The sequence below is a fragment of the Anguilla rostrata genome, chromosome 13 (genome assembly GCF_018555375.3).
Source record: "Anguilla rostrata isolate EN2019 chromosome 13, ASM1855537v3, whole genome shotgun sequence".
Lineage (NCBI taxonomy): Eukaryota > Metazoa > Chordata > Actinopteri > Anguilliformes > Anguillidae > Anguilla > Anguilla rostrata.
In genome coordinates, this window is record NC_057945.1 from 29,590,611 (window position 1) to 29,662,699 (window position 72,089).

The following is a 72,089-nucleotide window of genomic DNA, read 5'->3' on the forward strand; positions in this document are numbered from 1 at the left end:
ACTTTTTTGGTCCATATTTACAATTTAAAGAAGAATCTAACCCCGGGGAAGAAGTAGCCGAAGAACCCTGGTCAGTATAATGACAATAATGGCCCTCTTAAACCAGGGACAGCTAAAGTGCCCACACCACCTGTTGCTTTGACCGGTTGAAATTAAATTCAGAAACATTGCCTTGTTTCTGTTCACACTGTAACTGTGCTATTGCTTTTAAAAGATTTAGGAAAATAAATACATTATTAGAAATTCAACTGAATGCAGATGTAAAAAAATAAAAAATACACTGTGCATTTTATTATATTGTTGGATAAAAATTGTTTTGTTTCACAAGACACAAAGGCCCCCACAAGTTCAAACCGTTTTTGTAGCTCTGTTTTGGTAACTCTTTACCATCACAGCGTGTTCAACAGCCATATTGTACAAATAGCATGTAACAGCACCACCCTCCTTAATGTTGTCATATGGTGGCTAGGAATCAATCAACATTTGTCCTTAACTCTGACCAACAATTATAAGCATGATTCATAAAGAATGTGGGTCATTCGTTTTGCATTTCAGTAAAATCCAGATGAAATTAAGCACTCTGTGTTTGGGCCCACACAAACAGTGAGGTCTTTTGCCTTTTTATTGGTGAAATGAAAAAGGAATTAATTCAGAATGAAAGTTTGGAAAAAAAATAGAAAAGCAACTGTGAGAAATGAGGGATTGCAGCTTGTTTCACGATTGTCCAGGTAAAACTAATTTCGAACCATTGTGTTTAAAAAAAAAAATCAGTCTTTCTTGGTTGTCTAAAATACAAAAGAGAACAAACTGAAGCTGATACCCCCATCTGACATGCAATATGTAATATCTTTTTTGTCATCTGTGTTAGCCAAGGGGGCAGGCCAAAGACTTAAAGAGAATACTTTTTCATTTTAAACATTATCTCAGTCTTGCCACAGTAACTACAGGTCTTATTACTAATTTTGTCAGCACAAAATAAATATGCACTGAAAGTGTGTTCAGAAGGACCATTTTGAATTATATTTCTAAAGTTTATTTTATATTCTTCCGGTTAGCTAAACATTAAAAATACATTACAACAGAGTTCACAGCTCTTTTCCAGATCATTACAAACTAAGCATTCATTGGAGAAAAATGGGCGGAAGTAAAAAAAGTAATTCTAGGATGTGAGATAACATCTAAATAAATAAAGTGCAGAGGAAGAAAACAATAAAGCATTATTTCATTGCTGAGCCACTAATGACTGCAATTCTTTAAACCAGAACCACCAGGTTATGTGTTGAACCACAGCATGTACTTATAAACAATATAAAGCATGGGTAGTCTGAACAGAAAACCACTACTGCTGTGTATTCATCACATTGACTTTGAAAGACCAGTCCAGTTTTTCTTTTCTGGTTTTCTTTCCGTGATGTGTTTCTATTTTGTGAGCCTCCAACAAATCAAAGCAACATGTGATACAAAGACACATGAATGAAGTAGCAAAAAAAACAAAAACAAATGTAATTTAAAAAACTTTACATTTTCCAAATTAATATGTAAGCATTTTGAGTTATTGTAAGTCCAAAAACCAGTGAACCTGTGACTTTTGAGCGGATATTATCCTATTCTACACAAAGCACAGCAGCAAAAATGCTTCTAAGCATGTGTGATGCAGAAAAAATCATAAAAACATTTTGACAGAAGATGTATTAAACATCTACAAAGGCCTCATATGGTCATTAAATAAATTCAATTTTGTGATTTCTGATTCGCAAATGGCTAGCAGACAGTGAGCAATGTTGTGCAAGCCACTTGCCATTGAAAACAACTCATGATTGATTCAGAACCTCACAAAAAATACATTCACAATGAGTAAGGACATTTATGTGTTCTGCATTGGCATCATCCATCAAATCATGTGATGTGGTGAGACGTGTGGTACAATAGGGCCGCCAACTCTCAAGCCGAATACAAGTCTTCCCACACGGCTGGAGCTTTAGTCCCCTACCATAGCACCTCCTGAGTCCTGATCCCATCTCTGTATCGCCCTCTCTACTTTCTCCTCCTACTGTATGGACTCTTCTACTGTATGAATAAATAAATAAATGCAAAAGGAAGGTAGACTGCCTGCTCTCGTTTAATGGTTTTATTTTTTAAATCATGTGACTCCTGTGTTTACACTTGAGCACAAATTATTTCTGACTGCCTGTAACCAATCTGGGTTTCTTACAGAATAATGATGTGAGCCTTTTCAATGTCAAAAATGACAATTTGAACTCCTGAACATAGAAAAAGCCAACTGTCATGTACCTAAATAAAGTATTTTCTAAAACGCTGTGGTGTGCAAAGAGAAACTGAACTGTGTAAAAAAGAAAGAATGCCATGGCTTTGGGCCCACAATGAACTCGTACACATGGGTGTGGTTCGTGATTTTTACTGTGCTGTACTCGGAAGTCAAGATTTAAAGTGAACTCCACAATGTTTGGGACAGAGACACTATACTTTTTTCTTGATTTGACTCTGTACTCCACAATCTCACTTGTGTAAGCAAATAATTCACATGGGGATAAAGTGCAGGCTCAGTTTTAATATGTATATTAATATATTAAAGAGTATTTATTTTTATACATTTTGATTTCAGCAGAAGTGAAACACTAGAGGTCCCCCCCCCATCCCCACAACTGTCCTTGGCTTTGGATGTGTGACTTCACAAGCAGAACTACTGAGGCTACACTGCAAGATGCAAACCACTAGTACGCTGCAAAACAGGATGACTAGGCTACGTAAAAGCCTACAAAGTTCTGTAAAATAGTCCCATGGACAGATGAGACCAAGATTCACTTGTATCAAAATGCTGGCAAGAGCAAAGAGTGGAGGCCAAAAGGAACTGCCCAAGATCCAAAGTACACACCCCCTCATCTGTGAGACATGGTGGTGCTCGTGTTATGGTTTGGGCATGTATGGCTGCCACAGGTACTGGCTCACTTGTCTTCATTAATAATGTAACTGCTGAACTGCTCAAATCCAAGCAAATGCCTCCAAACTCATTGGATGACACTGCATCCTATGGCAAGACAGTGATCCCAAACATACTGCTGAAGAAAACAAAAAAGAGTTTTTCAAAGACAAAACGGGAAAATTCTTAATTGGTCAAGTCATTTACCTGATCAGAATACAAATGAACATGCCATCATATGCTGGAGAGAAAATTTAAGGCAACAAGCCCCCAAAACAAGCTGAAGCTGAAGATGGCTGCAGTACAGGCCTGGCAGAGCATCGCCAGAGCAAATACTCAGCACCTGGTGAGGTCTATGGGTCACAGACTTCAAGCAGTCATTGTGTGCAAAAGATAGGTGACAAAGTAATAAACACTACTTATAAAGACTACTTTCATTTACTTAACATTAACAACGTAAGTCCCAAAGTTAAGGTAAATTAAGTCCCAAACATTATGGTGGCCTGAAATGGGGGCTATGGGTAAAAAGTCCTGACATTTCTACATGGTGAAACCAAAATGTGAATGTGAATTCACTTTGTTTGATTGCAAATCTATAATTGTGGAGTACAGAGCTAAATGAAGAAAAAAATGTCCCAAACATTATGGAGCACACTGTATATGAGTATTTAAGGGAGTATTAAACCACTTCACATTAAATATTCTATGGTATCATTTGCACAGGTGAAAAACAGTCCATTCGCTACCTTTGTAATTACCCTGCAAATGAATAAAAGGGGATAAAGGTCAATTTTTGTAAAGCATAACAGTCAGGCTATATATTCTGGCAAGACTGATAACGCTAATAAGCAGCCGGTTAAAACAGTTCTAACACCACAGTAACCAGTTTACCGCTCTTTTCTTTAAAGACCTGCGAGAGGGGAAATACATTTCCCAGTTTAAATAGCTGCCATTATTATTTTCACATGTTTATTATAAATATTGTGGTAGGTTTTTGGTGAACTGTAAGTGAAACTAAATGGAGTTACAGAATTCTTGCAGGGTCAGATTTTGTCTTTTGTCACTGATACAACTAACAATCTATTCAATCATAGCCTAGAAATCGCTCCCTTTTTGAGAGATTTGTTATATGCTTTTTGTTATATGATCTACTGACAAATGTACAAACCTGAAATAGCCATTTAAACATAATACACACTTTCTCTTTCATTTTCCACACCTAATACGATTAATAAAACTGTAGCTAGCTAGTTCAGATATTTAGTATGCTAACTATCAAACTAGACCTTGACCAAAATTCAATCAAACTGCTAAAACCCATAGCAAATATAAACAGACATTGCTTTTTATCTGCGTCCCTTTTTCTAATATTGTGAAACAACACACTGATGTGCAAAAAGATGCTTTGAAACAGTATTTACAGGAATGTACAAACAAAGTATTTTTTCTACTAGCTGTTTTTTTCTACTAGCTGTTTTTTTGACATGATTCTTTTCAAATCACTGCCAATTATGGGCTATTGTCCTCATGTTTTAAAAAGAATGAGACACCAATTAGCAATTTAATGAAATGATCATACACAATACTGTACTCATTTGAATGGACTTAAGATTTTGGCCAATGAAAAAGGAACTCAGGGATGAATCAAATTTAATATAAAGCTTTAATATGAAACATAACAATAATTCTACTTCAAAGGAAATCATGAGGAAAACATTTAAGGAAACATGCATGAAAGGCCTAAAGAATTTTAGTCTTTATTGCAAAACAAATGCTAAGAAAATCCATGTACAACAAGCAATTAAATGATTAGGAAAATCCTTTTGGCATGCACCAGAGGTGCGTCTTGAATTTATTATCACAGATATTGAGGTACAAACACTGTGGAGGCATATCACTTATTCCCTCGTCGTGTTTTACTTCTGAAAAACCCAAAAAGGTTTGACTTTCAAGCTGGATTTCTGAAAGTAAGGAGTTTTGTTCTGTAATTGCAATATAATGAGGGTTTCAGTGACCTCCTGCTACATCTTGGCCATGTTTTTTTATTTACTCTTCTGGTAATAGGCAATGGCTCAGTCACAGAGATGGAAAAAATAAGTCTTTCCAGCTCCTACAGGAATCTGAGTTCTCCCAACAGCTGTCTTGCTTTACACAAGCATGAAGTCAGAGAATCGGCCATCTCAAATCAATCACACGGGCTGACATTTCCTGCAAACTGCACTCATAAGAAGAACATTGGCGGGTGAGATGGTGAGATGGGGGGGGGGGGGGGGGGAGGTGGGGGTTGGACAGAAATCTAAAAGAGGAACATCAGATTGCCAGAGCAGCAGATGGAATGATGTGTTCTTGTTTATGTTTTGGGCCAAGGCTTTAATGCCTTCGCCCATTAGCGTTATGACTTTGAGCAGTCATTTAGCGGGCTGCAGAAAAACACCTGACACTAACATTAGGAAATAGTGCTTTTAATTGAAGTCTATTAAAAGTGGAAATGCCTTAAATCCAGGATTAATGATTTAACTTCACTAAAAGGCTTCGTACAGACTCGTGTAGACATTGGGCAGTGAGTTAAGCCCAACAAATGTTTTCCATCTACTTCCCTTCATCAAATTGACATGTCATCTAAATACCATTTTTAAATGTCTTTTCTTTTTTCTTCAAATGGAACTTCAGTTAAGGCCCCATTCATTGCTAAAGAAAAGGTCATACCATATACAACCTTATAATAGCCCATTATATCTATTGTATTACTATTGTCAATAATAATAATAATAATAATAATAATAATAATAATAATAACAATAACAATAATAATAATAGTTCTTGGCCCAATTTGCCATTGTTGGAGAACCTTTGCTTGTGGGTATATTTTTATACAAAAAGAAAATAAGTCTGCAGTGTGGGGAAAGGTAGAATATACATTTTGGTCATCATGAATTATAAAGCATAACTCTGAGGCCTTGGGACACATAAAAAATGATGTTTATTTTACGGTGCAGCTTTGGGTGAATGCCCGCTCGCTGGCATGGGCATGTGTGAACAAGGAAGCTGAACAGTGGAGACCTTATTCCTGGTTATTCTCTCTCTCTCTCTCTCTCTTTATCTGTCTGTCTCTCTCCCTCTCCTCCCTCTCTCTCTCTCTCTCTCTTTCTCTCCTTCTCTCAGCTAATATATTGCACACTATGGAAGGCTATCCATTGTTCCAAACACCCCCCAGCCACCACCCAATAAAAAAGAAAATGGACAGGATTTGTGTCAAAAAGGCCAAAAGCCTTTAAACACGACAGCTCTCTGGGGTTACTGAAAAACCCCCACTCCCCACAAAGTCTGTGTTTTTGATGGATTTAACATGCTGTACTACTTTGCCATCCATCATTTCAGTACAACAGCAGAATTCTGTTACTGAGCGGAATACACTTGCGGTGTTTCCTGTTAGCGACCTGGAGACACTCAAGGTGCCACCTACACGTGTCCCTGTGCCTGTGTGATTAATGTGGCTCATTCCTCTCCAGCAAACTCATTAGACTACATCTTTAATCTCTGACATTTCCTCCTTCCTTCAGAAGTAATGACAGTGGTGTAATTGTACATTTTTAAACAGTCCAGTTTGAAATCTGTTTCCCTTGGCACGGGTGACTCCATCTTTCTATTACCAAATGGGGGAAAATACTTTCAAAAAATCATTTCGTGTTCTTTCAGGCCCACTCAATGTGCTCCCATTGCAGGAATAAAAAAAGAACACAGGATATCTGTGTAATGTTTATATGCATTGTTTCGTTGGCTGTACTGTTGGTCTGAATTCTCCCTTGAAAATTAAATTTATAAGCATGCAGTAGAGGGGGGGAAAAGGAAACTTCTGTCAAGGAGAGTCCAAGGCAAATAGGAGGAGGAATGGAGGAGTGAGTGTTGAGCGAAGCCTAGGCTCTGCAGCCCGGACAGGGTTGGGTTTCATTCTAATTGGGATCATACGCCGCATGTGCAGTTTTGGCACATAAGTTAGATTAATCAGAAAGGCTTTAATCGTGGATAATTTCTCCTGTGTGCACCAGGGCGGACGTTCAACCGCTGGCCCCCAAGTCGTATTCTGTTTAAATGTGCACCTTTTGACTCCACAAACACCCGCTTCAGAAATTGGGGTCAGCATCCCCCACGCACTGGCATGCTATCATGCCTCCACAAAGGGTCCTCCTAATGATTAAATTGCGCCTCGCATGGAAGTTCCAAATCACCAGATTCCTGGAGGCTGACTCTTCCTCTTGATTGTAATTTATGTCGGAAGTCGGGGCTATCCAACCCTAGCTGCATTTAAGACCCAGGGGAGAAAAATCTACATGTGGATTGTGGCTACATCAGCTGCTTGTTAGAGCTGCTGTGAAACTAACAACAGTTCAGTATAGACTGAGGAAAAAAAGACACCCACACACTTTTTTTTTTTCTTTATTTTCGCAAGCGCAGTTGAAACACGTTAATTGGTGTTACTGTGGTCACTGCGTTTCATTGCCTTGGTCGTGCTTCCTCTCCCTTTACAAGAGCCGCCCCCCCCCCCCCCCCAACCATCTCCCAGTCCAATGTTTGGGTGGACCTGTCTTTAATCTGCATATGATTACACCAAGACACGAGCTGGACATGCTAACTGAGCACTAAGGAATGATTAAACAATTTGCTTGGGAATGGGGAATGGGAGGGGGGTTGGACGGGGTCAACACAGTGAATATGTGAGGAAAGCCTTTTTCTGTGAAACTGAGAACTGAAACAAAGGACCACCAGTGCACATGCAGGTTCAGAAAAGGAACATTTGGATAAATTATCTTTTTTTTTATGATTAACAGGCATTTGAAATTGCCAAAATCCAAATAACTGAGAACTGCTTCTACTCATAGCTAAAGCTATAAAGTGAGGCTATGTTGATACAGATGCTAGCACATAGCCTCCTTATTAATAGAAAACAGACATCTGAATGCATGCAGGTTTTCAGATATCCAAATGGAATCATGTATGTGAGAGGTGCACACCACATTTTATTGGGTGTAGGGAAATGTTTTATAAATGATTTATCCTCTACCACCCAGGTTATTATATTGAGGGCAATGGGACTGTTACCTAAACATCATGGTGTTTTGAAAATATTTATCATGGCCTTTTAACCGGTTTTCACACAGTGAAGTACATACAATGCTCCAATGTACTTCAGAAAGATGCTTTCTCACCATTAGTTAGATACTTTTATTTTTAATTTTCCCAATGAATTTTGTCACTTTTTGTATCCAGGTCTCTGTATTGCCAAGCATAAACAAATCACATGGAATTACATAATCAAATAAATGATTATGATTTGTGCAATAAATGAAGATAATAGATAACTGATTATATGAAGCAGTTTTAAAAGAGCATTGGATGTGCATTCAACAAGCTCCAGAAATATTATAGCAACATGTCTTAGTCATTACTATACCATTAGATAATTAAATGTTTAATGGTCTGTCCTATAGAAGGATAATCCTCATAGTCCATCGAGATTGAATCAGACAGAGAGGGTCATACTTTAATGCTCTCAGTTATCTATAAAAACTGTTTATACAATGAAATAGCTCTTGTCAGAAGTTTATAAAAACGGAAGAAAAAGAAGATTCTCTCAGAGAATGCCTCTACATTCAGACCCATGGGCTTGGGAGGCAAAAGTTTTGTGTTCATTATTCTGAGAACCTCAAGCATCATAATGTAGTATTTCAGCTTTGTTTAAGACAACAGCGTCAAGAAGACGGAGCACCTGTCTTTTCCCAATGCTTTTTGGAGACACAGAAACATTCCACCAACAGTATGATGGTGTAACTATTTACATCCATTTTCAGCACCTGTACCAAAACCCACTTTGAAAGAGGGGTAATATTGTAAATGTTGGTTGGATTAGGACATAAAACATTTTTATCAGGAAACGCCTACTGAGAACCTGCCTGATGAAATGAATGCCTGTTTCACATCAAAGACGTCTTTTATTGTGCATCGCACTATATATAGTACTTCATGTCACGTCCATCTTAAGATGGCACTGCTATACATTTACATGCATTTGCATACATTCGGTTACTAAATACACAGAAGAACGAATACTTATGCTGAAAGTGACCCCATTTGATAATGCTGTCTTAATCTTGGCTTCGATTCAGTCAACATTCATTTTTAACTTTGACTTTCATGTAAATACACTCGCTACATGCTTTCTTCACAAACCTAGTTTGGCAGGTTAGTTTTAGTAATGGCTGAACTTGCCAAACTGTCAATGTAAAGAAATAAATATTGCTTTTAATTGTTTTAAAAAAAAGTTAATGCCAAATGTTTATTGAATCCCAGCCAAAACTTTCTGTGAACCAAAATCACATGCACTAGGGTGCTTTTATGCTTTTCACCTTATCTGGACGTATTACATTTTACTTTTCAGAACTGCTTAATTAAGCTCAATAATGTAATCTACTTTAACTTCACTTGAATTATTACTGCTACATATACATCTCACTAGTCACACTGACCTTACTACTCTCTATATTAAATAACACTGACAATACTGATGATAGTATATTCTTTTTTGTTTCAATGTACTTGTTATTCTTAGGAAATGATAATGAGAATTAAGGATTAAATGTTTCCTCTAACATGTATGTCCCATGTTTTTACAAAAGATTTTGTCCCTCCATTAATAGTCCACAGTATAAACATTTTTAGAAATGTATGTTAGATATGCATGTGCAATTCATCTCCTTTTTCCTCTGGAAAAGAGCAGTCTGATGCAATTACAGTGTCAGTACGGTAAAGGAAAAATGGTGAAAGTCACTGGTTTTAGGGGATTGGATTCCCACCAAGGTGACAATTTAGTTTTACAATAATAACTATTTTCTTGTCAATTACCATTTTCCTGTTTATACTAGAAGAATGTGTATGTTTTGCAAAGCTAAAAAATAAATAAATATTGTTTTTAACTAATTTTAAAAATCAACCAGCCCTCTGGGGAAATTTACACTTTAGATTTCTGTTTTGTTTTGTTTTGTTTTACCTCTGAGTATTGAGCCAGCCAATGAATTAACAGGAGGAAGTAATTAAACAATATTATACCTTGTTCAGCTCCAAGTCCATAAGTGAAATGTACCACATGCTGTCATGTGAATGATATAGAGAGACTTTGGCTCATGGCAACATATACTGACTATGAAAAAAAGATCATGAGAAGAGATGAAAGGTCTCAGATGAGCTTGTTAATTGTTTGATGTACTATTGTGTTAATATTATCTGGTTTGAGGCCAAATTATTTTGTGGAAGAGTCCTTCTTCGCCATGTTAGGTTTCCGATCATGGCACTGGGCATAGGATTAAAAACAAATGATCACAAAAGACTGTTCTTACTTACATTACTTACACTGTTGATTATTTTTAGCTATAATTAATCCTGATATCTGTAGTTCTCATGTCCCTGAATTTGAGCTCTGAATTTTCACCAGAAGATTAATACAAAGATGGATGTATAAAAACACTGATGGATAAATTACTTAAATAGTAGTTCATTCTGAGGAGACCATACCACAATATAGGAAAACAGAATGCTTGATAAATGCTGCAGACTAAAATACCATAAGTGTGAAGTTTCAAAGCACGCAATACAACTCTAAACAAAACTTATGCACACTAAAATACATGCACAAAAACTCTCATAATGAAATTGTTACACCAGTATAGTGTGAAATAATTGCTATGTATTTATTTCCATATGCATTGCAGTTACCCAGACTTGCACTGTTACACTAAGTTGTAATTATTCGTACTTGTTTGATTCATAGGCTACTGACATATGACGCGGCGGCTTATTCCTGTCTTTTCTCTCACATTGTAGGTTTCATGATAACAGTTTGCCGAAAACAAAATGATCTTAAGATTCTGAATGCTATTTATATCACCCTATGAGGTTTTATATACTGTTCGCATCCTAAGCCTGGCTGCAAGAACAAATAATGAACAAAAAACTTTGAGCTACATGGCCATATTATAGCTACTGCTAACGTTGTAGAGCCAGATGGTTAATAATTGTTTAATTACTTTTTGTTGTTAAACAGAAAAAAGAAGATGATTGTTAGGGCAATCAAAGTCGCACTATTTTTTTCCCCCATAGAAAAACATACTTTTCCCAAAAAGATTTTATGAAGTCAGTGTTCAAACATGAGAGCCATTTCTCTGAAATCTCATTAAAAATAATTATTCGATATTAGGCCTTGGCTCCAAGGAGCAGAAACTCTTTTGGATACATCGGTCAGATGCCAAAAGCAACACCAAATTTCAGTTTGAGTTAACCAGACATATATTCTAGAAGGGAGGTCAAAAGTAAGAAGGGATTTAGCATAAAGTGATACAAGAATATAACTCTGGGGAACGTGGATCTAACCCGAGATTGTGTTTTAATTAGAATCTTACTCTAAATCGCATTTCTGATAAAAATGGATGGATCACTGAATGGATTTCTAGAACAGAATTTTGTTTTTAAAATCAAATTATAACCTACTGCCGTTGTCTTCGGTTTTATTTGTGAAATAAACTGTCGACAGGTGGTTCAGGGAAGTAAACTAATCAAAGCGCTCTCCCTTCCAATATTATTATTATTATTATTATTATTATTATTATTATTATTATTCAAAAAGGGAGCGTTTTGACTACTCTAGTTGTTGCTCTTGTTTTTGTTTGTGGTGTAATTCAAACACATAATGACGATATTAGGAGTCATTCATATTGAAACATAAAAAATAAAAATTCACGTGGACAATGTGTGGACAATTAGGCCAAAGATAAGCTTTTGAAAATTCTACACCGCAACCGTGAAACTGAATGCAAAGTACGCTGGAATAGCAGTTAACTATACATTATAGCCAAGTATTTCTTATAGGCCAGGAAAATTAACTGACCATTTTCGGAATTTCAACCCCATTGTTGTGTGCCTCAACTCCACTGAATTATAGTAGCAAAATTCACTCAAAGCACTTTTTTTTTTTTTAACAAAATGACATATTGTAGTAGCTTAAGGTACTAGATTAAGGTACTGGATACGCATCAAATCTACACTTCTGCCAAACCAGAGTCACAGATTTTTTATTCCATAAACCACGACAAAGGACAAGGAAAAACAAATGCTATGATATGAATGAACTGGAAAAATTAGGCCTATATTCCATTCAGAAGAACACCAAATCGGTTTTCTTGACTTAAAACACGTGTAGAGAAAACCTTAGCACCAAATGTTAAATTTCTATCATCGGTTTTCTATTTAAATAGCTATTGCACATTCAACTTATTTCTGGATCAGCATATTTGTTTTAGGGTGAGGTTTCTTTTCAATAAAATTAAGCTCCAACACCGCTCCAAAACAAGTGTCCACATGCAGTTCCCTGAACTTCTGAGTTGTTTATTCTGTCTTACGCATTGACAAAAATGACAGGTAAGCAACCTCATTAACCTGGTAGCCCTTCAGCAGAGGCCTTGTAGATGGTTTAAAAATATATATATATATATAGGCTACATATACTTTTTCCTCAAAGACAGATAGGCCTTTTGATCATCAAAGCTCCCTTTTACAGCCAACAGTAATTTAATGGTCAATTTACTTGTCATCTCCATACACATACACTGACAGTAAATTCATGATATTGTTTGTATCAACCTGTTGGCTGCTTGTGAAAGGCTTGAAAAATAATAAAGGTAAATAACAAATCTTCACATTAAACCCTGACGAGAAAGGTAAAAATCATTACATTTGCATGCTTATTTGACTAAGCTTTTCATGACTTAACAAGGTTGTAACATGTTTCTGTTAAAAACAAATCGAGAAAATATGGTTACACCGAATATACCAGGCAAATATTTAACGCAAAGCCATAAGTGATACCATATTTAAAAGCCTGGTTAATGGGCCTACCATTGTAATGGGCAATAAAGGAGATACCATTAACTAGAATTTCATGATAATATTTGTATAAAAACTTAACTGCAATGGTGATTAGGTTACTATAGAAGTATTCATTATTCATCAAGCAAAATAAAAAGAAGCAAATAATAAATGAAACATTCTGAAAACGTTATACAGTCATGAGTTCACAACATGAGTTTGTTTATAGACTATTGCAATAACCGCAATAGCACTGAAGCATATGTACTGTAACTGATTTAACACTGATCATTTACTGCGCAGCCCGTAGTTGAAAGAGATGAATCTGCGGACAAGATCAATACCACGAATGGAAAATACCAAATAACATTTCATCTCAAGCAGCCTATCAGGCAACTATTCTCAACAGTGATCAAGTCCATGCACTCATTCAGAACAAAACTGAATATAGGTAAAGAATGAATAAATCCAAAGAACAAAGTCAATACGAAACAATCATTTGCTATGTGATCCGCAATGTAGTATTAATCCGCATACAGACACAGGCAGACGAAGATCAATCAATGTCTTCTTCCCTAAGACCACAATGTTCTCCTTTTCTAGACGTTTTAATATGCTATGAAAGTCCGAAAACCTTGTCATGCTGTGCTGCAACAAGGCAATAACGCGATATATATATATATATATATATATATATATATATATATATATATATATATATATATATCCAAAAAATTCTTAAATGTCCATACTAATGACACTGATACTTTGCAATGCTTTTGTTTGTATGTATGTGCGTGTGTGCGTATGTGTATGCGTGTATGTATTTATGTACGTATACATATAGTGCAATCAATATTTAATTCGTATTCAAACCGTATTAATAAAATGCTAATTTGGGGAAAGAAAACCGAGCCATTTAACCTTCTCATTCCCTCTGCATAAACGTGGGCACATGGTCTGGGACTGCTCTTACTGATTGGCAACCCATTTATTTTTTCAGTAATTTAATTAGTATTCTTAAGCAGGGAAAGCTTGATTAATATATTTTACTTCAAAATTGTACCATATAGTCGCCCACCATCGTTATGTCGCCGCCTTCCTGATTCTATGTGGATTCGGAATGCTATATTAGAATTAGGGCTGTACCCATACTCAGGCCTATACCGGCATGACCTACTGCATATACCTTCACCGTGCTCTAAAAATGTTAAAAGATCGGAGCGTAATTAAAACAAATGTGTTAATTACTTTATTCTCAGTATAATGTGTAAAACAATCCAAAAAGGCGTTTGACATTACACTTGAATAAAAAATGTAATAAAGGGCACGGAAAGATACACATGCACAGCAAAATATTAAGAGTGAAATGAACCGTGCAGAGTTTTTATTTTTATTTATTTTTAATCTTTGATAGAGTACGTCCCGTAAATTCCCTTCTGGACTCACATTAAACTCTTGTTGATTGAACGCTGAGAAGCGTGCTGCGTGGTTGGGCTATTTAGAATTATGTTTCAATTGATGCAAAATGGACATTATTGCATATCATTATTACCTGTAGTCTTAGCTGTTGTTATTGTTGTAGCATTAGTAGCTGTAATTAGTGGTAATTAGGATTGTTGGATCTTGCGATAGAATTTGCAGAGGCCTGGCATTGGTACTGTGGGCAGACTTGGAGTAACAGAAGAAGCAACTGCAGGAGTGATAGCAGAACCCTAGTGGCTGTTATTAAGACAAACTGAAAAAAGTAACGGTGGAGTTATTCCTTTGCCTTGCTCTACAATGCAAAACGTCTTCATAGAAGAAGGCAAAATTGATTATGCAAGCCTTGTGTTTGGTTAAAGTGAAACTCACCCGTTTTAAACTTTTAATAAAAGAGGACTGACTCTTTTGAGTTACTTAACCAGTGCAAATGCGGTTTTTGTTTTGTGTTGCTATTTGTTGTGCATCATCTGTATTTGTTTTGTCATATTGCCTATGGTTTCTTTGAATATAATAAGACAAAGGTGCTTTTCTACTGCGTGAAAACCCTTTCTTTTTTATTCACAGATGAAGATATCACATGCAAACGATTCATGCCTTCATTACACTAGATTTTAAAAATAAATATAAATCACTACTATCACAAATGAATTCAACGTTGATTGTTAAATATGATATAATAGAGAAACTGACAACGAATAACCATACATATTGTTGGTGTTATTTGGAATACACAATATATTTATTTTTTTGAGATGAAAAAAATACATATTGTGTATTTTTACATACATTTTTATTTATGTTTTGCTTTAAAATACCAATAATGTCCTATATTTGACCCATGTTTCACATGCGCTAATAAGGATAATAAGGATAGTGTTTTTGGACAATAAACGCCTTAATTGAAACCTGGAATGCACTTAATGAATTACTTTTTCCCACCAGGAACTGATCAATGTGCCTGATCAGCAACACGACTTGCAATTCCTTGAAAATTATGAAGGTACATACATTATAGTACAATGGTCCATTATCCACTCGGTTATATTTAAGTAGATTTCAAGACAATGAAATGAAACTGGATCGTTCGACTTAGTCATTTCTGTGTTGGAAAGCATATTTAAGCAGCTGGGTCACGTTTTCAAACTCCCAAGCAATATATAAGCCAGCGCTAATACATAATAAAACAATGTGTTTTATGGATACTATTACATAATACTATATTTCATTTTATGTGGATAGGATGGGCGCGCGAGTAATATGGGCGAATCTATCTGGTTAGCGTGCCAATTAACTCTGTTAATCAGCAGTACGAAGGAGTACCCCCATAGCACTTATGGCATATCTAGAAAGCTATTCCCAAATTAGTTTATATAAGCCTACTATTTGTATGCCTCTACCCCCGTATAACGCAGACATATTAATCGCACCGTACTTCTTAATCACAGAACACTTTGCATTGTGTGAATCGCACACATGAATCGCAGTGGTATTACTGAATTTATATATATATATATATATATATATATATATATATATATATATATATATATATATATATATATATATATTTATTTATTTATTTTAATTCAGTAATACCACTGAATACCGACGTATTCTAGAAAATGCGAACAGTTTCTTTCTTTCCAAGATTAGTTCAGACGTGTAGTGATATGTCTCAAGATTTTATTTCTAACGTTTCTATGAAGAGAATGATCGCGTGGATTCACTGCTGCGTAAATCCAGATTGTATTTGCGCTTTCAAATAAAAAGTGTAAAATTATGCCAAGCAAGGATAATAAAATAAGAACGTAAACATATAAAGCTCGTGAAAATGACAAATGGCAACTCCAGATGGCTTTAATGACTTGACAATTCGTTAAATTCATATATAGCATAAACTTAGCTCATTTGCAAACTTCTGTTTAATTGTAACTGGGAAGAATTTAAATCAGGGTACCTATTCCTCCTTCAAAACGTGAAGCAATAAAGAATTAATGGTTTAGAGTGAAATAGAAATCAGATTCAAAAGATCTAATTTTAGTCTGGAACGCCTATGATTGCGCCATTTCCAAAATGAAAACAGAAGCCAATTAGGTAATTGCAGAGCTCAAGGCATTTGATACGTGACGTTGATATTTTCTAGAACATTTAAGATGCACGCATCAAAATAATGATAATACATTGTACTGCATCAAATTAGTTGTTAAACGACTAGTTTTAGTTTTTTAAGCATTCATTCTGTTAGCCCTCACGTGATGAACAAGTGCCGAGCCCACAAAGTTAACACAGTTGACTGCGGCCTACATAAATGCCTACACCTGCCGAGTGATCCAATATCTAAAAGGAAAAATCCCTGTAAATTAACATAGATTTAATTTGTATGCTTTACTTCCACTTAACAATTACTGGATTAGAGTTGAGCCTGAGCAACAAAAAAAAAATAACTATATGCCCATTTATTTTTTTCTATTTGTAACAAGTAGAATGTATATAATTGAAAAGGTCTCTAGCAAATTTGGGATTTGATTTGGACCTGATTTGCAAACTGTAGGCCTAATTTTATAAACAATGGCCATATTCGTATCCCCTGTGCGCTGTACAAGCTGGTTACTATAATGCAAGTTTTGTACAAACGAATTAAGAAAACATATGTTCAAAAGACACTGAGTTATAGCTCGCAAAAGACTGACTATGCAATGCACTTTTCTCACCTCTTCTTGGAAGATCCAAAGGCATATTTTCTGGAACAATGTCTCCCGCTACTCCAAAATGCCTTCACAGGAAAGTGCTGTTGGGAGTCCAGTCGGTAAGCATTTGGTAAATCCCTGCATGGCCCTGGAATCTCTCATTTATGCAAATACATAAAAACCCTAGGGATGAGGCCAAGTTCTATGATTAAAAAGATTTCTGTAAATATTTCGTCTAGAATAAATAACTTTGTTCAAAGTTCTAAAAAATATTGTGTTATTCAATGGCACATGCCACATATTTACACTACAGAGTAAACATGCTCTCTCTCTGAATTCAAGATTTAATGAAAATTGGCGTAGTTGCAGGATCTCCCGTAGCCAAGTAGTTAACTCTAATTCGAAACACTTCTCCCTGAAATTAAAGATCTTAAAAAACTATTTCATCTCATGTGGCTGAAAATTATAGCTACAGCTTTGACCTATATATATTTTTAGAATCACAATAAGAACATGGCTGAGTTCTTGCTCGCACTCTGATGTCAGGCCTAGCAATGCAAATCAATGAGAAAGAATTGCAAAGTTTTGAATCAAAATATACGCGAAGAAAGTCAGTGTAGACCAAGCCAAAATCATATTTTACTAACGCTTTGTACGAATAAACAGGTAAGGATCGGAATTGGAATAGTAAGTAACAGAAAGTTGGCTATAGGCCTACCTGTAAACTAGGAATTGGGAGTACGCCTCCTAAATGTGATTGTGAAAAAAGTATTTAATTGAAAACCCATTGGGAAGCCACTTGAGAAAATCAAGAAACACTGGTACAATCGCATTTCCGTTTTTGCCGTCGCAAAAAATGATTAGATAGATTAGATGGTAAGACAAAAGGTTGCATAAATAACAACAAGAAATAAATACTTGTTCGAAAGTGTCAATAAAGTTTAGAACAGAAAAGTTTTATAATGGAATCGTCGACCAAAACTGTACGGGTTTGGCTCCAGTATTCTTCCTGTGGCACGTAGTTGCAGGTCTCACTGGTTCATCCTCAACAACGCTACCATACCGAAGCACATGCTCGATATGAATCAACTGACCTTTTCATCATTATTCTTTCTAAACGGGGCTCTTGAAAACAGATAACAGACATGCTTCAATTTATAACATGCCACAGCGTAGGCCTATTTATGAAATTATGGCGGCAGGTATCTCTTCAGGAAATAACCTATTAAATGGATAGGACGAATATAGTGAAGATATGGTGAGGTAATGATGGTAATATCGTTTAGTTCCTGCAGATATAGCCTGCAAATACTATAGTCTGTTTAAACTGTAGTTATGGGTGAACGTGTTTTGACATGAATGTGGTGGGAAAACACGATTTAAATATCTTAATTACTATTCCACAAGTAGTTGCTACTTCAAACAGCACGCAATTTTCAAAATGATCTTCCAAGAAAAAAAATATAGCCTATAACTACCGTCCACTGGACTTAATTAGTAGGCTAATGCCAGTCGGTATGTCTTCAACTTTTTGGCTGGACCGCAACATGGGGCCAGCCCTATAAACGCGAATGTCTGTGACTGACTGAGTGATGAAGTTACACCGCGCATGTCTGTGACTGAGTGATGATGTTACACCATTGGTCAGCCGGTTCGGTCCAGCCATATACTAGGTTTTGACCTGGTCTTGTTTAAATAAAACAAAATTAACTGTTTTAGTTTTTAGTTTATGGAAGTAGGCCTATATGCAATGACTTAGGAAAAAGGCACCAACTGATCTATTTTCTTCAGCCAAATGCTGAAATACTTGTGCCAGACAAGTTTACAGTGTAAAATACAATGGGCAGTCTGGTTTATCTGCTTTGTCGTTTTTATAATTCGGTGAGAAATGTGTGTTCCACGAGGTTTTCTATATATAGCTTGCAAAATCGCGTGCCCAAAAACAGCGTATAGGTATCATCATTTCAACCGTTTTGTATTTTGCATGGATTTTTAATTTGCAATGGCCAGTTCGTGGAAAATACAGGCTGGGCCTACACTTGGCACTGGCTGCATTCATTTTAATGGTATGGTCGGCCAGCTGTGCTGGTTCTGTTGTTCCTCTGTCTATATTTAGCGCATGGGGTATATTTTTGGTAGCATTTAACAAGTGCCCCGAAAAGTGATCTGACGATTTTATGTTACCAAGTAAAGGGACAGGCCTACGATCCACTAAGTTAATCGTGGACATCTACGCTTTTGACTTACATTGCAATACAGTGAAAAGTGTGACAAATTATATTCAGACAGAAGAAAGACATTGTTCTCCTGTCGACACTACATAAACCTGTTTTGTTGCTTTCGAACATTTTAAGTATATACGTACATTTTAACAGGAAAAAACGTGGTCTCTTTAATTGAATATTACTATATTTTTATTGCTGATGAAAAAGGTAAGTTCTGGCTCATCAGCTCTATCAGTTATTCTACTAATAAACGTTTTATAATTTAAGAGAGTATAAAGAGCATACAGGAAAAATAGAAAAATCGTTAAAACCCTGGTTGTGACCTCAACATATTAAAGCATAAAGGCATGACAAATTACTTAACCCTTTAAGGTGTGATATCATAAATATATGATTACAATGTTCTTAACTGAACATTCTAATGCTGATGTTACAGTCACTACTGGTAACTGTAAGCAATGAGTCTATTAGAAAACTGACTTAGAATTTTTTTTTAATTCAAAACCTACTCTTCAAAGGGTTAAATGAAAGAAGTCACCCATGCTTAATTAAATATACTGCACTATTCCTCTAAACAGTCCAGGGTGTTGTTCATTTATGGCAAATAACATTATAGAAAATAAAAGAACAAATATCTGTTAATGAAAACATATTTAATAATATTCAATCATTTCTTCAAAAAGACATAGAAAGAGACTAGGAACAAAGCGTGTTTAAATGGAAGTCAATAGCATCCTTGAATGGAAAGAAAGAGTTGACCTACTGACCAGTGTTTCTGTCCCCTCCTTTCAAAATGGTTAGGGGAAAACCAGTTCATCGCGCCAAGCTGTAGGAACCCTTGGTTGTGTGGAACTGACTTTGAAGAAAAAAAAGTGATATAATGTATAACACATTCTACCACATATGGTAGGCCTATAATAGTCTTTAGTGCCAAACTGCTGACTTTCATGGATATACCCATCCAAAAATACTTTGATACATCCTAGAGGCAATAGTCAGTTCGCATTGGGGAAAACGGATGTGCACCACATCTATTCCTCTTGATTGACATCAGAATGGGATGAGGAGGAGCCATCTGACTGACGGTCGGTGTCTCGTGACCTTTCCTGTTCTGAGAGCTGCTCGCTTGTGGGAATTGAATTTTTCTTCGGTCGCCCTTTAGGTTTTGTTGGCGACTCCAGTCCGCCACCTTGTAAGACCTGAAAATTTAAAGTGTTATACGTAGTCAGAAAACCAAAATCCCACTATTGTACCCAATATGAAATATTTGAAGTAAAACGTTCCCGAACCCCACGGCCTGTATCATATATCCACATGCATACCCCGTGATTATATGTTTATAGCTGCACCTTCTTCATCATTAACTGGGTCATTGAAGATCGCTGCATAGGTTGGGTATAATTTGTATGAACGATTATCGATACATTTAAGAATGGATGTGGAAAAATACTTACAATTTTTTTCCACTTCATTCTTCTGTTCTGATACCATGTTTTTACTTGCAGTTGACTAAGGCCCAGTGATTCTGCGAGGTCTATTCTGTAGGGAGAAAAACAAATTATTTATTTTCAATGTTACGTGCCAATGCGTAACAACGCGTCGTAAATATCTCATTAAGAGCAAATTGATTTCGTTACTAAGTTCATTACAACTAAAAGGATATGACCTAAGGTAGCCTACATTTCTTGTGTCATCAAAAAGCAAAATTGCCAGATAGAGCCTACGCAATACCTGTCAGGCGTTGACAGGTACTTTTGCTTCTCAAATCTTTTCTCCAGGCCCATGAGCTGCAATTCAGTAAAGACAGTTCGGCTTCTCCTGCCCTTCTTTGATTTGTTCCCTCCGTCTCCCCCGGGGTCCAGTTTACTGCGAAGGTGGAGGTCCAGCGGCAGGTGATGAGAAGCGGAGCCGACTTGCAGACCCGACGCCCCGGATAGGAGAGCAGAACCCAAAGGCGCGCCGAGTGAACATGACAGTGGTGACATTGGAAACTTAAGGATACTTGTCTGATCGGCCTTCAAGACTGAAAATAATGATATATAAAATTAGTTTTCAAATAATCACAATGAATGTGAAGATAATGTTTTTTTTTGTGTGTTTTTTTTTACACAATTAAGTAGCTATAGCTCATACTGGAAGTAAATAATTTACAATAAATCCAAAGTTCTTTGAAAACCGTATTGCGATTGAGTTAAAGCCCAATGTTAAAGCGTTTGTTTATAAAAGCTTAATGAACTTAATTACGATTTCATGTAGCCTATAACGTAGCCTATCAACTGCAATTTCGGAGAAACAGAAACGCAATTGAAACCCTACATGAAAACATGGAAATTCTTATCCTGTCAACTTAACCATTTATTAGATATGTCACGAAAACGCTCATATACAAAGTTCGTCTTTTACCATTAACGTTTTTCCCTCCGGAAACACTAAATTATCTGCCAGACCACAGTATTCATTAATGTGTTTTTATTAATATATAATTAATTGAGTGCTAATATTTGTGCAACAGATAACTCCAGGCATATTACCCGAAAGCAGTTTGGCAGCCAATTTCGGAGCACAAATAACGCATTTAATAACGGATTCAATTGATGAAAACTTTCTAAAAGCTGAAAACTTGAAACGGCAGAATTAAGAAGTCCTTTCATAGATCACATGCAGTATTTTTCATTTCAACACAGGCCCGAAGTTGCAACCAGCTAGCCCGCAACAGGGATAGAAGGTCCCAGTTCTTAACTTTCAGTTTATTCATCGTTAAATGAGCAGAGTACATTTCTAGAAAATAGAATTGTGATTGTTTGCATCTTACATTTAGCTGAAAATATTGATAAAATGGGAGGTAAGTGCGAGTAGGCTATGAAGTATATATTTATGCATGAAATAGCCTATGCGATATGTATTGCACCAAAATTGCCAGATATTCGTGCCTCCTTCGGCACTTAGGAACAAAGGTTGTTATTGAAAAAAATGGGTAAGGGGAAGAAAATGTTTTACATCTGTTATCGAAATAACAGTGGCCCTATTCATGCACACGAAAATGTGTTTGGTGACCTGGGTGAATTATACGCGATTACAAAACTTTTCTTCGTATAGGCTACTGCTTTTCATTATCAACACATTAATATCGCAGTAAAACGCCTATTTGCAAGCATATTAAAATCGAGGTTTATTAAAGCAAGCGTGATTTATGATAAAACTACACCACGGATCAGCGGAGCAGTTGGGTCTTTTGAGGAGCAGGGAGTTAAAATCCGCTGCCGAAGGAGTTTAATGCAACAAGAAAAAAACTATTCTAAATCTAATATTGACTTTATTTATTGTGCTAATTTTGTCAAGCTGTTTTCAAGCCACGATAAGAACGATAACACTTGAACTTTTGGCAGTATACACCGGAGTGCACAATTTCACAGCTGTTCGCTACCTGACAAATAGCCTGCCCACTGCAAATCATTTTGGGTCCATCTTACCTAAATGATTGTGGTAGGGCCGTGCCGATAAAAGAGCTTGTACTCCAAACTTGAGTAGCTCCCCTGCCGGGGTAGACACCTTGGGGTCTGGGTGGTCAGTCAGAATCTCCTCGATCATGAAACTCCTGTATCGGTGTGATCGGTTGTCCTGATGAACATCTGGCGGATAGTAATGGGCTCCAATCTCCAGTGGATGCTGCATTATTTTACCAATATGAACAACAGAATCCAAACAAGAAATGCAACGAACTCTTAGTTCTTGAGACCACTCAGCATCTGACAGTAATAACTGGACTTAAAGACGCGCTGTGCCATTCACAGTTTTCAAAACGTGCGTCTTATCCTTTTTGGGTGGCCGAAGGAAAACATCCTCAAACGGGATAAAGAAAATAGTTTCTGGAAAAGTAACTAGTAAAATCCGAGTGTTTGTATCCGATCACGAGGTCTCTTCTTATGGGTTTGCTGCCTTACAGTAGATATGTCCTTCGCTGAAGTAGTACACAGAAATATACAACTCCGTCCAAATGACTCGATGAGAAAGTCTAATCTCCGCCCAGTTGAGACTAAAACAGCCTATTACTGTTCTTAACCAATATGGCCTTACCTATGTGTTCACTATGAATGTCCTTGGTTTATACGAGGCCTCGTGCAGGATGCTCCTCCTACAATTTACGCATACGTAGTTACAGTTCACCAAGGCATTTGATTTTACGCTACAAAACAAATTCGGCAATTAATTTGTTTTATTTTTATCGCCCATTTAAAGACATATGGCGTCACTACAGTGAAATGCGTACATGTACTCTTTGGTAAAACAAAAATCAGTTTAAAATAAAAGTTTATCAGAGTATTTGGAAGTGCGCACGGCCGATGATATCCAGGCAACTTCAACGCATGATACAACACGACACGGCATGCCAGTGTGTTCGTATACGACATCTCTAAACCAAACAGCTATGCCCTTAAAACAGTCCCATACATAGAATATAAAGGTTCAATTCTTAAATTTCATGTACAATTGAATTTTATTACTTAATTGAAATGCCTATTGAATATGGCATATTATGTTAGCCACGATAACCAGCAAAGTCGATTGTTTTTTTTTAAGCGGTCAGGACAGTAGGCTAATATCAGGCATAATTATTTAGGCCTATTTAAATTTTACTTACGATAGGCCTATGATGTATCACTTTCCAACAAGTGTGCATTATTTTGTGTTGTGTAGTGTTTTTTTAATTTTATTTTTTAAATCATATATGCTTTGGAATCCCTGCGCAAAAACACGCACCACACGTCCACAAGTAGGCTATATTAGTCAATTTGAAACAGCTAGCGCCATACCTGTTTCAAAATTTTCTGCCAACTTCTGGTTTATTTAATTAGCACTAACATTAATGCAATCTGACATTTTGGCGACATTTCTTGATAAGTGCATGAATGACAGCCGAACATTGTTCTTGTGTGCCAATATGAAACACTTTACTGTGATCTAATTTACGTGTGACCAAGTTTAGGTGAGAAATAGCTCATTTAGCCAATTGGTGGAAACAAAAGCCTGCATACACACTGGCCCTCCATGATCGGAATTGCCTACCCCTGCTATGTAGTATGCTGTCTTCTACCCACAGTACTATGCTGCTGTCGAACGTTTTAATAATTCAATTAATTAGTAATGACAAGTGCGTAAAAACCTCCTGAATTGTGGGGATGGAGATATGCTATTACAATACATAGGCCTGTCCATTGTCCACGTTTTCATTCTGTTGGATACGTTTCCCGATCAAAATACGTGTTTGTGAGAAATTAATTAAAGGCCTTAAATGCACAACCCGGTGCATTTATTTTCGTGTTCCTTAGAATACGTTTTATTAAGAACCAGCAGTCGTACCTTCTGTACAGATTTAAGACCGAAATATGGCTGTGCGCGGCCGTTTGGACAGGAAGCCTATAAATCCCTATGTAATGCCGCTTGGTAAATATTTGGCGTTCGTTGCTGATGTGGCCACTGGGAGGCTCTCTTTCCCCTGGAACCAGTAGAAGTCATATTTACAAAAATAGCTGTACGAAGGTTATGATCATAATTCAAATTCCCAATACGTTATTGTAGCAATCGTCTAGCAGATAAAATTTAATTAAAGGTAAATACATAATGAGCATACATTTTGGCTCTGATTTCTCAGGTTTGAGCATGGTTACTTGCACTGCAGAACGTAACATGAACTAAACAAGCATACTTTCAAGAGGCATAGGACTTTGTTGAATAGTGGGGAAATCTACTTCTGAAGGGCCAGTATGTATGAAGGGTTTTGTTTCAACCAATTACACCAGTGGTAACCAACCCTGTTCCTGGAGATCTACCACCCTGTAGGTTTTCATTCTAACCCATACAAAGCAAACCTTATTCAACAGCTAGATATCTTGTTGAGCTGCTAATTAGTAGAGTCAGGTTTGCCAAATTAGGGTTGAGATGAAAACATACAGGATGGTAGATCTCCAGGAACAGGGTTGGTTACCACTGAATTACATTGATTCACTTAGCCGTATCCAACACCTTAAGTGTGCACTTAAACATTTTTATCACAGTAAAACGTCTTACACAGAGACACAAGAGCAGTCATTAACTGGCAATTACTAAATTTAGCTAAATGTCAGATCATGTAAATGAGTCGACTAATAAAATCAGTGGCGTCAAACTCTGGTCCTGGAAGACCAGCCAGTTAAGGCCTTGGGAAGAAGATCTGTGGACTCTTTAGCCAATCAATGACTTCAATTAATAACTTTTGCTGAAACACACTGAAACCACCGACACACGGCAGCTGTCCAGTACTGCAGTTTTACATTCCTGAAGAAGATTAGCCACTTGGTATAGCCAAAAGCAAGGTCCCCCTAGGAGGAGTTAAGTACAGTCCTACCTTACACAATGAAATTGTTGGCCAGTTTTGTAACTTGTTAAACAGTATACACAATAACAAAATAAATGCATCAAAATATAGGCGAGTGACACAAAATATTTGAATAACTGACATTTTCTGAGTTGTTCAGACTTGAGTATGAAGATAAATTGGAAGACACTGCAGTTTTAAAACACTGGAATTGCACATGTCTCAGTATGGCTATCTAATAACTGATCTATAAAAGGGTACTAAACATTTAAATATTTAATTTAGAATAGTTAAACAATTTTCATTTTGTATAAACTAATTAGTAAACTGGGCAGATTAATTATAGCCACACTGTGGTTGTTTGAAAACTTGGAATGAGAAAGTTTTGCTAGTGTCATAATTATACAACATAATTATTAACAATCCATTAGGAGTTCACTGGTATGAGAAATGAACAGTGATTACTATGTAAGATTTTATTTTTTCATCAAAGGTAAAACATACAGCTACATTGCATTCAGTCCTGAGTTGGGAAAATGTATATAAGTATGTTCTACAATTGTATTACATTCTTAAGGAGTTGATATATGCTGTCATTAAAACTACAGCTATAAATGTCTTCCACTGTGATTCTGCTTGCTTTTTAGTCTGAGTCAAGATCAAAATTATAGCTCCACTAGCCTTTTCAGAAATAGCACCCAGTGCAGCTTTCCAGCTGTAAGTATATAATTTACATGCAAATCTGTATTCAACTGAGTTGTAGCCAAATGCAAGCCTACTAAAATGAAGCAACATCAGGGCCCCTTATCTGGCCCATGATTACATGCTACAACATGTTATTATCTTTTTTAAAGCTATCCAAAATGTGCTTTTTACTTCAGATTCCAGTGTGATCAGGAAATTAGACCCTCGTTATTATACGGAATATAATAAATGTTTCCATGTCTGGTTGAGTGTGTGTGCAGAAGTCTGTCAAAAGCCATTACATGAAGGCTAATGGGCTGCATATGCAAGCAAAAGCAGAAACCTCCCATCATTTTTGGAGCAGCTACGGCTTGTGCATAAGTTAAGAGCTCTCAAATGCAGCATTGTACAGGTATGTGGGTGGCAGGCATCACCCGGTTTGTACTGTGTCCAATACACACTGCATATGGTTGTAATTGGAGACGGCTTACTTGCCACTGACAGAAAAATTCCTTTAGGGCATTTGAACAGGGAAATCAGGAAGTACAACCTCTAATTTATTATATACCTGTATTGGATATTCAGTAAATGAAGGCAGCTCTGTAATTCGGAGGGAACAGTGACATCACACATTATCAAAGCCTATATGGTTATCAAACATATTGAGTAGTCCCAGTACAGTACATGACTCCTGCACAAGAATTCCATAAGTACATCACATTCAATCCAGCTGACACCTTAGTGCCAGGGACAGAAAGGAGGAGGGAATAGTTAAGTATTGGTAGAATAAAGAATACAGGGAATTTCCGTGACCATGGTTGTTTAATCAGTGAATATAAACTGCACCAGTGTTCTCTCACTCCATCACATGTGCCTGAATGCAAGGGAATAAGTCAGATTAACAGAGAGCACTTTTTATCTGCATAATGAGGAAATAGGACAAATAGCGAGAATAAGCCGGTGTACAGCTGAAAACTGTCTATATGTACAGGAAAATATTGTGGTTTCATCTACACAAAATAACAGAAGAAGTGAAAATTCAGAATTGTCTACCAGCTCACACAATGTCATTCCAGATGGGAGGGGTGCAAGGGCAAGATTTCCAGGATATGCATGTTTGAAAAGTGGTGCCACAAAAATGATGTCATTTCCTGCTGTCAGCATCTCTTCAGCTGGTGTTTTTACCACGTCCTTTAGCGGAGGGGGAGCCCTAAAAACCCTAAAGAAATTGAACTGTGGCACCCGCTGTTTTCAATGCTATGAGGAGGAAGAGATGACATAAAAACAAGACTGCCACCTGCTGTGCCTTTGGACACTAGCTTTTGTTCCACATTAATATTAGCACCCATCCTTTCCATCACAAATGTAATGTTGCTCAGGGAACCGGCTGGAAATGGAGCAGCCTATAAAAATGTAGGCTGTGCTGTTAATTTCAGTACAAACTGGCAAATGTTTAAAATAATAATACTAATAATCATTTAACCTTGATACTCAAAGGAATCACATACTGATGTGATTAGCCGTATTTGTTTATTTATTTAATAACCCCCCCCCCAAAAAAAAAAAAAAAAAACTTTCATCATTCACTTTGAATAACAAATTATTTTGATCCACACCTAGAAAGAATATCACACTTTTCCCCAAAATAATGTGTCACCTTATTTCCCACTTTTTCTCTTCTTAGACTAGAACAAACTAATGGTGCGTTACTTTTTTCCCCGACCAAACATGCGGGTTTCATGTAGGCTACATTGGGTGAAAGGCTGAGGAATTTGTGTTTGTTGCTTTAATTTATGAATGCTTGTTTTTACCATCTTTACTTTCCTGAATTTTGCCTCTAAAAATAAGAATACAGCTTTCACTGTAGCTAAGCAATGACGTATGGTTTTTCAATACTGACCAAAGAGTAGGCTATGACTCGATTGAACAAAGCTTTTAGTCATTTCTTGCAATGGTATCGCTATGCAAAAAGAGAGAAAACAGGCCACCCGAAGAACGTAATTTCCCGTGCGCGCGCATGGAAGCAAGTCTTCTGCAGTCTGCGCGTGGTCACATGCTACTAGTCCGGCGAATGGGAGCCGTAGTCTTCAGCAACATGTCACTATACGGGATACTAGCTAGGAGCTGTGTGACAAGTGCAATATTGAATGAAATTACCATGGAACCGGGTCAAATGGGTTTATTGTAGCGCGATGGTTTTTATTTTAAGCCACTATGATATGGAACACCCTGACCAATGCATTAGGAACGGAAGTGAAGAACCAGGTACGAAATTATTACGGCTAGCCAACTAGCTAACTAGCATGGCAAGCCTATTATTTTTCGAAAGAGACATGAATTCTTGTTTGCTCCTTATCTTTCCAGAGGTATTACAGTTTATTGCACAGTGACAGACGGGTAACCAACCTTTTGGTCCGCGAGGTTACAAAACACTGCACGCTTGATATCCTTACTGTACCTGATTTGACATCCTAAAATAGATGGACACTTGAGGTTATGATAGCTACAGTATGACATTTAGCTGGATAATCAATCATATAGATAACGTAAGCTAACTTGATGCAATTTACAACTTGTTTTCGCCGACTGCCTATTCCCTGTGGTATTTTATTGTTTTAAATCTGGGCAACGCTAATCGATATCGACAAACTAACAGACCGTTATGGCATGCATCTATAGCACGCTGCTGCCGAGCATTGTGCCTACCTAGGATCAGATATTCTATTTTGTAGCTATTCTGCTTTATATGCTACTGTAACTGTAAGTCAGCGGTAGTGCGCTATTAATATTGTTGTCGACACGCTTACTAAACGTACATTATACACAATTGCTAATAGCCTATCCATTATACTGTATAGAATAAAAACTGTTGGCCGTATATGTATTTTCTTTTTTGGGTACTAATTTAGATTATTGGTACATTAAGTAATAAATAACATCAAATACGAATACTATTTTCACGTTATCGAAAAGCCTGCGTGACTGTGTGCACTCGCTCGGTGTGTGCTGTATCAACCTCTTTGATGCGATGGGTGTTTGAACATCAGACATGAAAGACGTCTTTAACCCTATTTAGAGATGAGAGCTTATTTTAAGTCCAAGAGCAGCTACTCAGTATCAGTAAGCAGAACGAATGTTAAACAAGCGTTTGTAATACTGTTACGCCTTACAAGCTATTTAGGGTTGTTTCTGTAAATCCCAATTCGCAACACAAGCACACAAAATAACAAATTACCTGCATAAATGTACAAGAAGCACAAAATATTGGGATGGCAGGTATGTCATCCCACCAAGTTATGGCTTGGTGGGGCTGCATGTTACAAAATTACACCAGGAAACTGAATCTTTTGAGTCAACCAAGTTTAGATTACTTAGCTATAGCTATCCTGTCATACTGAAACAACTGCCACAACATATCACATAATAGACAATGCAGTTACAAAATATCACTTCATAGACAATTCAGTTACAAAATATCACTTCATAGACAATTCAGTTACAAAATATCACTTCATAGACAATGCAGTTACCCTGGATGATGCCACTGGAAGTTGAAAGTTCTGTTTATGTAGTGCATTATAAATTGATTTGTTTAATTCTGCCGTGTGGTATGAAAAATGTGTTCAAAATTAGGCCTAAATGTAAATATTGAATTGTGGTAAAGCAAACAGAGCTGTATACTGGATACGCACCATCTCAATGGACTGCTCGGAGCTTGTAAATTAAATCCATTTGGGAGAACACACCTATGCTAATGTGACTCCTTTCCCCCCTAAGGTATAGGTAGCTATGGCATTTTATCTAGGGCCTATAAACTCAACTCGGTTCAGTAAGTACGAGGATTTAGGTTTTCCATATTGACCTTTATTGATGAAGCCGGTTTACCCTCTGAACTTTTGACTGAACTGTACAGTACTTTGAGAAGTATTACCAATATGTATATATTCAATCACTTGGTGACCTACAGATAAACAACCCAGGGGTATTCTCTACGGGTTTGAGATCTCTGTGATTGTACAGTCTGAGTCAACTGCCTGACTCACCATGTCTTTTTCACTTTCAAAAGGTTTAGCTGCTCTCTCGTTGTTTATGGATTACATGATTACCGTATGGCGTGAAAAATACTTTTTACGTGTAATTATTTTGATGCTGTACATTCAGTGGTCAAGTGGTATTATCTTAAACTCTAATGCTTTAAAAGGTAAGGCACCGTAGAGAAGAGTATCTTGGCAACACACGCAGCATTTTCCCAAGGAAAGGCTGACGAGTGATATTTAGGCCTACTGCATGCAAACATTGCTCTCATTAACAAGCACATAGCTGACATCATTTAACAGGTCTTAACTAGCCAGCTGTCATCTTCACCAGAGCTGAATTAATTTACTTGTAATCTGTTAATGAGAATTTAAGATCCTACCACTAAGCTTGTTTTTTGAAAATTAATTGGTAGCATCACACCCACGATGCAATATTATAGAACACAGGCACTTATGTGCTGGAGGTATAGGGAATAAGTGAAATTCAAATATTTAAGTTCAGCTCAATGTTACAGTATGTTGAAAAGACTGCCTGCATCCTTTTAGACTGTATAATAAACACAAATGAACATACTTGAATAAATAGATCAGCAAGGCAAGGAACACTGCTGTTCTTTATTGTTCAGTTATAGACAGTGGTATGGTTGTAGCTACATTATTACAGGTTGTCAAGTATGTTAGACCTTTTCACACTGACCTCTTCCTGATCATCTGACTAGTATATTCAGCATGGCAGAACTCATCTGAAGGGATGCTATGCCACAATATGTTGACAAATTTAGAAGTTGCTGTGAACTGTGCTCTTACAGAAATAATGTGTATGGAACTGCAATAAATAGTTTTACTGGCATTGACTCTTCTCATGTTGAGAGACAACAGCATCAGATTCCAAATGCAATTTCAATACCTAGAATCAACTCTAGACCCTTTGGTAGCTTTATTTTGAATGAACTAATGATGCAGAAATACACAACCGATCAATTAATAGCAGCCAATTACTTTTGACTCCCCTAAAATGGGGGGCTGTATAAAAATGACTGTAACTCCTACATGGATCATCTGATGTAGATGCAAATACCCTTAAATTAAAGCGAACAGTTTGCACTTTAACCCAATATTCACTGTTTTATTTAAAATGAAATGTGCTGAAGTACAAAGCCAAAACAATAAAACTTGTGTCAATGCCCCAATACTTTTGCACTTAACTGCATATTTAGCATATAATAGCTAACCACCTATACTGAATGTATGCAGTATTATGCAATATATTTGAAATAGTGGATTTTAGTTGGTATTATACTGTGGCACATGCATAATATGCCATGATTGCTAACATAAAAAAACAAATTTGTGTGGTTCTAAAAGACTGTGGAGCTTTATTTTAGTGATGAAACAAATAAGTGCTTGGTGCAGATATCATCCATTTACGTGTTGTAAAATTAGTAATCTTCACTTTTTACTGGTCCGTTCAGATGTAATTCTGGAGTAATTGGATTAACTGGGTAATCCTGGAGGAGTCAGAAATAGCTGTGTAATTTCTTGTTCCCAGGCCACATGTGTACCACTTAAGACCAGCAGAGAGTAAAGGGGGAGTCATCTGTGTGCTCTGCTCTCTCCACCCCTTCCCTCAGCACACAACACTCTCAGTGCAGGTAGCAGAACAACAACCTTGTCACTCGCCTGGTGGGTCTATGGTGGAATAGATAACAGAACCAAAAAGATAGAAACTGTGCTTGCTTAATGCAACACAAGACAATAGGTATGGAGAGTGTGTGGGTCCATAAGGTCTTAGCTCATTTTAATTCAGCTAAGATAATTTAATTATTCTGTACATTTAATTCCTCCCCACGTGACTTGGATATGGTTTCATGTTGGATTGTGAAGAAGATAATGATGGGTAGTTTCTTCAGGCTGTTATTGGTAAGTTCATTTTTTGTGTAAAAAATCTAAAATATTTCCCTGCATAAATAGTTAGTCAGCTTTTATAAAGGGAAATGTAGCACTGTATACTGTAGAACAAATTCAAAGGCTGAATTCATGGCGAGCATTCTAGATGACAGGTACTTGAAAAGGCTTATGATAAGAATGGATTTGTGTGTAACTGGTGCCTTGTGGCAAGATTCATGTGTAGGTCACAAGGTCACAGGTAAAATACATGGATGGTGCATTTAGTGAATACTCTAGACACAGCAAACTAATAGAGTAAGCAATGTGTGAACAATGGCAGCCATATCCATGCTCATTTATTCACAAGCCCAGTGGGTGATGCTTACATTCTACTCTCCGATTAAGCCATTCTCTCTCTCTCTCTCTCTCTCGCTCTCTCTCCCTCTCTCTCTCTCTCTCTCTCTCTCTCTCCTCCCTCCCTCTCTCCTCCTTTCTCCCTCCCTCCCTGCCTCTCTCTCTCTCTCTCTCTCTCACATACACACACACATACAGACATAGTGGGATGCTCACATTAGTATTAAAAAAAATGGCTACACAAACATTTTTTTGAAAAGACATGGAACTATTGAACACACTGCTCACATATGGTCAGATACACAATGATTTGGTCTTAAAATAGTGTTCCACTGGGTAGCAGTCAATTCCTTAAGTAGAAACAAATAACTGCTTTAATTAAAGGCTTCTCTATCACACATCGCTGGTTATGAAACAAAGGTCAGAGATCAGGCTTTTTACGATAATGCATGAACATACAGCAGGTGCCGAATGACTCCGTTTCAATTCCCAGTTCTCAGTGAGTGCAAAATCCAGAGTGAATGGAAGGTTTCAGATGTGTTTGGCTGTTGTGAACACGGTGTTACTGCAGTATCAGTTTGTAAGAAGTGTAACATTACCTTACAATGTAAATGAGTCTGAAAATACTGTCCCTGCAGTCACAGCATTCTAACCTTACTCTATGAATTAAACATGTCTTCTCTAAGGAATGTTAATTTTGACTCAAAACAATTTACTTACCTACCAGTATCTTACTAAGGTCATTGCAGTACTTTAAAAAATTGTATTTTACTATATTGAAAACAGCCAAACTAAGGTATTATCAAATATGTTTATTATCTGTTCTGCCTAAGCAAGGATGTTCATATACTTATACTAATTCACACCAACCAGAAGAAGAGAGAACTAGAAGAGCAAATTAATGGGTAAGGTATCATTCTTGCTGTACATGAATTGATGATATAGGGCAGTATTCTTTCTTTATAATTTTTTTTAAAGCCGTGCACAATCCTTATTAACACAGCATGTGCAACAAAGGAAAGAATCCAGGAGCAGAGTTTCAGTTTTTGACCTGTGTAATGACAGTCACCGCTTGATGACCGTTGTAGTGTTTACCAGTAATATGAGATGTTAACAGTTGGTCCTTGGTATGCAGGCATCCCCAGTGTTGAACTGGCACATGCAAAGCACTGTGTAACCTACTCTCACAACACATATGAATCGTGTTTTTAAATGAAGATATGTTGCTTAACATTAGTACAATGGACAGGACAGGGGATTAGGTGGTCGTGTGAATAATTGAAGAAGCAGCGGAACGGTAGCATCTTCCAGTGGGGAAACGTGACGTGATCACTTGCATAGTTATCCTGTTCAGCTTAGGAATTACTCTGTGAGTATCACACTGCTATTATAACACTTGCTGAAATTTACCAATTTGTTGGTGTGTGTGTGTGCATTTGTGTGTAAATTTGCTACTCGGTTACTACAACAATTCCTTAACCACATAATATATTTTTATATTCGTAAACTACATTTTTGCTGTAATTCTGCATTGGTTTTGTGGGTGTGTACAAATTGTGTGTGAATTTGCTAGTTTTCTTGAACCACGCAAAACACTGTACCGTTTAAAAAATAACAGCTCATCATTTTCTGCAGCAGTAAGGAGGCCACGCCCATTGCCTGACAATTGATTGGCCAGGCTGCGGGATTAATACGGCAGCCTGTGACACGGCAATTCACTTTCTACCTTTCTGTCTCCCAGGGGTTCCGTGCCGGGCAACGGACACCTCCCTCTGCTCCGCCTGCTGTTTATTTTAGCCTGGGGGCTGAGTTTTGTCTCGGCTCCCCTTGTGACTCCTGTCTCTGCATGATGTTTGCTCTCGATTGGCAGGCTGTGCCATGGCGGCGGGTGTGAGTCTGCTGAGTGACCCGCCTCACTCCACCACTGGAGCCAGCAGTGGGGAATACAGCGCAGACATGGACATGGATGCCCCAGGTAGGGTGTTACTCTGTTGGGAACAGTGGTCCTTTTCCTAGACTGACTTTAAGGCTGTCTATTAAGGGCAGCTGAAGGACACTGTGGGCTATTGAAAGGTGACCATATGGCACGGGGACACATTAGTTTACATCTGTGTATGTTATCATAATTGCTGAAATCAAAGGCGTTTAGATGAAAAAGAAAAACATGAAAAATAGATACATGATGCAAAAACACAATAAAAACCCTTAAATAATGCTTATATTGCTGACAGTACAGGGTAACAGAGGTTTCATATATTACAAATTCACAGCTTTCAATAAAGCACAGACATCCTAATATTGATTGATGCCACTAAACTATAATACCTGATAAATAATTCATACAAAAGTATTTTTGATGTAATTTTTTCTGCAGCGGAATAGGTGCCTTTAATTGGAAGGGTTCTAGGAAAGACGAAGTGATAACAAAATGCAATTATGTTATCTCCCACATAAATCAGCTTGAAGACTATTTACAATTAGCTTTTTTGGTCAGAGAGAATCAAATTCCATGTGTCTGATATCATGAATATTTCCAAAAATGATCATAAATCCTTATCTTCAACTTACTGGCATTAAGAAAGGCTGTGGTTTAGGTATTCCGGAGTGTACTTCAAATGTAATTCAGCCTGTATGGGTTACACCAAGAATGTTTATACATTCCTACATCTTGGACTGTTAAGTCTTACAAGTTTCTTTTTAATGTTGCATGAAGACCAATATCAGTTGAACACTTGCAAGTGGTTACAAATTAATGTCTGCACAGGGTGAAATGTAGCTCAGGTGTGAAACGATAGATGTAGCAAAAAGCAAGTGTGTTTAATTCCCGTGTGTGCACAGCTGTTTTGGAGAAATGGATTAGAAAATACAATTAATTTTGATTCTCAGATTATGCAGTATGTTAGTGTTGTGAAAATACGTACGTCATTCAGGGAGGGCAGATTACACAGTAGATAATATTGTGTTTTTTTTTCAAAAAAAGGTAGATGATCTCAGCTCACTCGTGTGTTCAGAAAGAGACACCACACAGCCTCCCACTGGTGGCTTTGGAGCTGGTTGCCATGGAGATATTTCAAGCGCAACTGATAAACCAATGGATTGCATTGGTCCCTCGTAGCACTTTTGTACCACCGGGCTATTGTACTTGGATGATTCACTGTTTGTGGAGAGTCATTCAGTGTGCACCTCAGACTCGGTAGGCAGCGCTGACGGAACGGCAGGCGCTCTCCGCACGAGATGCAGCGCCGCGGTCGAAGGTCCCTGGCCGGGGAGATCCTGAGCGGTTTCACGAAAATGCGTCGCCACTCCGCCTCGGACGTCCTCCTCAAAGTCCTCCAGAGGAGGCGCAGCTCCGCGGTGGAGATTCTCTCCTCCTCGACTCAGAGGGTTATGGTTGCTGTCAGTATGGTGGAAGCCCACATAGACGGAAGAGGAAGGAAATGTAAATGCTGCTGTGAAAATCTTTTGTTTGGTGCTGGTCCTGTGGCCCTGGCAAAATAAATGGCTTGGCCCTCATGATCCTGTGCTGCAGATTGATTGCATAAGTTTAAAGGTTGCTGTCTGTGAGAAATTATGAGTCATCGAATACGAAGGTCGAGAGATGGTCATATACCACTGCAGGCGTGCTGTTGCTAGGACACAAGGGCACGGGAACTTACCCAAAATTGTGTGGACGGGAAAGAAATGTGGATGGGACTTGAAAGGGCAGAGTGGGGGTGGGAGGTGTAGCAATGGGGCATTGTGTGTTCTTGTACATTTTTGCATGCTTCTGATTTCCTCCGCCCTCCTCCCGCCTGCAGTGAGCAGCAGGGTCCCCACTGCCAAGTACACCAAGGTCGGGGAGACTCTGAGGCACGTCATCCCCGGCCACATGCAGTGCTCCATGGCGTGTGGAGGCAGAGCCTGCAAGTACGAGAACCCGTCCCGGTGGAGCAGCGAGGAGCAGGCTGTCAAGGGCCTGTACTCTTCCTGGTAAGGAGCTACCACACTGTCACGAAATAGCTAGCCTCTGTCAGGGCTTGCTTGAGTTATTTATTTATTTACTTATTTATTTCACGTTAATACTGGCTTACCTTAAAAAACTGCTGGATTATGAATTTCCAATTGACGAGCAAACATAGCCTGCACATGTTTGATCTCGCTTCTGTGAACAGATTAGGGCTTGGTAGTTTATTTTCATTGGTTCCCATGCAGAAAAAAATCCAAGTAGTATATTTTAGTAGGGTATATTTTTATGTGTATTGATTTCAGACTATAATAACTGAGTAAATAAACACGTTAGTCAAGTTTTCGACTGTGCATAAGTGATATGATATTTACCCATCCTAACACTGTTCATTTCAGGATTACAGACAACTTGCTGGCTATGGCAAGGCCTTCTACAGAAATCATTGAAAAATACAACATAATCGACCAGTTTCAAAGGTAAAAATACCATATAATTTTTCACTTCATATTTGATTTGTAGCAAGAAAATAATTGCACTGCCTGATGATCCAGTAAATAAATTTTTAAAAATAATTCTTGTTTGCTAGAGTAATTGAAACGCAGAAATGTGTGACCTGTCCAGCAGCACACAGTATTAACCGGCCGGGGTGAGGGAGGCTAGCGGAAGAGTCTGGCACTGTGGCAGACGGCTCTGAGAAGGGGAGAGGCTTGTGTGGATGCAGGAGTGGCGATGATAAACTGATGGTGACAGTGCCTCTGCACAGGTGCGGCCTGAGGACAGTAATTAACCTGCAGCGCCCAGGAGAGCATGCCAGCTGTGGCAACCCCCTGGAGCAGGAGAGCGGCTTCACATACCGACCAGAGACCTTCATGGAGGCAGGCAGTGAGTCACATCCTTCCTCACTGTTCCTCCATACTAATTATTAGCTGGGCTCTAATGGATTCCCTAGAGTGGAAGGTAATTGTTTTCCACCAGCGAACGGTCAAAAAGATTGCGTAAGGGGTCTCTTAACGCAGCTCTACTTGATCGGGACCTTGTGCATAACTGTAAATTACATTCCTTGCTCTCGGTTTAAAATCCCTCAGTTGTGCTCCCTATCAGTGGCCATATGTGCGTGTGCACATTCCTCCTGTTCTGTTTTTAAAAGCAGATCGAGGTCTAATTCAGCCATTTTTCTCTCAGTTTATTTTTACAATTTTGGTTGGAAGGACTACGGCGTGGCTTCTCTCACAACAATCCTGGACATGGTGAAGGTGATGTCATTTGCAATCCAGGAAGGAAAGATGGCCGTACACTGCCATGCTGGGCTTGGAAGGACAGGTTATGAAACACTGATAATACAAGTGCTTTGATACGAAGCTTCATGCATTAATTTCATAACCCTATTAATCTGTTTTTTTGATCATTTATTTTATGATGTACAGTGTAAAATCAGCATTGCCATTTTCTTAAGAAATATCAATTTGATAATATTTGATAATTGTTTTTCTTTTTTGTGTTTTGTGCAGGTGTGTTACTGGCCTGTTATTTAGTGTTTACTACAAGGATGAGTGCTGACCAGGCCATTTTATTTGTGCGAGCGAAAAGGCCAAACTCGATCCAGACCAGAGGGCAGCTGCTGTGTGTGAGGGAGTTTGCACAGTTCCTGGTCCCCCTGCAAAATGTGTTCTCCTGCAGCGAGCCCAAAGCCAACCCCGTCACCTTGGCGCAGTACCTGACCCGCCAGCGCCACCTGCTGCACGGGTACGAGGCACGGCAGCTGAAAAACGTGCCAAAGATCGTGCACCTCGTCTGCAAGCTGCTGCTGGACGTAGCGGAGGACCGGCTGGTCGTTGAGGATGAGATCCTGGAGATACCCGACCTCACAGCAGAGGTGGAGAAAACCGTCTCTCAGCAAGCTCTCCAGCAGCTGGGCAAAGAGATGATGGGGAAGGGCATCACCGTGCCCTCTCCGCAGCCGCCCTGCCTGCAGAAAGTACCCTCGATGCCAGCCCATGACGCCCATGATGCAGTGCTCTCTAGCGATCATGACCTGGACCCTCTGTGGAACAGGCAAAATGCCGGGTCTGTGAACCCTCGACCGCGTCTCTGGAAGAGCCTCAGCTACAGCGAATCTGACCTACTACGCCTGGGGGAGGGGCAGGGCCTGGCCCTCGGGAAGGGCGAGCCCTTTGCCAACGCACTGGGCAAGCAGTGCCTGTCTCAGGAGAACCTGCCAGAGGCCCACCAAGCCTCCAGGTCACCTGTCCCTCCCTCGCCCTCCGACTTGGCCAGCCCCGTCTGGGAGCAGAAGAAATCGGGGTCACCTCTGCTCAGCAGGAGAAGGCCCCTGAGGCATGGCCAGCGCAGCCTATCTCTGGGCTCCTCAGAGACCAGGAACACCGGCGAGAGTGAGCCCACCCTGCCCTCTATCATTCTGCCGGCAGAGCTCCCCCTGGATGCCCGAAGGCTGCTGGTGGCTCAAGCTCTAACAGTGGATTTGGACAAGTATGGGGAGGAGTACAAACACAAGGTCGCAAACTGGCAGGTATGGCTCTCCATAGAAATACTCAGGTAAAAGATGCCTCCATAAAGCTTTGCTTCAGGCTTTCATTTTCAGATTGCTCCAACTGCACAAGATTGTTGCCTTGTACAATGTACATCTTTCTGTGACAAAGTAGGTCCATCTGAAACACCAGTGTATTGACATGAAAATAATGCAACTATAATGGAATGAGGTCTGAGTAAAATCATACTGCAAATCATAGAGAGTAACACAGTATACAGGTTACCCCACTATTAGCCACATAGGGTGTGCTAGATGGCTTCTCCAGTGTGGGTCCTCAGGTACAGATAAGCTGCTGGGATAATCTAGTTTTAGAGTATATGAAGTGGGATAGACACCATGCCTGCTCTTCCAGACAGAGCTGAACTCCAGAGAAGGAACCTGGGAGAGACTATGCACGGAGAAAGACCCCCGTGTGCTGGCTGGGCTGATGTGGTCCTGGCTGGAGCAGCTGAGAGAACCTGTTATCACCAAGGAGGACATCCAGGCCCTGGATAGCAGTCGACAAACCCAGCAGCCAGCCCTTAACTCAATAGACAAGGTAAGCTAGGGTTCACAAACTAAAGCTATTCTTGTACTTCTGTTAGTGTGTTGTTTATATTGTTTTGTATGTTTGTTTATGAAACACATGAATACTAAGTATGAATGGCTAAAGTAAGCATGCAACCCAGAGGCTGTTAGTGTGCTCCCCAGGTGCGATGCTGGTATCTAAAGCTACCCCAGGTATCTAAATGTGTGCCATTCAAAAAAATTAAGTTATTCAAGTTACCCCAGATAAATGCATCTATTAAGCAAATACATAATGTAATGATAACACGCACACAGAGTTGTGGTTCTCTTTGATCATCCTGCCTTCATTAATCTGATTGGGCTTTCTTCTAACTTTCTGGTCTGACTGTGCTGGCCACTCACTTCAAATATATATGCTTTCCTGGGGCTTTATGACCAACTGGTGGTTAGTAATTTATTGTTCATACATCCCTTTACACAAACTGATCATGTGAACCGGAGTGCATGAGACAAAAAAACTCACAAGCAATACACTATATAGCCCTTCACATACCCCAAAGTTTTCTCTCTTTTAAAAATCATATTGTATGGCTGTGTATAACAGCTCAAGTAGCGTGCACAGAGGTGCAAATACTGGCGGAAGCTCTAACACCTGTATATGTTCAAGGGAAATTTTATGTTGTGTTCATAACACAAAGTCCACTGTTCTCCTCTGTATAATCCAGAGCTCCAGGCAGACACTGGTGTGTACCCTTCATTGTATGGCACATTTACTGACAATACCTGAGGAGGTGGAGGATGCTTTTCTTCATCGGACAATAAAAGCATTCACCAAGGTACTTTTTCTTTTCTCCTACTTTATTCCATTGTACAGCATTGACCTGAAAGGCACTAAAGTTAATGGTTCACTTTTTTTTTAACCAGATCATATCAGAGTCCGAAGATGAGTTGGACGTGTATAGGACACTGAAAGAGATCCTGAAACCGGTCTTACATGAAATGAGAAGGAAAGCAATAGAGGAACCAGACACACCATGTTACTGCATACAGCTTCCATAACGCCCACCCCCCCACACTGGATCAGTCAACTGGAGGGTCAAAGGAGGATAAAGCAAAATAGTTGCAATATCCACTTTATATTTCATACAGAACATTGTTTCAATACAGAATTTGGGAATAGATCAAGACCTATTTATTTTCCTCTGCTGCTACTTGTATTTCCTTTTTTATATTGTTGCTGTTTTAAAGAATATATCTTAAGACGTGATGTGATCTCTGCATCAAGCTGTTATTGTTTAAAACTACTTGTATTTTTTTTTTAACTGCCATATGTTTTTGTGCCATGACGCAAATTTAATTGATTTGTCCTTAAATGTTTCTACGGTGTCTTTTGGAAAGTCATCTTGATGTGTTTTCAATACTAATTAGGTGTATTATTAATGTACTGTATATGTTCAGTTTCTATTTAATATATTTTACTGTTCGTAAGTCATTGACAGTCACGTGTAAAAGAAAGGATCCTCATTTGATGAGCAACATCATGGACAAGCAGGGCTATCACAGTGAACACAGGAAGTACCTCTTTCTCTATACTATTATTTAAACCAAAAACATTTTCACTGTGCAAAACTGCCCTGTCAAATATTTTAAATATTTTATTTATTGAATTGTTTTTGAATGAAATTTTAACTTAAGTGACTACTTTAGAAAAAGCATCTGAGAAAGCAAATAAATGCAAATTTTGCCTTTAGGGTTTGACATGATCTGTTTATAAGATCTGTACTAGTTAGATTGAAATGCAAGACTCCTGTAAAACTTGTAAAATAACTTGTTGACTGATTAACAGCATTATCTAAAAATGTTATCTTAAAGCAGCATTACATTTTGTCGTACCTCATCGGTTATAACAAATTAGACAAAAAGTAATTTTGCTTTTTTGAAATTTTTGTACTGATGTTTTTTTTTTAGGTATGACTATGGTTTAGAACTTTTCCCTTAGACTGAACTTATCAATAGATAAATATATGATTGTATCTTCTTGATGTTTATGTATATTGGAAAGTATGGGTTGGCTATAAAGAAAGCACTATGGATCATTGACCACTGTAGCCTTTGAGAACCCTGGGTTCTGTTGCTGACCTCAATCTTGATGATGAGAAGGAAAACCGTTGCAGTGTGCATCTGGTGAAGGTCCAGACAAAGCACACAGCAACCCTAAAAGAATTAACGGAAGTGAACTGTTCACACTTATCATGCGAAGGCTTTTTTATATGCCCTTGTCTGCCTGAATTTCAGATGTCGTGATGACATTTTATGTTACATATTTCTTTTCAGATGCACACATTCAAAGATTATATTTTTCATCATTGCATTCCTTGGTGATACATTAAATGTTGTTGATGTGGAAATCAAATGTCCCTTGTTCTTGCCTGTTCTTGTTTGTGGTGCAAATATCCTTATATTGGAAGAATTTTATATCACTTATATATAAGGTTAAGCTTCTGTTTTTAAGCTGCAACTAGTATGGTGAGTTCACCGTTTTCTTTTTGCATGCATGTTATATTTATTTGTGATGTATGAGGCTACTGTATTTTCACACCCCATTAAGGCATGCCGTATTGAATATTCAAATTGTGATTTCCTTGCAAATAAATAGGCCTACTGTTAATATGATCCTAAATAAACACACCAAGAGGTTAGAAAGTCTCAAGCATAGATAAGCACAGATGTTTATGACATATTAAAGTGGCTAATAAATCGTGTAGCCACAGTGGCACTTGGGCACAATTGATCTATGTTGCATAACCAGTTCAAATGATAATTAATGTAAAACAGGCAAAGTAGGGAGTCATGAAAAAATGTGGTGTGGGCTAATTTGAAGTGACACACTCAAGCACATGTGCCCGCTGCCGGAGTCTTCCCTTTGAGGTCCGCCATGATCCAAATCTTTAATTAGCCTAAATAAGCACGGAGATCAAGATATAGTCCTAGTGTAGCATTGTTTCCCTAAGTGTTCTGGCTACTCGAAACTGCACGACTTAACAAATAATACTTGAAAATAGAGATCCTTCTGTGTACAGTAGGCCTAATTGGTATTCACTTAAATGTTTAATAGAAATACATTGGCTACAAAATGGTTTTAAGAAGTTCATTTGGTAGGACTATCTTAGTAGGCCTATATTACTAATGTAACTGTGACCGGACTGTAGTCCATAGAAAACTATTTGCTTGCGGTTAGTATTTAATTTAGAAAATATGAAGGGGCTGGTCGGATTCATTTTTGGTTCGCAGCAGTGTGAAGTTTTGGGAAGCACAGCACCATCTGGTGTGTACTAAGCATGCCGATATTCCAAGCTAAATCTCATTCTTTCATTCTAAATTCACGACTCTGAAAATGCACTCCACGTGGACTACTCTTCAAGTTTTATTTTTTGTGCTTTTTTAAGGAATTGCTAATTTGTATGAAAAAAATAACAATCAATGAAAAAACAACCTATGAATCATACGCTGAAATGAGTTCAATTTTCCTAGAATTGTTGCATGTCCAAATCACGCTGCGTTTGTTAAAATAAGTTATCTATTCTAAAGAAACTGGCATTTTTCACGACGAATGAATCTGTATGGTTATCTAACCTAACCCGTTTTCACAAATGTTAATGTTAGATGGATATTTTAGCACAGTATAGCCAGAATATTGGGAATGTGCAAGCACATGTACCCTTGGCTTTGCTCTAAAATGTTGAGAAAGGAGCACAATATGTGCAGTGAATACATTCATCCGGGTACTTCCATCTCCGGGTTACTGTACTACAGTACAGAGAAAGGAAGCAGCAGCGGCGGCAGCAGGTAAGTGAGGGCGAGCCAAATATGTCTGAAAATATGCAGAAAAAAATAACTTAAATTCTACCGCATTATAATAAATGTTCGCTACGGACGTTATAATGGAAGAAGAGAGTTTGGCGAAAGTCATCGAAAAACAAGCAGACACAGCCACACTGTAGTTAGCTAGCTACCAGTCTAGTTTAACGCAGTTAAATAGCTAATGTTTGTTAGCGCAACCTTATAAATCTGTATCGAGGCTTCAAAATTCAGGTAGCGTTACATATTAAAAACGGGAATAGGAATGTTAAATACTTCAGCTAGCAAATTAATAGTAGCTAACTAATCATTTAAATTATTAGCCATGTCGGTTTGAAAACCGCCATTTTTTCAGAATATGGTAGCGGGGATACTGTTAGCTTTCTGCTGAAGGAAACTTTAGAAGATATTTTAAATGTGCTCCCTGCGTGCTCTTCAGCAATTTTGTATTATGCGATGATGGTGAATAAATGGAATTCGCTTGCTAGCAATCTTGTATAGAAGTACTAACCGGAGGGAAATGCATCGCGTGCCGAGGGTTAGCTAGCAATCTAGACAGCTAGCTAGGTGTTGCCATGCCTATGTAATGAGAACCAGTTGGTAAATTATCGTTACTTTGTTGGTGTAAATTAGACTAGATAATGTTCTGAAAAATGTTAATTAATATTAATATTTAGTTTAGTTATCTAGTTGACTATATGCGCTACCCTAGTGTTACATAGCTATCATTTAGTCTATTAGAGTAATGTTCTAGCTTGCCAATTATTTGGCTGTGAATCGGCATCCTAGGTAAGCCTTTTAAAAACGTAGCGGGTAGGCAAACTAACTAGTGCTTATAATAAGTTATATCTGGTTATTTGTATAACATTCGATATATTTTGCACATGGATATAATGCCATGCTGTTAGCAGCGTTCCTGGCGCATGATCCGTTTGAGCTGCTCGTATTTTCCGGCTGGTTGTTGTCGCCTCTTTTTTTCAAGCTTGTTAGACAAGTTCGAGTAAAGCATTTTATTCTATTGCATATAATTTGATTGCTGCAAAACGCCATTTTCGCAACTAGGTAACATTAGCGGGACTAAGTTTAGTTCCAATTACGTACGGTAGCTAAAGGAATCACTGTGAGTGATGGAATCTTGTTGCATGGACTATGTGGCTAGCTATACGTGCGCTAGGTAACTATTCCGTATGCTAGCTTCATAGTATACCTAAACTAACAAGCTACATTGTGAAATAATTATGGCCGTTATTTTTATTAACTACTAACGTAGCTAGCTGCAGGTCAAAAGTATTTTTGTTGCGTTTCCCTGAATCACAATCACAGCTGCCCACGTTACGAGTTCTTTTTGTTTTTTGTATTTTTTGAGCAGTCACATTTACTGATCCTGCCGTTTCACAACCTACACGAGGATGAACGTCCTTCTTTTTGGCCCCCTCATTGGTTAAAAATAGTTTCGGCGCTCCAGTTTGGTACAGGGCCCTGTCAATCAATACTTGAGGCGTCACTTCCTCCATCAAGCTCGTATGAGTGGGAGACCTTGGCCTTGTAAGGCTGTGTTGGAGGGGGAAGGGAAGAGTAGTGACAACAAAATTCTTAGCTGTGTTGCAACACCTAACGGGAATAATATACGTAAAATTAAAATAGACCATATCACCTTATTACTAAATTTAGTGCGTAGTAATGATACCAAGGTGCATGCACGTATTTAGTGTCGTCCTGATTCAGTAGCTTGCTCACAAGTAATTTGCATTCCTCTTGCGTCTGTAACGCGAAGAAGCGCAATACTCGTCCCCTTTTCCACCACACGACCCCTTCTACCCTCAACAAGTTCCTGCTCCTTTGTTTGAAATACCACTAGCTTGCTAACTTAGGTAGGAAACAACGTAGCCTTTTGTCTCGTGGCATCAGCTCTTATACGCTGAACATATCACCTATCATCAACTGTGCTACGCTGAACATACAGACATGCAACGTTAGCTAACTTAGCTAGCTTGATGATAATAGGTCACCACTGTTAACGAGCTATAACGAGTTGGAATATAATTGAGTCAATGGCCTATGCTCCGAAGGAAGGCTGCTGTGATCTAAGTGCTCAGCATTTGCCACTAGTCGTTTTAATACATGTAGCTTAAACATGGCTTTTATGTCCGGTTGTCACATTCACGTTTGAGAATAAGTAATACTCGTGGCACTTGTATATGGCATGTTAGACCCTGACTTTAGAAACAGCGTATTAATAGTTAATTTTAAAAAAGGCATCAGCATTTTATGGAATGTGGGAGTTTTTTTTCCACCAAATTGCATGTTATGGTGTGAAAATATTACCTGTTGGCCTGTTCGTTTCACAAGTATTCAAAAAGTTTTACATGAACAGATTCAGAAAATAGTGCAGATCTTTCTTGATCATTCATATATGACAGTGATTTTGAAGTAAGATTTGACATTTAGTTGTCAGGGCCTAGAATTGAGTCTTGCTCTTTTAGAGATACAACCTGTCAGTCTTCACCTCACTAACTGTGTTTTTGTGCTGAATTTTCTTGTGCAGCTGTGAACAATCCTTAAAATGTTGGAGGTGTGAATTGTAATGCAAGGAACAATGTAATTCTGATTTTGATGAAGCTTGTGCTGAAATTTGAAGATTACTGGACAGTGCGAATTAGATTATGTTTTTATAGTGTTTTAATGTGTTGTTCGTGGTGTTTGATTAAATAATTTGTCCTTTTACGAAAAGTAATGTTAAGTATTGATCATTAACTTCTGTATCAACATATGCACTTTATAGTCAGTAGGATTTTTGACAGGGATAGTTTTTTCTTTACTGTATCTTACAGGAAGATGTTTTAATCCATGTTACAGAGGGTTATGATTTTTAGCTCTCTTCAGAGATGGTTTGCCTTGTAACTGTAACCTGGTAAGTAATGATGTAAAATGTGATTACACATAAGGAAGATAAGAAGGCTACATGCCTCGAGCTTGCAAGCACAGAAGTGGGTTATGTCCTTAGGCTTAATCTTTCTGTTGCCAGAATTATCTTAATATTTATATGCCCTGCATCCTCCAGGATCCTAACCTTGGCTGTACACAAGGAGGGCGAAAGATAGACCCCTACAGTGGTCTTGTCTATGGTTTGTTTCATTTTCGTTTGTTTTATTTCTATTACTCTCATGTTTGCATTGCAATCAAGTGTGATTGGAAGTTACTTTAAATAATACTGATGTAGTGCCAGTATATTACAGTCTGTGCAATCCCTTGATTTCATAACTACCTTTTTCCTTAGGTTAACACTGTAAGTGTTTTCATTGATTTAGTCAGTTAAAGGATAAACGGTTAAAAAATAAATAAATCAAAGACATGTCAAAACAATATCCATGATAATAATAGGTTATGCATGACCAACTGGTATTTATGGTAGAAAGTGTTTTTACATGGTACTTTAGCACAAGCTTCAGATGACCTTACAGGCACAAGTTAGTCCAAGTCTACTGAAGATGAAGTGTGAAATGGAAGGCAAATTATATTGTTTTAATGTAAGTGTTATGGAGTACACTTGCACATATCACATCATTCACAAATTAGGCTGGTATTGTAAATATAACAAGAGCTGTTTCAGGAACATCATGGGACAGAGGATGAAAAATTAAAAGTTAATGTCTCACTTTTAAAATAAAACTCGTTATCAAAGAACATACGATGTGAAAGTGATTCCCCCCCCCACTGTTGATGTCTGGCTCCTTTTCATGCTTGCCACGAATTAGCCTGGCTGATTTTACGAGAGTCTCCCGTGGGGGGCTTGTGTGAGGAGGGACAGATTTATGACACCGTGGTTACATTGCTCATCCTCTGACGCAGTCTGACTCAATCAATGGGGGATGCACCAGCGGGTTCCATTTACAGGCAGGTCCGTACGCTACCAAACAGGGACTATCGGGTTTCAGTGGTGAGTACCCAAATGTGCAGAGGAGTGCTCGTGATATCAGAAAAAGGAAATAAAAATGGTGGGAAGAAATGGCTGCCGTTTCTGCCGCTGCCGTCTGAACGGCTGCACTCTGCCAAGGGCCCCTGTTAGATTCTTTATTGAGCTGCGTGGTCCTTTATTGAGCTAATCTAATGGAGGCCCAGTGCCAGCGCCTCAGCGCTTCTCTGGTCCTGTCCCTCTGCCAGTTTCCCTTTCATTTTTCTGTGCTTGGGGATATTTCGGACCAACCGCTCGCTCCCATCTGTGTTGCGGGATGCCGAAATGCCCCCGTCGGAGGTGAAACGCCCTGTTTGCCATTCGATGCTAACGCTTGCTAGTACGGGTTCACGGAAGCCGATCTGGGATAGCTGCCAAGCCCAGGCAGAATATGAACGATTGGCTAAAGAAAAAAAAAGAAAAATCATTCTTCGTATTTGCTCTAAAGAGCAGGGCAGTTGGTGAATGAGCGCATGCATGTTGTTTTTCTTTTACAAGTGTCCATGTGGTCCTTAAGGCTTGAGCTCACCTTATTTGAAAGACTGACTTGTGTGCTTTAGCATATTAACGTGGCTGAATAAAGGCTCATTTTGTGAGGGAATTAGCATGCATCAGAAGGGCACGTCTTTTCATGAAGTCTTTGTGCAAAGATGTTCGTCCTGGCTCAGATTTAGATCAGGGCTGAAGAGAAAACACTCAAAGCAGGTATTACAGTTAGCTAGCAATCTTGTTAGTTTCCTAAGAGGTAATTCTGTTCACTTATTTCAGTCTGTTACATTGTGTGCAGAAATTCTCACTGCTTTTTATTTTTCTTCCTTGCACAGGAACAGATGAAGGGGATTCCAAATTTTGCCCAACAACAACCACCCCAGTTTTTGGGCAAACCTTTAGTAAAGGAGTACAGTTAGGCTCACTTTTTCAATATATTGTTTGATTACAGTTTCAAATAGAAAAGCCTATTTTTTATCAGCAGTGTACTGATTCTGTAATGAGAGTGACTAAGAATTAATGAAGTGCGGATGACATATTACTTAAGCCTAAAAAGCTAAAGCAATGACCTGGGAATGGTATTTGCTCCTGCTCATAGCCTAACGCTTTCTTTACTTATTCACAATACTGTATAAACCTGTGCACATTGAAAGCAGACAGTCTATAAACAGACAAAATGGCGTCCGAGTCAAAAACAGCATTAAACTACAACGGCAGAGCAGTGTTTCTGCGGAAGCTTTGTTCCTGTGCACACTGCGCCTGTGCCCTTTAAAGCTGAAGAAAGAAAGTGATAGAGAGAAGCAGAGGCAAATTGTGAAGTCATGGCTAATCTTGACTGAGGAGCCAGGGAGCTGCCAAGGCAGGGGCACAATAACAACATGGCTTCCTTGGCGCAGTGAGAGTGCCAGTGGCAGGACCGGTCTTGCCATTTCACCGTGCTGCACAGTGCTTTTTCAGGAGCTGGGAAACAATCTGGACCAAAAAGCCAACCGCAGGCGAATGCGGAAAGCAGCGGTTTTCTTCTGCCCGGCTTATTTTCTTTTTAAATTGCAGCTAATTAAATACATAGTCTTAATGTTTTAAATTGCCATTCTTAACGTAGTATTATCAATTAAGTGGTGTTTAGGATAGTCAGTACACCCGTTGACGGTATTCCGTTTCTTTTGCAGTTAACCCTTTCTGTTTGTCACAGTTGCTGTGAATGAATGAAGCAGATGGTTTTTGGCTTAGTCATTTAAAAAAGAACCCTTACTGGAACTTCACACAGTTTAAAACATTTTTGTATTTATATTTATAGTATAATATATTATTAATAATAATAATAATAATAATTAAAACTTTATTGTTCACATATTGTAGTAATTTACACTACAACTGATTGATTGGGTAACACTGCAAATGATGTGTTTCTATTGTTATGTAGCATATGTGATGCTTACTTTTTTCCTGACAGGTAGAGAGAAGCCAGTTGCACTGTGGGATGAGGTAGTAGGTTGTATAGTTTTAGGGTCACACCCACACTGGGAGATAACTATACAACCTACTGTCTTTCTCAAAGAGCCACAAATTCTTCTGAATCATCACCACCTACAAAGAATCGCATTGTGCAACGGACTTTTTTATTTTACATTTTAAATTAAATTTTTAGGAATGCCATGTGGATAAAGCTGACCTTTTCTACAAGGTTGGCACTGATCAGCAAGATGCAATGAGTGGGAATGCTTTGGATAAATGATTCATGTCTCATTGACTCATTTATTCCTTGCTCAGATGAATTTTCAGAAATACTTCCAAATGCTCAGCCAGTGTGAGGTAGTAGATTGTATAGTTGTGGGGTAGTGATTTTTACCCTGTTTGGAAGATAACTATACAATCTATTGCCTTCCCTGAGGAGCAGAAAAGCACCACTTCTGTGTCATTTTACGGACTTGTTTTTAAGCTTGTGAATATTCCTTTTTCCTGTTGTCAATATCAGTTAAGTGTTTGCTGGAGGCACATTTCCTGCATGCAGTAAAGAAGTGAGAGCATGAGAAAAGATGGGTGTGCGCTTCAGATATGACTTCAATTCAGTTTGGATTATTGTGTAAACCTGTACCTGAGTGACCCTCCCCTTTGCAAAGCCAGGCTGCCTCTGGCTTGGCAGGACCCAGCTGTCCAGTAAACATGCTTTTTCACAGCCCACAAAACCAGCCTTCATTGAGGCTGACCTCAGGCCAGTACTCGCTTTTGTGCGCCTGCGTGTGTGGGTGTGTAATGCAATTGGTTGAGAACAGCATTTGGCCTTGAAATAAACGTAGCCGTAGCAGGATAGAACTGGTCACTATCGATAGGTGTTCATCTGGTCAAGATTATAAAGTGCATACTGAATGAGCTTCACAGTTCAAGACCATGGGCATTCTGGGAGAAAAAGTACCCTCGGGGCTCCTGGGTAGAGGTAGCAGATTGCATAGTTGTAGGGCAGGGATTTTGCCCCAGTGGAGATAACTATACAACCTGCTGCCTTTCTTAGGGCTTCACAATCACAGCACATTTGTGTTCTCCCTCTCCACAACGGAAACACGAGAAACGCTAGCGCATTGACGACACGCTCATTCAGAGTAAAATATCCAGAGAGATGGGCCACCGTCAATATCATTTATCAAATGCATTAATGTGTACATGGTTATTTAAGTGTTAGGCATAAAGAACGCATTTATCTGCTTTCAGACCCATTGTAAAATGGGTTTGCTGGGATAGGAAGACCTCTGAAGGTTTGTCATGATATACTTCTGCATGTTTGGGTGATGTCCATTCAGTCTATAGGGTCATCTTGGCCATATGTGAGCAGGCAGCATGACCTGCTGGTTACATACTTTAATTTTCAAACAACAGCTTCAGAACGCACTTTTGGAAGTCAGTTGACCAGACTGTTATGTGGGTTAGGCTGTACAGCAGTTGATTGGTTGTAAATGACAACCAGCAGTTTGTTTTGGTAACAAAGAACTGATGTCCATCCAGTGATTTATTTAATTTAGGACACTCATTCAGAGCACGTTTCTTGAACTTCTCATGTCTGTTTATACATTTTAATGTTTGCATTTTTTTGTCATTCCAGAATTGTTAAGAATCTTATTTTCTTTCAATAAAGAACTGTAAAACTCACTTCACTGTCTTGTCTTGCTGTTCAGGTTTTTGATTAAATTAAACATTCATTAAAAAGTTATGCATTATGTGTCTCTATATATGTACATTATAACAGGCTACTATAAATTATGCAGGCTTGCACACATTTTAAAGTGAGTTGTGTAAAGAGACAATTTAAAGACTCATGAAGAGTATGTCAGAATTTCAGGTTGTAGACACAGAGACTTGTGTTCGTCTACCCTTCAGACAGTTTTCAGAAGCACAAAGTAGGCTAAGTAAGAAATGTGCATTTTATTAAACACTTTTTTAAAAAATTACAGGTTATGCTTTGTGATATTTCTCCAATCAATGACTTGTGACTGGCCTTTATCCTGCTAGTGAGAGATAGTGAGTGGCCAAATCACCTTGAATATATAATTATAAAATAAATGTCCATGTAAATATAATTAAACAACTGTGATTTAACCACAGAAAGACAAAATTACTGGTTCTGTGTGGTCTTTTAAACTACAGAGCAAGGCACCTATCAAGTACGTTCTTGAGTTATTCTCCATGGCAACCACAACTACCACTCCCTCATGCTTACAGAAGGATTTTTGAGAATCTCACAAAAAATTTCAGAGACTAATGAATGTCCCCGCATGAAGTAGTTAACACTAGTGCTTGAACATGAGAACATTGCGCAAGTCAAGCAAACTGGCCCCCAGTGGAATAATAGTGTTAATATTAGGCCTATTACTGCAGCAATACAAGCACAGGTTACAAAATTGCTCTTTAGAAAAATACATCTTCTTGTAACGACACTGTAAACTAGTCTTGACAAAATTATTTTAATTTCTATGTGACCTGCAAAGATTAAATTAAATAAATTTCTAATGAATTCAAAATGAAATATAAATCCCATGTTAAGCTTTCTTAAGCTATGTAACTGGCTAAACAAGCCTCATTATGAACAGCCAATATGATCCATGCTGTTTTATCTCTTTTGGAGAAAAAAAAAAGCACTTTAGGACCTATATTCCTACTAAATATCTTCAAATTGCATGGGCTGAGGCAGCACATATTATATGGTATACTGAGTACATTCTATTGGAGTACTTAATGAGGAAGATCTTTGAGCATATGCATACGTTTATAGAGCTCCAAATGCCTTTAAAAATGATTTTTTACAAACCAAGCTGCGACTGCAGTCTACGTAGGTTAAAAGATAAGCTATTCAAATATTGTAACCCAACATCTACATATCATACTGGTTTTCATTCTTACATTATATGTACAGTCACAACAATATTATGATTCAAGGCAAGGGCATATCCTTTCAGCATTCAGATTATGATGAGAAAGATGTGGATGCACGCAACATAATGTACAACCCAGACAGGTTTCCTATGCTGCAAATCATGAAAAATAAATAAATAAAAAGCTGTGTTGTTCCCTGAACGATAACCTTACGCAGACTGCACTGGTAGAAACGCACTCTTGGGAGTCTGGCAAACAAGTGCCTTCAGGGGCCAACAGGTACACATCCAAGCAATCTTTTTTTTTTGAACAAATTAAGATATTTTGTCTATTACATAAAAGAAAATGAAAACCCACAGTGTATCACCTTAAAGTCAGGTGCACACTACACAGTATACTGTATATATCTATACATTATGCACACGCTAAAACAAATACAATAAAATAAACTAGCTCAACTCAGGTTTGCTTAAAGATAAAATGGTTTTACATTAATGAATAACCTACAACAATGTAATCAGCATTGTTAACATAATAGGCTAAAAATTATATGTATTTGTTTCAAGTGCAAAAAGGTATTAATTATATGTAATCTTGCAAATATTTATTATCTGTGACACTGCAGACTGCAAGACCTGACACCTGAACGTGGTCATTTGAAGAGCACTGATTAATAGCTGGCTAATATTAAATTAGTTTGACAGACAGCAATTTAGTCATTCCAATGATGAATGATGAAAAATTAGCAAATATCAATTTATGATTTCAAACCTAAGGATACAATACAATTCACCAAATAACTGGCTGATCATTTAATATCACCTAGCTCTGTCATTGTACTGCAATGGACACCTGCAGTCTAGTAATGCTATTAGATAATGTATCATATAATGACAAGTTACAATATGGAGAATAATTGGTAAGATTTCAGATAAAAATGACTGGATTGTAAGAAGTTGCTGATAGTGGAGTGGTATGCTCGAACTGAGATTTATCTTGAAATAGAGGTTTAGTTCTTAAGACCTCCTAAGCTCCAGTATTCAGATAAACAAACAGACCATGAAAACATATAATGACAAGAACAATACATGACTAAAATGAATTAATGTGTCATTACACAATGAGACACCAATAATGTCTATAATACCTTTCATAATCAAAGTCACGGAAGCTTTGTTTATGAATAACATTTCAACATTTCAAAGGCTAAGCACAGTGGGTCTGTCCTGAATTTCGCTATGCCATTGCGTTTAACACGAAGCAAGCTCAGCTCATTATGTTAGAATTTTTAAATTCTCAAAGGTATGCGACATGTAAGGAAAAGGGGAAACATCTCATTGACAACAGAACAACTGAATTAAGCCTAAAGTGAGATTTGAAATTGAGTTCACAGGATCTCTCCAGCCCTGTCCCTCGCTCTGCGGCCACGGACCACTGCAGCCCTGTTTCTCCCCTGGTTCATGCCCACGCCCTGACGCAGCCTGGGGCTCCAGATGCATCACCCTGCCCCTCTAAACTGTGCACTACTACTCTTCCCTTCATTTGGGCTTCTATTTTTCCAGCTAGTTCATTACTACAATGATTTTATTTTATTTATTTCACCTTTATTTCACCAGGCAAGTCATTAAGAACAAATTCTTATTTACAATGGCGGCCTGACAAGCGACAAAAGCCACAAGGGAAGGGGAGGTGGGCTAGAAGATAAAACCTGCTCAACCCATTTCATTTGTTGTGATATAGACTCCTTATTACCTTTCTGTTACATCCATTTTACCCCTGCTTTACACCAGGTCGGCCAGTGGAGAATTAACTCCTCCTTTAAGGCTGGGTTCCTCCCAAGATTTCTTCCGATCAGGGAGCTTTTTCTGGCCACCGTTTGAGGGTTTTTCTCCCCTCTGTGGAGTTTTTTTTTACCTCATGTGCTTGCTATTTGGGGGTTCAGGCCAGATTTTTGCTTTTTTCTGATACTCTGTAAATCGTCTTTGTGTTTTGTGTAAAAAGCGCTATACAAATAAATAAATTGAATGAATTGATTTTGAATTTCACCTATTCCCTTAAATGAACCAGTGCATGTTTGTGGGTATGCAGTGATTCTCATCAATGTATTGCATGCATTGATGGTAACACAACAGCTGTGGGAAACCAAAGGAATGGTTTTTATTTTTCATTTTTTCAGAGATACAGAAAACATTGCAAAAAAGACTATAAAAGGCTAATCACAATAGCATCCAACCATTAGCATCTATAAATATGTTACTGACAACAAACTTCACATATTAGTCATGCTTTCAGAACTGGAAACACAAGAAAATACGATCTCTAAAATGATTGTTTACAGTTATGTACCGAAGCGAAGGATTTTAAAAGTCAGTGGTTATTTTAAAAAAAAAAAAAAAAACAGCTGGTGGTGTTGCTTGGCTTATGCAGCATGATGGTAGTTGATCAAGAATACTGTAAGACGTAGTTTCTTCATTTAAACAAATATATTTTATTATTCTTGATTACTAAAGCAATAACAGTAATAAATCAAACATCAATGGATACTTTTCTTAACCAAAAAGTAATTAAGTACCAGTTCTTGCATGCTTTCCCTAGAGAAGAAGATTGTGAGTAATTCTTTCAAGGAAAACCCCAATCAGTTGATGACACATCACCCTACATTCTTCGAGGCTTGTGCCAAAATTTTAGGGGATTTTAAAATTGCTAAATAAAGTAGTAATACTGTTTAATTACAAGGGGAAATCCTTTTAGGACATGCACACTGCATTTCAAGGCAAACATGGTTCTAATTCAGTTGTTGCTGCAAGACATGACTCTTCCCAGTACCTTATAACCTCTGTTGTATAAACTTTGGTAAGTACATAGTTACATTTCAAGGTATGGTTGATTTGCCATTAAAACCCTTTTCTTTTAAGGAAACAATGGGAATCAAAATCACTGACAGCAGGCAAGGATTCGTGCTCAGACAGTGTAGGCAACTCAGTTAAATTCTCAAAACGTGTATGTTTTCGTGGAACTATTCTTGTAAAACAACTTGTATATAGTTGACAAGGAACCTGCAGTCAAGTCCTATCACCACTTCTGAAAAATGGTTAAAATTACTATTTTGATCGGCGCGGAAGTAACATGCAATGTCCTGCAGGTGGCGCAGTTATAAAAGACATAAACACAAATAACCTGTCGCAAGGTTATTGAGACTTAAGACGAGACCATTTTTACAATTATCACAGGAATAAAGGAAAAAGTATTTTACGCCGTCGCAGTTAAGACCGGTCAGATCAAATTACCACTGAACTTCCCATAAATACGTCCATATTGTTCTACCCCAGTCGCGTATTTCAAGTGGCTGAATTACATTGATATACCAAAAATACAATAACGTTTGTTAAATACTTTCCAAAACGAAATGCTTTTCATTTACTAATTATCCTTAAATGTTTTCATTAATTTAACCAATGCCAACAGTGTACGCATTACGCATAGGCTCGTTCTGCATAATAGGTTCATTCGTTTATCCTACCTGCATTTTTTTGTTGGACAAGTAGTAGAAAGAGATGAGCCTCTGCTAAAATGTGGATTTTGTGCTGCCTTATCACAATCTGTATGAGAGCTGATTGTGCAGTAGATACAGAGTCAATTGTATTCCCTGCAGCAGGTCGTTAAAGATTTGGCCATTCTACTCACAGGAGATGCTGCTGAAAGAATTATTGGTGTGATAATGCGCTAATCCTGTCACATAAATCAAATGTGAAAGGAAAAATGGTATTAAAAGTCAAGAAGTGGTCTGGTAGAAGGGAGGAGCGTCTGGGCGCTGGAAAATAGATAAAACCAGGCTACAAAGGACAGTGCATACTCCATATAGCGCAATCTATTTTAAGGAGGAGCGTTTCCTTTCCTAAAGATATTTTACCTCCCACTGAACTGATCTTGCCACTGCATAGCCTATTCAAAGCAGCCGCAGAAACTTAGAGTAAGCAGAGAGAAAAGGCTCGTCAAGTATCTCTCGTGTACACTGGGAACTTTCTGTTGCACAGCCATCATTTTATCAGCAGCAAAACTATGTGCCCTACAGGTTACCAAGTTAAGGGTCGTTTCTTCAATTTGCTTTTTATTATTTTAAAAACTGCTAATTTTTATTTAATTTAACTAGCCATATGGATCCCGGTGATGCTCTGGCTCTGAATTTTTCATTAATAAACAGGTGAACGCACTGTCCAGGATTATTCATGAGATTCTAGAGATGGGCTCTATGTCTTTCCAGAACACGCCCTGATAGATTAAGTAGATAAAGAACCTGCGGGAAGGGCAGGGACTGTGAGTTTGAGATCACTGCGGCACAGCTCGTGCCAGTATCTTGCTTTACCTGTGACACGCACTCGAATGTCAAATAAACGTGGCAAACAAAACAATACAAAACAAAGAGCAATTCAAGGATATATCTACGGCAATATTTCAAAGGATTTTTCAGGATTCCCAGAGGAGTTTTGTTTTGTCTGTATACCTTTGATTTGGAATTGATTCGTCTGTGACTAGCTATCGATCTAAGAGCATTCAAGAACAGCACATTATTTCTCACCAACCATTGATAGCCTACATTAAGACGGTGGACATCATGAGCAGGAAAACAAGACGCTGGATTTTTCATATTTTCCTTTGCCTGGGGATTGTGTATTTGAAAATTGGGTACGTATCTCGCTTAAATCTCAGCATGTTCAGACCTGATAATGCTTAACTTAAAGTTTGAGGGGGAAATTTCCTGCTTAGAAAAAAAAAATCGTTATGGCTATAGGGTTTGAAAATGCAAGCTATACCTGTGCAAAAAATGTTATGATTGTCCTTACACAACTATGTTGTATAGTTATTCATTAGTTATTTAGAATCACATATAAAACGGAAAATGTCTATGGCTCCAATACGCACGCTTTACGCCTCTTCATTGTAAGCTACTCGTCGCAAATTAATGAAGTCACGGTTTATGAGCAATGTAAAGTATAATGTACCATTCGGTGGCGGAAAACATTTCGCATCAAATCGATTGATTGCTAGCAATTCATAATCACATTGCTGTTGGCGATTTTTAAGTTGCGCCTTAAACTGGACAAATGCCTCTAACAAGAGACGTTTCCTCTTGAATTAGGCCCTACCTTATCAAAAATAGCAAAAAACTTAAAAATTAAAAAAATTATTTAGGTCGATGTATCCATGTATTAGACTGCTGTTTAAAATAATTCCTGACCGATTCAGCTGACGAACCTGCATTTCTGCATTGCCTTTTTAATATAAATGCAGTCTTTTACGGGTTTTCGTAAAACTTAAACATTTTGCTGTTGCGTGAGGCTATATTCGAGATTTCGCTGGATAAGTTACTTTAAAAAGTAGACAATGTGGCTCATCAGGGCAATTTCATCCACGTTTCCGTTGTGCCATCTGCTTTATAACAATTAAGGTGCATGCGATGGGAAAATCTAACATTGGTGTTTTTATTATATGCCACTTTATGTTTTCTTGTTAACCTTCATACAGTACCCTGGGTTAGGCGATGCGAAAATAGGCTACCTGTCCTTCATGAGTCTTGATGCGGTCATGATAGTCACAACGGAATCTCGAAAGGCGCTAAATATGACATTGACTAAATCAAATAGGCCGACAAATAACACACAAAAGAAAATAGATATAATCTGTATGTAAGATACTATATATGGCTTCGATGTGGGAACCTATAATGCATGGAGGTTACAGATAGGTTATTTAAAGCAGACGACACACCTGCGAATAGGCTGCTAAAATATTTGGGTTTTCAAACTGGGATAGCCTTTACTGCATTTCCTCGTGTTGTTTGAAACTGATTTTCTTGATATTTGCAGGGGCTTTTCGTCAGTGGTTGCGCTAGGGGCGAGCATAATCTGTAACAAGATTCCTGGTTTGGCTCCTCGACAACGGACTATCTGTCAGAGCCGACCCGACGCTATCATAGTCATCGGAGAAGGCGCACAAATGGGGATCAACGAGTGCCAGTTTCAGTTCAAAAATGGACGATGGAACTGCTCTGCGCTCGGAGAAAGAACTGTCTTTGGAAAAGAGTTGAAAGTGGGTATGTTACAAATCATTCACGTTCAACCTTCTACATTTGAAATACATTCAAAAATTCTTGACCGCAAGGCACATATATTTGGGTAAGGTTTATACAAAATGATATCCGAGATGATACGAACGTTATATGTGATCCAAATAGTAGCCGACGTAGAGAAATTGATAGTAGTGATCTTTGAGACTCACATATATTTTTGTTAAATTTTTGTCTCATTTTAATAAATGAGCGAAATATTATTGTACGGGGCAAGCTGGGACAAGTCGTGCGAGTTTAAACACCCAATGGAGAATGCATAACTTGTTATGAGAAGCATCAGTTAGCTGTTCGTTGTAGCCTAAATAAAATACTATTATTGCACATCATTTATATTTTAGCTACCTTATTTAGGCTATGGCATAAATCAAATAATACATTTGTATTGTCAGGCAACTGTTTTTGGAATCCTATACGAAATATTTATTAGATAAATTAGTTTAAAGTACCAGTGATCGGTGCAGTGGTTTCAATGTAATCCATTTTGTAAACGATTTTACAAAACATTTTCGTGATATATCTAAATATCTACTATCTTAAAAAGAAAGTGCAAAAATGAAAAAAAAAATGTAAAGGTGTAAGGGCATGGCTCACCGTTAACTTCCTAAAAGAGAGTTTCAACGTGCCCCATCATTTTTGTTTCAACTTGCCTTACACCCCCTGACCTCACATCCCCTATGTGTGAAACTAACTGGTAATGTCAGAAGACAGCTAAATGGATCTCCTGGTAATAGTTTAATATGTAAACGTGTGGCATCGTTAGTGCAGGGTATCACATGGGTGAAAAAAATATAGTGTGGGCAAATATTGGCCTTCGTTTAATTTTATTTGGATTTTTCAAATCGATGATATCAGTGGTGAGATCATGTGCAGATATCTGCAAATTGAATGTTGGAAATAAAATTTGAGGGCACACTCTGAACACACAGAATTGGATCTTGCTGGATCAAAATTTGTTATTAGCAGCCATGTGCCAACTCACGACACATTTCAACACAATTGATTCAATTATTGCCATTATGGTTTTGAGCCAAACAATAATTCTTGCAATTTTATATTTTAATGAAATACAGGTTTCAAAGTCATAACACTCCTCTCTGATTATGAAATGCTTCCAGAGAGGAAAGCGGCAGTCTCAAATTTCCGGCATCTGACATGCCTCAAGTTTCCGATAGATCAATGATCAGGGCCTTTGAATAATACTCTTAATTCATCAAGACTGCACATGGTGTTGGTCACATAGCACACTGTCTAGCACAATCTAATATATTTTCAGATAATACTCCCACCATCACACAAGCTTTAATAGCAATTGCAAAAACACCTAGGGGATTTTTTTTCTTTTTCTTTTATTTACTTTTCTATATTTCAATAAAAAAATGTAATAAGGGGAGCTAGACAACCAATATCACTTAATTGCAGTGAGTTTAAAATTGTAGAACAAAACAAACGATAACCCAACCATAAATGAAATGTTAATCTGTCAACTCACTGTTAACAGGTGTTGTAGACAATTGGTTTTATTGGCAGGACACATTAACACATTCCTCTGTTTGGGGAGGGTTTGGGGAGACGTCGTTTTTGAGTTGTCTGAGGCAGTGCAGTTTGCCACAAGCTACTCACACAAGTGAGTGCGCTCATATAACCACATCCTGAGAGGATTCAGAAAGTCCTCAGTGTAAAAGAATCATTGCTACTGTTTTCAGGGTTGTTTTATGAGTTGAGTCTCAGGAGGCAAGTGTTCAGGTTTTTTTTTTTTAATTCCTGCTTATCAGTAGATTCTGAAGAAGTGGCATCCAGGCTGCTGGAGTTTACCACGAGTATAAGTTACACAAGCTGAAAGAGACAAAAGGAGAAATACAGTAGGGTGAAGAAATGCAAGAAAACATCACAGAAACAAAACAAATTAGTTGCTATTTTTTGAGAGTAATGCTATCGGTTTCCCTTACGCAAACTTTGGGCTGTTTAGGGCTCCTCTATTGCTATTGAGCACCCGACACTTTGATGAATGGCTTTGTGGAAGACCACGATTTGCCCAGATCCAAAGAGCCTTTGGGTGGTGGGAACGAGAAAGCGGGGCTATTGGACATTTGTCTGTGGCTGGAGATGGCTGGAGGGATGTAGACGCTCAAATGACCGGTCTCTTTCAGAAATAAATGCGCGATCATATGAAAAGCATTTCTTCCATTTGTCTGGGAGTGTTCTTTGAAACCAGATAGACTGAATTCTGTGCAGACTGTGTGCTATGGTACACCGTTTGTGTTGGCTTGTGTGCAGTGTTTAGGGTAAATTCTTATTTTATTACTTCACATTTTTGCTTTTAGTCAGGAAAGCAGAAACATTGTTAATCACCTGCATCTACATCATCCATATTCATTATACTGTACCCTGTTTTCCTTTACATCAATATTATGTGACTCCAAAACTAGCCAGTTGATGCAGTTCGTATATTTCTGTGAGGCTGCAACTGCCATTTGATCTTTAGCTTCAGGTGCATAGAATGTACCTTTTTGCTTACGATAAAACATAATTTAAACATAATTTATTGTTCACCAAAATGAACAAGAAATGCAGTGTAAGAACTGGAAGAATATGTCGCAACGGCTGTTATATGCTAAGCCATGGTTAAGGACAATGTACCTTTCATTGCCCACACATCTGCAATAATTAGCCATCAAAGAAGCTGATGGTTGAGATTATTTTGATGCTGTTTTTTGAGGACTGGGGGGTGGGGGGGGTGGAGACCCACCGGTCCTCATATTCCATGGTGGTTAGGGTGAAATTTCTCACAGCTTTTTGTCCGTTAGAGCGGTATGAGTCTGAGAACAGAGGAGGCTCTGCTTCAGCAAGACGGGGCCAGAGCCACTTGTTCTTACCACCATCGACCCTGTCAGACAGCATGGAGCAGAGCCTGGACAACCGTGCTAATCAGATTGGTTTCACTGGTCAGATTAGCCCCTGTGCACACAGTAGCAGAAGCTTGCAAGTTGAATGCCATTGTTATTATCGAGCTGGTGTGAGGAGGGGCTCCCATATCCTCCACTGGGAGAGGACAGACACATATGGTGCAGTCGCAAGGGTCTTCAGTAACATCATAACATAGGCACAGTCTTAAAAGTGTGCAAACGCCTATTCACATATAGGAAAATGAACTGCGTAGGTTTTATCTTTGCCTGTTTCTTCTACAAAGCATTGGACCTAGTTAGATCTCCACTGGTTTTCTGCAGGGGATATGTATGGAGTGTCGTGAATGATTAACTAATTTTTTTAAACAATGGTGATGGCTATTCAGAGAGGGGGAGTCCATAAAGCGGAAAACATTTTTCATTTGGCCTTCCTACCATACAGTATTAAGGTGGATTTGCATTGTTTTTAACTGGAAGAGCTTCCAGCTCTGTATGATTTTTGTAGCTCTCTGGTTTAACCACTCTCCTGACTGTTCATAAAATAGTTTTCCCCCAAACCGCATTAAAGCCTCATGTCCAGACAAGCACAATGTGTAAGGTGTATAAATTAACCTCTTACATTTGCAGTGTTGACTGTTTTAAAGCAAAATCTTTCTAAGCCACTAATTCAGATACTTCTGGAAAAAGTAGAAAATGCTTGTCATAACAAAGAAGTTTTATGGGTTTTATTAATCAGTAGGGCTAGTATTCTCAGTATCTTGATTTAAATGAACAAGGATTTCCAACCAACAGACAGAGAAACAGAGTATTTTACCTCTATTTTCTGATGACGATTTACAGGGTCAACATTTTAAAGTTACTGAGGTTCACTTACTCTTGGGACACACCTTCTGTATTGGCACTGTGCCCATTCCATCCATGAAAAAAACTCCATATAATTGATGTTTAAAACTTGCCTTTTTTAAATTGAAAGGGCATTGGTCCAAGATGTTTATCAAAAACAGGTTAGCACATACCTTGGTTCCTGTGGAAGTACTGAAAAGCCTGTCATATTTGTTGAGCAATTTCAGGTTAAAAGAAGGGTTGAAATCAAACAAATATATGTTCCAGACTTTGAAGAGAGATTGAAGGATAGATAGCTCGGTAATGCACATAAACTTCACACAACCATGTGCACTTAAATTAAAACCTCCAAGTTAAATGAAAGTATGCTGTAACACAGGTTAAAGTGTAGATGTGTACAGTGCTGTATGACTAAAGTTAGCCTGTGCTGTTACCACTTCAGCTCAAGCGTGTATTCAATAAAGCATTGTAGCATCACATATTTTTTGATTTGTTAGAAGCTTTGTTCTAACGAAAAGGAAAGAAAAGTTACTCCGAATTTTATTATTTATTAACCTTATTTAAACAAGAACTCCTACTGAGATTAAAATCTATTTTCAAAAAACCCCTGCTATAGTTGACTGTACATGCATTGTAAAGGTACACAGCTCTTTTTCCTGAAGGCTGGGTTCATTCAAGTTAAAAGGCCACCTTTGTTAGTTACTGATCTATACCAGAAATAACTGGTGATTGTGCTTCTTACTGTAATGAGACGGTTGATAAAATTACTAATATGGACCAGAAAACCTGAAATCCACAAAAGTGGATTGTAAGGACTGTATTTCAGCTGTAAAGCAATGCTAATGCCCATCACAGCTGTATTAGTGAGTACTTGAAATTTAGGGTTGGAAAGCATGATGGAATCAAAAATAAACCCACCAGAACTTACAGTATTTCAATAATGGGGTGAAGGAGAAATGTGTAAAAATTAAACGATTCCTCATTAGTAGCTCATACGAATAAGGATATCCTTTTGTGGTTTGAGTGTTTATTATGTCTTACTTCAGTTCTCTGTATTATCAGTGGTAATTATATTCTTTCTGTTTTCGATGTATCGTGCCATTATTACAGTTTCCATTTGCCACTCCCTTTCAGGATTTTTGTCTATGGCTGAAGTGTACTGTTTCTTTCTCCTGTTGTTTCAAGCATATGCATAGTGATTGGAGATGGCGAGTTTTACTGATTTTATTAGCATGAAGAACTTTCCAGAATGTTCTTCCCACTCTGCTGCTCTCAGGACTGCTGTATGACGCTCAGCATGTTCGCTGCATGCTGTGTTCTTGGGCCGCTGTAGCATCCCTGGAATTTTCATGTGGCTCCCTCTTTGAGGCAAACAAATGATGTGGAAAACTGATGAACAGAAAGATTGCAGTTTCTGCATCTTTCAGTGTTGGGTGCTCCTGCCGGGCCGAAGCGTTTCTGGGCTTGCTTGTTGTGCTGTGCCTGAATAAAAGCTGGGAAAACCCGGGCACATTTACATTACTTTCCTGTAGATTATGTGCAGAAGGAGAGTGGAATGTAGCCAAAAGAGCTACCCCCCCCCCATCGTTAAGGTTGGGTGACGTATCAGGTCCTTTCTTATCCTTTCTGGCTCCGCCTTCAAATGACTACAAGTGAGCTGCCCAAGTTAGCCATTCTTCCAACGCTACTGTGACCCACTGTATCTAACAATGTAAATGATTCATTAGGAGAGCAAATAAGTGATGACCCGTCAGCCCAAACCCTGGGGAGTTAACTTCCCAAAGGGTTTCACAAAGTGGCCTGCTGAAATGGATCAATAGCTTTTCACACTGGTGACAGAATTCTCTCGTTCCACCTCTCAAGTGGTGCACAGTCTTAGTCATCCTTTTCTGGGGAAGTCTGCTTCAGAGGAACCGGATGTCTGCCCAGCAATACACAGGTCAATTCAAAGGAGAACAGCCTCAACTCTGTGCTGAATTCAATGTTTGTCATTTCTGTGATATAAAAACAACCAGAATGTTTTTAGGCAGAGATCTAATTTCAAACTGTGTGAAGACAATATTTCAGAACCTGTTCAAGTGGTGCAGCAGAGTACTGTTTTTTTAATACTTAAGTTTGACAGAACTTATCTTGTAGAGTGATGAAGCTGATACACACAGCAGCACATAATCAAACTGGCCTGGATGGGGCCTAATATTGGAGAGCCCTGATGGGTTAAATTTGTCTGCCTGACCAGTGAGGCCCGGCATGGTCACCTCCAGTGTGTATCTCTGATAAGTGCTGGAAACAGCCAACCTGAGGTTTAAGCACATAACCCCTACCTTTTCCATTGTATTGTCTCTTAAATAACCTCTCACTCATTGTGCTTAAATAGATTTATTATTCCTTCCGTTTGTAATACTCTAGACATGATGGATTAACCACAGAGGAGACAAGCCTCTGACACAATGTTTCCTCTCTGGAAGATATGACCAAAGCGTTATTATCAGTGTATTCAAATTGGTGAGCTTCAGGATGTCAATTTCTTTTGTAACTAAAGCTTTGTTTTTACTGCAGAACAAACCAATCTAATCTTCATCACCAACCTCAGTGACCGTTATCAAGGCAATAACCAAGACAATCATGTGCTGCGCGTTGCCCAAAACTCCCTTTCCATCTGATAGGAGCTGCCATTTATCTGTGCAGAGCATGCATGATAAATGCGGAAGACTTGGCAGCGTTAATGCACTATATTATTCCTGCCTGGCTATTTGAAAGGAAAGCTATGTGAAGTATGTGAGGAGGCCTAGATACAGCATAAAACACTGGATCTTGTTGTCAGCCATTTTGATTAAAATGACTTCTTTCTTCCAGGCAGTAAGGAGGCGGCATTCACCTACGCAATCATCGCGGCCGGGGTAGCCCACGCCATCACGGCGGCCTGCACCCAGGGCAACCTGAGCGACTGCGGCTGCGACAAGGAGAAGCAGGGCTTCTACAACCAGGACGAGGGCTGGAAGTGGGGCGGCTGCTCGGCCGACATCCGCTATGGCCTGGGCTTCTCCAAAGTCTTTGTGGATGCCCGGGAGATCAAACAGAATGCCAGGACACTAATGAATCTACACAACAACGAGGCCGGACGGAAGGTACGTCGCGTAACACCAGGCTGAGTTCGGATCTCTGGAGAGCCACTCTGAAAGAACATCCATGAAGCCTTTCTACTCATCATTTTACTGTAACTCACACCGATGCAATCTTCACAAGCTCCATTTTAATAACATCAGCAAGAAAAGTTCAAATCAGTTCCCCTTTCTCAGCTGATCAGTATTTCCATCAGCAGGGTCAACAAGTACACGTTTAAGAATAGGAAGCAAAAAAAAAAAGATTGTTGAAAGCAAATGTCAGTGGAACGGGTTAACATATGTAGGAGGCAGAGGCAAGCATGGTAGCCTTGGTGTTGTGATTTATAATCCTCGACACGCTCTGAGGCTGATACAATTTTCCATGGGTCTGGGCAGTCAGATGGAGATTAAAGAGGTCTTCTTTAATGAAATAACAGAGGGCTTTTAGAAGGGCAGGCAATGGAAGTGGCCAAGTGGCCGATTTTGATTACACTGCAGATCGCTGCGTTCTGAACATAATGATTCTGTAATAAAGCATTAAAGCTCTCTTGCCCTGTGCTGTTGGGGAGAAGCTACTCACCCACGCCAGTAACCCTTCACTCTGCAGCTTTCTTTGTTCCTTTTGGAAAGGTGTAACTGGATGCTGTACAAGATCGCAATTTCACTGCATAGACAATGTGAGATGTGCATTTCATTTTAGATTTTTAAGCAGATTTAAACGTGCTTTACCTCTGTTTGATCGCACTCCTGAGCCCAGTGCAGATGTGTCGCTGATAATGATTAATGTTGTGTTACAGTTTTATTTTCAGTGAGGTTGTTATGATGTGTTTGGGGGGGACATATCATTAGTCATTTTACTTTGTCATTTAGTTTGCTTTTAATTATTTAAGCAGGGCCACTACATGCCTGTCTACAAACTCATAATTCACTCATTATTTCAAAATATAAGAGCATAAATCATTTGAATTGAAAACGAAGTCAACAATATGTAAACTGATTTAAGGTTTTGAGCATGGTATTGTAGGTATGACTAAATCTATGCAGCATCAGAACATACCACACAATATTTACTCTGTTAAGATATTAAAGGCCATATGAACATATCTGAAGTTTCAACAGTAGCAGAGAATAATGGATGACTAAGTGCGAGCATGACCGAGCTAAACTCGGTCATGCGTGAATCTAGCGTGAATCTGAGGAAGCTCGGAAGACTCGGGAAAGTCCAGGGGGTGAAGAGAAGCAGGGATAATTAAAACTTGGGAGAGGCTGATCCAGTGCACAAGTGTTCAGTGAAGAGTAAAGAAGCACCTGTGATGGTGTCATTCCACACACAGCCACACATAACTGCCTGCATAGCCAGCATATCTCCATCTGTGCATTCCACCTCCAGCGAGAACATCACCTTTGCACTTCAGGAGCGTTCAGTAGCCATGATGCTCTTTTATCTGCACATGCAAACTGCCTCTCAGCTATCATGCTGCACTCACCGAGTCCACCATTCTACATTTAGTCTCCTTTGTTACAGAAGTGCTCCCTGGTTATGTTGGTTTGGCCTCATTCACAGTAATCTAATGAAGGACTTTGTAGCACCCCATTTTTTCATCGCTCTGACCCAACGCAGGAAGACTGAAGTCTGTCACTGATTTTTAGCTCTGAGCTATTGATGATGGATGGGGAAGCCGGATCTAAATACTCCAAATATTTTTCGGCAAAAGGGCAATAGTGCAGAAATGAGGAGCTAGTCAAAAAAAAGTGCATAAGAATGTACATAAGTCCACAACAACATGCCGTTGGTGTCAGCATTGAGATCAAATATGAATGTCTCTTCTTATTTAGAACTTTAGAACTTATTTTCTTTGTGGAAAATGTGTGTAAACACATATTTCTTCCTCTTTTAAAATGGATACAACACGCATCGTAGAACTGCAGTACAGTAGATATACAGATGTTATGCAGATAATAAACAATGCAGGTAAAATACATAAAAATTTACTTTGCACATGCATTTCATTAATTATAGTAATTAACTATAGTAAGAAGGTTCATTTAATTAATTAAGAAGGTTTATTTAATTCATTATTCATATTATAATTCAATGGCATAAAAAAGCAACATATGTGAACTCATTAAAATAGTTAAACTGCAATATTGTGAGCAATGGCAGATATTGAATTTCATAGTAAGCGTGTGATTTCTTGCCCCATAGTTATGAGTGGAGCGATATAGGGGCAGCTCCAACTGCACATGGTGACCTGAAACATGATGCCCCTGACTTTATCTGTGTACAGTGTACACAGGTCTATTGTTTTTGGGCACTCTGTGATAATCTTTCACACCCGCTGTGATTCTGATCTGTTCTGTCAGTTCCGCAAGGATCGTAGCCCTCACAAAGGAGAGAGGAGTGCTTCAGTGTTTAGAGGCCTCCGATTTTACGCCGCTGTGCGTCAAACTGTGTGGCAGGTGTTGACTGCTCCAGGTATAAAGCGATTTCTCCAGTACAACAACAGGAAGTTTGTGAGTTTTCCATTGCTCTGCCCCTAGTTAGAGTTTGCCGTTTCCTTTGTGGCGAAAAGCGTGAAGCAAACCATATCCTGGCACAATGAGTTCAAGAACTTTTGCATTCTTTGCATGGAATGTTTTAAAACCTTTGTCTCAACCTGTAAAACTATTTCAAAAATATGAGGTGGAACACTTAACTTACAGACGCATACTCTACTCACAAAGAATCTGTGTTATCCATGATTCACTTTTTACAAACATTTTAAAGACCTGGCATATAAATTCCTTTTCACATATTTAGAAATGAGAAATGGGCCAAGAATTTTTTTTTAAGTCGCGTTTTTTACTTTAACTTTCAAAGGACAAAAATCATTGCAATCATAGCAAAAAAATATACAGATTTATTTCATTAAAAAAGAAAGTGATTGGTTATCCTTTGACAGTTTCTTATAGTATTTTGAAATGTAAAATTTACAAATAGAATCTTGTTGCCTAAATATAATTGTCACAAGCTAAAGGCGTTGCGTTTTGTACTGCATTTGTACATGACCTGAAATGTTTGAGGTGACTACTTTGTCTGTACCTCTCAGTTCACAGTAAGTCACAGTATGCTCTTATGGGGTAAATTAAGGTTTGTGAGACTTACGAAACAGTAAGAAAGAAAGCAGATATCACTTTCTCTCATCACAAAACATCATTAGTCAACTGTAGTTCTGCATGCTTTGATGCAGGAAAGAACAAAAATAAAGGTATTAAAAGGGAAAAAACAATACCCATTAAATGTATAATTTAGCCTTGAAAATGGATCTGTTATTCTTCAGAACATTTTTCCAGTGGAGCCATGAGATGACATCATTTCGCAGATTTGATGATTTTGGGCATTTGTGGGCGTGGTTTTCCTCACCGGTCCCCTCTGTCGTTTCAGATCCTGGAGAAAAACATGCGTCTGGAGTGCAAGTGCCACGGCGTGTCCGGCTCCTGCACCACCAAGACCTGCTGGACCACACTGCCCAAGTTCCGCCAGCTGGGCTACATCCTCAAGGACAAGTACCACCAGGCAGTGCACGTGGAGCCGGTGAGAGCCAGCCGCAACAAGCGCCCCACCTTCCTCAAGATCAAGAAGCCCTACTCCTACCGCAAGCCCATGGACACGGACCTGGTGTACATCGAGAAGTCGCCCAACTATTGCGAGGAGGACCCGGTGACGGGCAGCGTGGGCACGCAGGGCCGCATCTGCAACAAGACGGCGCAGCAGAGCAACGGCTGCGACCTCATGTGCTGCGGCCGGGGGTACAACACGCACCAGTACTCCCGCGTCTGGCAGTGCAACTGCAAATTTCTCTGGTGCTGCTATGTCAAGTGCAATACCTGCAGCGAGAGGACAGAGGTGTACACGTGTAAATGAGAACGTTTATTGCACACGCATACGCGAGCACACAGACGCATACAGGCACACACACACACACACACACACATACTCACACAAACACACATTTATGGGTGTGTGTGCGTGCACCGAGCCTGTGTGTACTGATCATGTTGCTGACAGGGTCTGTTTCGGACTACTGCGGACGGAGAGGAAGAGGAGGGAGGCGGAAAAGAAAGACGAGGCCTCGGTCAGATGTGCGTTGTGCAGTGGCGCTGTCTCTCTCCCCGGTCCGAATGGAGCCCGACAGAGGAACCCTCTGTCCCGTTGCAGGGTTTACAGGATTCATTAAGAGCAGATTATATCCGGTTGCTTCTAAGCACCAAGTGCTGCCAAAACCAAGTGGAAGATAGAGCCTTCCTGCTTGTGGGGTGGGGTGGGGGGGGTCCTGGGGTCCTGACTCTGTCCTGGACGGGGGGGGGGCGGGGGGGTCAGAGGGATCCGCTCGGCCTCGCACCATGGTGTCTGCCACTGGGAGGGACTGAAGCCCACAGGGCGGTCTGGAGCCCCTGCGTACAAACTGCGGCCAGCTGGATGTCTCTCCACCCCCGCCACCCTCTCTCTCTCTCTCTCTTGGATCACTGCCTCACTTCATACACTGATTGCTAGGATTCTGCACACACACTTGTGGGACATGAGTGAACTTACATTCTGCACTGTTTTGCCACGAATTAAACAAAACAGTAAATGCAATATTTAACTTTTTATTAGTTTATGCACATTATATTATAATATGAAACTAACTGATTATTTATATGAACTACGATTTTGTTTTTTGTTTTTCTTTTGTTATGGGACTATTCTATATTGAGTAGATCTAGTAAGCTTTCCGTGTAGAGTATTTTGTGGTTTGTTGATGGAAACAAAATACAGAACAACACAGATATGTATAAAATAACAAAACACTGGACTTTACATACTGTACATAATATGCCTTCTTCAGCTACTGAAATATACTGTGGGGGCATACTGTATTGTTGCAGGTCAGATTGGTGACTATAGGTATTTCTCTTGAGAAAGTTATTTCCCCTCTGTTTGCTGCTAGTTGTCTGGAAAATCAAAACAGGCTGTGATTTAGAAGCAACGATATTAACTCTGTTAATTGAATTGACTAAAGTAATTCAAAGCTATGTATTTCAAACACAACCAGAAGCAATACTGATCATCCAGACAAATTTCCCTTATATGGAAAATCTTGGTTAAGAGATTATATTTTGTAAGAGATTATTTTTATATGAATATTTTATTTATATTTCTTCTTGTATAATTCATTATCCTAGCATCCCCATGCTCCTTTAAACTGTTATTATCTTTAAGAAGGTAACAACAGTTGAAAACATTAACAAATTCACAAAGCCATGGTATATACAGGATGGGATTGATTTTGTCATGATGCCCTATGAAGCCGTCATTGCACCAGCTGAAAATGTATGTGTACATCTTAACATTGTTTACTGCATTTCCAAATGGTTGAACATGCAATACAAGAACAGGGTACGTAGTGGTATTGACTCTGTCTGGTGGCATGATTGTATAATTACTATGAACTGGATGTAAACTTAACCCATTCGGAAATTCAATTTGATTTTGCTTCCCCTGCCCATCAGTCATTAAGCTGAGCTATTTTGAGTGGTAAACATGCCATGAGTTCAGTCAGGTGAAGCCGAGCATTGTCAGGTTGTCAGACTATATTCTGTCATTGTCAGAGGTGAGACTGACTGTAAAGAACTTCCATGACACATGCTTTCTAGTGCTTGCCCATAATATATGGGAGTGGTAAGATCTGACCAAAGAACAATGATTATTGAACTTGTCTTTTATAAAGAACATCTGGAAGTAGATCTTTTTTTTTTTTTTTTTGCATCTAATTTAAAAATAACTTCACCGAAGCTTTGAATACAACTAATAACTTGACAAAAACCTGTCTTGGATTGACAAGTCTGATTTCACCAAGTGGCTTTTGAAACAGTGTTAATAAAAGTAAGCCCAACAGTCAAAAGTTAATGCAGTGACTTTGTATTCTTATGTGGATTTGTTCATGGAATTTTATTTTAGTGTGACTGTGCGAAATTGCATTGAAACCAGTTCGTATAGGAGATATTTGCAAATCCTGTTCAAAGACAATTAAAAATGCCTTAACTCATTTTGTGCTAATTAATGCTGAACTATAAGACAAGACCTCTGAACTACTTTAACCACTTTAGGAAAACTGGCATTTAGGTTATTACCTTTGTGGAATAGTTTCATTTCTGCCACACTCTTTTCTCAGCCTCCTTCGGATGATGACTGGGAATTCACATTGCAATAAATTTAGCGACAAAAAGAAGTGAAAAGTATATTTCAGGTTTTAACTATTTAACAAATTAGTTTAGTAGTAAAAGTCATCGAGAAAAGAGGCCAAATTCTTGGTGACTAATTGGTTTGACAGATTTTACAATCCAGAAGCTGAGAAGGTAGGAAATTGTGAGGGCAGAAGCGAAGAAGGTAGAACATTGTGAGGGAAGTGTTAGAGGGTTAATGGTAGCGGGTTAATGGTAACGTGCTGGAAGGATTTAATTGATGTGTATGGTGCAGAGGGTGTCACAGCGATGACTTGCTCCAGCAGGAGGAGTGGGAGCTGTCGGGTGATAGATTGTTTTTTTTTTCTCTGCCTGACACTCTGACATCTGCTTCATTCACTCGTTGGCCGCGTTGCTACAGCAACGCCACTGTGCCTCAGAAAATGTCCCAGTCTCCCAGAGAAGCCAGGCTACCCATTAGCAAAATGTTAACTATGCAAAACCAGATTACTTTTGGATGCTATTTATTTTGTCTAAAAAGGCAAAAGAGAAAGGGAAAAAGACCTTTACAATGGCAAAGGCGGATGTCAAGAGGAATTTCATTCCAAGTGATAGAAAAGATCTTAGCCCCTGGAATAATCACCACAAAACATTCCTCTACTTTGCATCAATAGACGTCTGCATAGAAACG

The 72,089-nt window shown here is 38.6% G+C and overlaps 3 protein-coding genes and 1 long non-coding RNA gene across 4 annotated transcripts; 3 read left to right on the forward strand and 1 right to left on the reverse strand.

Moving 5' to 3' along the window:
• Positions 1-19,878: 19,878 nt before the first annotated feature.
• On the reverse strand, positions 19,879-23,322 carry barx1 (BARX homeobox 1). Its single transcript, XM_064305890.1, has 4 exons — positions 22,715-23,322; positions 20,976-21,267; positions 20,699-20,783; positions 19,879-20,443 (listed from the first exon to the last, which is right to left on the reverse strand). The coding sequence occupies exons 1-4, from the start codon at positions 22,914-22,916 to the stop codon at positions 20,276-20,278; spliced, it is 747 nt and encodes a 248-aa protein (XP_064161960.1). The 5' UTR covers positions 22,917-23,322; the 3' UTR covers positions 19,879-20,275.
• A 5,000-nt stretch (positions 23,323-28,322) lies between these two features.
• Positions 28,323-41,972, forward strand: ptpdc1a (protein tyrosine phosphatase domain containing 1a). The gene is made up of 10 exons (XM_064305320.1): positions 28,323-28,545; positions 34,429-34,533; positions 36,356-36,527; positions 36,900-36,980; positions 37,268-37,386; positions 37,687-37,824; positions 38,013-39,031; positions 39,405-39,590; positions 40,285-40,395; positions 40,484-41,972. Exons 1-10 carry the CDS (start codon positions 28,428-28,430, stop codon positions 40,616-40,618), a joined length of 2,184 nt encoding a protein of 727 aa, XP_064161390.1. The 5' UTR covers positions 28,323-28,427; the 3' UTR covers positions 40,619-41,972.
• Positions 41,973-43,091: 1,119 nt separating this feature from the next.
• Positions 43,092-50,999, forward strand: LOC135238030 (uncharacterized). The gene is made up of 2 exons (XR_010324997.1): positions 43,092-45,288; positions 46,479-50,999. It is a non-coding gene; the product is annotated as an uncharacterized LOC135238030 (long non-coding RNA).
• Positions 51,000-56,096: 5,097 nt separating this feature from the next.
• wnt7aa (wingless-type MMTV integration site family, member 7Aa) lies at positions 56,097-69,484 on the forward strand. Its single transcript, XM_064305800.1, has 4 exons — positions 56,097-56,903; positions 58,085-58,311; positions 64,947-65,218; positions 68,619-69,484. The coding sequence occupies exons 1-4, from the start codon at positions 56,833-56,835 to the stop codon at positions 69,096-69,098; spliced, it is 1,050 nt and encodes a 349-aa protein (XP_064161870.1). The 5' UTR covers positions 56,097-56,832; the 3' UTR covers positions 69,099-69,484.
• The last annotated feature ends 2,605 nt before the right edge of the window (positions 69,485-72,089 follow it).

Excerpts from the sequence above, each read along its gene's own strand:
- barx1 (XM_064305890.1), bottom strand. The coding sequence starts at position 22,916 with ATGCAGCATCCACTGGAGATTGGAGCCCATTACTATCCGCCAGATGTT. Across the intron at positions 21,268-22,714 it reads GCCCTACCACAATCATTTAG|TCTTGAAGGCCGATCAGACA; the intron begins GTAAGATGGACC and ends CATTATTTTCAG. Across the intron at positions 20,784-20,975 it reads TACCTGTCAACGCCTGACAG|AATAGACCTCGCAGAATCAC; the intron begins GTATTGCGTAGG and ends TTCTCCCTACAG.
- ptpdc1a (XM_064305320.1), top strand. The coding sequence starts at position 28,428 with ATGAAATTACCATGGAACCGGGTCAAATGGGTTTATTGTAGCGCGATG. Across the intron at positions 28,546-34,428 it reads GAACGGAAGTGAAGAACCAG|GCTGTGCCATGGCGGCGGGT; the intron begins GTACGAAATTAT and ends CTCGATTGGCAG. Across the intron at positions 40,396-40,483 it reads CAATAAAAGCATTCACCAAG|ATCATATCAGAGTCCGAAGA; the intron begins GTACTTTTTCTT and ends TTTTTTAACCAG.
- wnt7aa (XM_064305800.1), top strand. The coding sequence starts at position 56,833 with ATGAGCAGGAAAACAAGACGCTGGATTTTTCATATTTTCCTTTGCCTG. Across the intron at positions 56,904-58,084 it reads ATTGTGTATTTGAAAATTGG|GGGCTTTTCGTCAGTGGTTG; the intron begins GTACGTATCTCG and ends TGATATTTGCAG. Across the intron at positions 65,219-68,618 it reads ACAACGAGGCCGGACGGAAG|ATCCTGGAGAAAAACATGCG; the intron begins GTACGTCGCGTA and ends CTGTCGTTTCAG.